Source organism: Delphinus delphis, chromosome 1 (genome assembly GCF_949987515.2).
Source record: "Delphinus delphis chromosome 1, mDelDel1.2, whole genome shotgun sequence".
Lineage (NCBI taxonomy): Eukaryota > Metazoa > Chordata > Mammalia > Artiodactyla > Delphinidae > Delphinus > Delphinus delphis.
The window spans coordinates 41,313,671-41,385,759 of NC_082683.1; positions in this window are offsets into that span (position 1 = coordinate 41,313,671).

Sequence of the window (72,089 nt, forward strand, 5' to 3'; positions counted from 1 at the left end):
TCTGGTAGAGAAGGACAGGACCCATTCCCTGTGAAAGACTGAAATGTCACACCAGCTTGACCAATCAGGAACTGCCTGCCATTCCCAGTATCAACTCTTTATGTGCTGGACTGTAGGAAGGCTACGGGTCCTAGGTGAAAGGCCAGAACAGCTGCTGCCAACTGATGTAAAAATATTTCAACATTTTGGCAGTCAGCAAGGCTCTGTTGGTATAGCCCAGCCATTAGCCCTGGCCACACCAATGAAGGGGGCCTAAGGCTTTGTCCTGAAGGAGTTTACTCCCCAGTGGGGAACTAAGGGGCCAAGCAGAGAGGTGAACACCAGTTACCACCCAGTGAAACAAGTGCTATAAAAGGACCACATGCAAAGCGTGATGGGAGTCCAGTGAAGGAGAACCTGGGCCGTTGTGGTGGAGGGGCGGTGTGGTTGTTTTAGGTAGGCTTTGGAGCTCTGGCTGGGCAGATGAGGGGGAACCGGCACCACAGGCAGTGTGAGCAGCAAGGGCAGAGGCCTGGAATTGGGAATGTACGGGGCATGTGGAGGGAACGGGGACAGCAGGGAATGTGGGAGATGATACTGGAGGGCAGGCAGGGCTCAGAATGAGAAGGATGAGACACTTATGCCCAGCCAACAAGTTTGGAGTTTTGTTTGGTTGGCAGAGAAAAACTAAAAGTGTTTTTTAGACAGGTGAGTGACGTGGCAAGAAAACCAATCTGGCTTCAGTGTGGACATTGAGTTGGAGGGGGCCAGATAAGAGGTAGGGAGGCCAAGCCGGGCCCTGGTCAGGGCAGATGAGGTTGAGAGCAGGGGGTGACCAGTGAGACAGAGAGAAGGGAAGCTGGGCAGGGTGAGTGGGCAGCACCATCTCAGAAGAACTTCATCCACGTTAGGCCAGACTCGGACAGCAGGGATTGTTCAGTTTCTGGACTGAGAGAACCTGGAAGGCATCTGAGAGCCAAGGGGAACTTGACAGGTGAGGATTTTAATCCTCATGCGTTTAGCCAACAAAGAGGGGAAGATTATTGGTGGTGCCCACAGTACAGCTCCTAGGCATGGCTATCTATCTGAACGACTGTTGTAACCTCCAGGCCTTGAAAAGGAAAGGGAGAAGTAGCTCCAACTCATTGCAGAAGATTAATCGCCATTTATCTTTCACTAAGGGACTCTGTGGGTCAGAGCAGTTCTAGAAGGCTCCTGGACTATCATGCAACCCATCAAAAAAGTGCTGCAAAGCATGGAATCAAAAGGCTGTTGTGGGCTTCCCTGATGGCGCAGTGGTTGAGAGTCCGCCTGCCGATGCCGGGGACGTGGGTTCGTGTCCCGGTTCGGGAAGATCCCACATGCCATGGAGCAGCTGGGCCCGTGAGCCATGGCCGCTGGGCCTGTGCGTCCAGCGCCTGTGCTCTGCGACGGGAGAGGCCACAGCAGTGAGAGGCCCGCGTACCGCAAAAAAAAAAAAAAGAAAAGAAATAAGAAAATAAGACTCAGTGAGGTTCAGTCTTGTTCAAGATCAAGGGCAAATCTGGGATTTAAACATAGTTATGTTGGATGCTAACATGCACAAGTTTTCTGCTAGCAATGCAGGCTCCTGGATACAAGAATGTAAATGGGACTCAGAAGAACTCAAGATTCCTTGTCACAGTCAGCAAACTGGAGGACACTTCCACTCCCTCACTGCTTGCTCTCCTCTCTGAAATATACACAAACCACCTGAAATGACACACTTAACCACCTGCCCTCTCATCCTTTAAAATAAGTCCTTCAACTTCCCAGTGGAACATGAAAATATGATTATGATCCCCATCTCCTTAGTATTCTTAGAGTCCAGCAGTTAAGAGTTTAGGCGTTGGTCTCATTCAGACCTGTCACTTACTACATGTGTGACCTTGGGCAGGTCAATTAACCCCTAGGAGCCTGGAGCTCCTCATATGTAAAATGACGAACGTGACAATTATCTCCTCATAGGCTTGTAGTTAATCCATGTGGAGTATTTAACTTTGAGCCTCACCCACAATAATGCTCAACAATAATACTGTCCACAGCGCAGATTCTGCAGCCAGACTGGCTGGATTCCAATTCTGCCTCCACCACTGGGTGACCTCAGACAAGTTATTTAATCTCTCTGAGTTTCAGTTTTCTCATTTATAAGATGGGATTCTTATAGAACTTATCTTGTAAATGGTTGTGAAGATTAAATGAGTTAATATATGTAAAATGCTTGGAAATTTTCAGGCGCATTATCAGCACTCGATAAGTGCTGTCTACTAGTACAGAATAACCTTCACCATCTACTATAAGATATATTACAAAAAACTCTTTACAGATGCAGCGAGTCTTATACAAATATCTGGTACCCTATCAGAAATAATGAGAACAAAGGAACTTAGAAGGGAGGAAGAAGGAAGAAAAGGGGGATCAGTTGAGATCATCAGGGTTAAAGGGACAGGTAGATATTGGAAGGTTGAAAAAGAATTCATAACAAGATGCTGGCTAAGACAGAAAGAGCAGCCTCTCTCTCTCTCTCGATTATTGTAAAAATAAAATAGAATGATGTGTAATAGAGACTGGCTAGCTCTTTACCAACCCCACATCCTCTTCTTCTGGGCACATGGCTACACCACACTTTCTAGTCTCCTGTCACTGGGAGAAGCCATATGACTCAATCCTGGCCAATGGAATGTGAGCAGAAGTGATGAGTGCCACTTCTTGACCTGGCACACAGAAACCCTCCATGCTCTTTCCCCTTCTGCTACTGGGTGTAGACAAGAGAGAGCTTCCACAGCCACATGTTGAACTTGACAGACCCACAGTGTGTAAGGAGACTGGGTCTTTGACTCACCACTTGGAGGAGAGCTTCCTCTCAATCAGGAACACCCATACTGTGGGTAAAGAAGATATGGTATATATACACAGTGGAATACTACTCAGCCATAAAAAAGGAACAAAAATAATACCATTTGCAGAAACATGGATGGACCTACAGATTATCATACCAGGAGAAGTAAGTTAGAAAGAGAAAGACAAATGCCATATGACATCACTTATATGTGGAATCTAAAATATGACACAAATCAATGTATTTACCATAAAATAGAAACAGACTCACAGACATAGAAAACAAACTTATGATTACCAAAGGGTAAAGGGGGTGGGGGAGGGATAAATTAGGAGTTTGGGATTAACAGGTACAAACTACTATATATAAAGTAGATAAACAACAAGATCCTACTGTATAGCACAGGGAACTATATTCAGTAACCATAATGGAAAAGAGAGAAAGGAACACCATTCTGGACTTTACCAGAGAATAAAATAACCTTCTATAATATTTGAACCATTATGCTTTCATGGGTTTGCTTGTTACAGCAGCTATTGCTAGACACTAGCACTAACACTAGCTGAAGCTATTCCATACACTAACTAAAGCTAACTAATAGCTAAAGCTATTCCATACACTAACTAACTATTTGCAAAGAGTTTAGTGTAGTACCTGGAACGTGGTGATCACTCAGTTTATGGTAGCCAAGAATTCAGGAGGCCAGAAAGCCCAACAACATTCCCAGGAGACCATAATAGATCAAAGCTTACCATGGTTCCAGGAAACAAGACTTTTGTTCTCTGTCTTTTCTAAACCCACAAAAGAACAGAGGGGTACATCTCTGGCTCTCTGTAAAATAGAATAAGTAATCCCTATCTGATAGGGCAGCCCTGAGGAATCAAGGGAATAATTATAATGACTGCCATTTTGTCAAGATACTTACTGTGCATCAGGCATTTAACTAATGGTTTTACCTACATTATCCTATTTCTTTCTCCTAAGTACACTAAGAATCCCCATTTTACAGATGAAGGAACTGAGGCTAGGAGGTTATGTAACTTGCTCAAGTCACACAGATAGTAAGTAGGCAATGAAGCCAGGACTTGAACTCAGGTCTGATTGACTACAGAGCCAGAATCTTTAACCACTGGCCTTCCCTGGGTGAGGGGATGCCTTCCAGGGCCCATCCCAGGCTGATTGGCTCCACAGCAGGACCCTCAGCTAACAAGGAAGGACAGTTAGGTCTGGGGTCACAAGGCCTGATAAGTTGAATCTCAGTGTAAGATTTGGGAGTCTACTGGCTCAATCCATCTCTCCAGGCTCAGCCCCATCCATATCTCCTGGGACCCAGCCCGCTACTGCCCGACCAGCATTGGCAAAGCATGTAAAACACTGAAAAGAAAATGGAGAAAAACAGCTCCACAGTAGGGAGCAGGGAACTTGTCACCCACCTCCCTTCCACCCCATTCCCAGACTCCCAGGAGGCAGCTGGAAGTTGGACCCTGGCTTTCTCCCAAGGTCACCTTCATGACAGTTCCACCAGGGCTCCGGCTGGCAGCACCTGCCAACGCCAGGCCATGATGGATTACTGCTCCTCTGACTACTGTTCACTGCACAATCCAATCTAGGAGACACACATATTTCTCAATTCAGGGACTTCTTTTATTTTATGAAAAATCAGCCAGCCGCTCAGGCATGAGCAGTTAGGCTTGGCAAGCACTTGGATTTTGTGAGCCTCCTCCAGCCTTGTTGCCTTCCCAAATTCCCTTCCCTCTGCCCTACTCTACCCATTACCCACTCTTGGCCCTGTAGAGTATAGAAGAAAGAGCACAGTCCGGGGAGTCAGATAGCCCTGGGTTTAAGAAGCCCACCAACTTCTGCCACTTATTGTCTGAGAAATTTTGCATGCGTCTCTTGCCCTTCCTGATCATGATGACATTACCACACTTGAGAGTTGGTTGGTTTGTTTGTTTTTTGCGGCACGCGGCCCTCTCATTGTTGTGGCCTCTCCCGTTGCAGAGCAAAGGCTCTGGACGCGCAGGCTCAGCGGCCATGGCTCATGGGCCCAGCCGCTCCGCAGCATGTGGGATCTTCCTGGACCGGGGCACGAACCCGTGTCCCCTGCATCGGCAGGCGGACTCTCAACCACTGCGCCACCAGGGAAGCCTTTTTACAAGGCATAAATGCGTTGTGAGTGTGGAGTTCCTGGCACAGTAAATAGCTCACCTGTACCTACTGTGTGCAGGAACTTAGTGTCCTCTTCTCCATCTCTATTCTTAACCACTTGGTCTTCATTCTCTCTGTCCTCTGCTCTCCCTCCTTGTCCCTTCTCTCTTCTCTGCTTCACTGTACTTCATGTCAATCCAGAGGATGTCCCAGACTGCTCTGTTCCAAAAGTCAGACAATTACTACCCCAAGCCTCTCTGAACTAAGTTTGTTCTTTATTTTCTATTTTTATCTGTTTGTGTTGTCATTAGGACATAATCCTTATGACTCAGACAGTAGTGATTCTGAGACTGCGTCATTAACTTCCAAAAAGGCAATTCCAATGCCCTTGAAGATCTCTTGTCATTATCCTTTCAAATTCTGGTGAATCATTGTTCCCAGCTCTTCACCTGCTCTTTATACTTAACACCTCAGATTTGAATGGGATACCCCTACCAGCTCAAAGAGGGAGGAAATTATTCTCTTGTGGGAAATGACCAGGAGATGATCTTTATGGAGGTGGGTGAAAGCAAAAGAGCAGCTTGATCTGGACTATGAGCCCAAGTTCCCCCACACTTCAGGGATCATCTGAGTCATCTTAATGACGAACTTTCAAACGGGCAAAACATCAAAAAGATAGGTTATGTACAAAATCAAAGCTGAATTAGTGCTATAAGAGAAGATAAAAATTGAGCACAGCCTTATAAGACATCCCTGGGTCTCCTTCTGCTGATGCCAGCTTAAGGGTTAGAAGAGGTTGGTCCTTCAACTCAAGAGAAACCAGAGACCCTAAGTCCGGTGCAGCCACGTCCTGAACACTTGGCAACAGCAGTCAGCACAGAGTCAGAGGCGCTGAGTTGCCTGACTCATCTGTCACACATGTCGACACCAGAACACAGCATCTCCCCAAACATCCTTGACTTCTCAAGTGGACCTTCCCCACTCAGACACCCAGCCATTCTTCAAGCATCACCAGTTCTACCCTCCTCTCTCCCTTCATAGTGCTTCTGCCCCATTCCAGGCCCCATCGTTTCTCACCTGGGTCACCGCACCAGCCTCCTTCCTGGTCTTTCAGCCACCCGCACCCCCATCCTCTCTGCAGAGCATCTTTCCAAAATGCAAATCTGATCAAGGCCCTCTACTCCTTGGAACTCTTCCATGCTTTCCACTACTCTCAGGTTGATCTGACTGGTTAGAACAGCAAACATTCTCTGTAAAGGGCCAGGTAGTAAATATTTTAGGCTTTGTGCGCTATATGTACTCTGTTGTAACTGCTCAACTGTGACATTGCAGCAAAAGTAGCCATTGACAATAATCGAACAAATGGGTGTGGCATGTTTCAATAACATTCTCTTTATAAAAACAGGCAAGGAGCCAGATTTGGCCAGAGACCCATAGTTTTCCAACCACTGTGATGTAAACCAACCTCCATGCCCTGAGTGACTTGGCCACTACCTCACAGAGGTTAGCCTTGTCACTCACCACACAATGAGGTTTACTGGCCGGCCGTACAATATGACTCAGTTCCTCCGCACAGGCTCTGTTTTATCAAGTACCCCATGCCTCTGCTCATGCTGCTTCTTATATGCCCATGACTTTACCTCACTAGGTCCTACTCATCTTAAAAGACTCAGCTCAGTCTTTGAAGAGAAATTTGGTACCAGCCAAGTTTGGTATCATCCAACACACATTTCTCTTTGACTCAACAATTCAACTTCCAGGAATCTGTCCCTCAGACAAGCTCATCTACAAAAGTTCAAAGGCATACCTATGAGGATGTCTGTTGCATTATTGTTGCACTATTGTTTAGTGTGTGAAAATATTAAATGTTCATCAATGGGGATGATTCAGTTATGGTATACACATATAATGAATAGTATTCTGGTATTAAAAATAATGGAGCAGGGGTCTTCCCTGGTGGCATAGTGGTTGAGAATCTGCCTGCCAATGCAGGGGACACGGGTTAGAGCCCTGGTCTGGGAAGATCCCTCATGCCGCGGAACAACTAGGCCCTTGAGCCACAACTACTGAGCCTGCGCGTCTGGAGCCTGTGCTCCGCAACAAAAGAAGCCACGACAGTGAGAGGCCCATGCACCACGATGAAGAGTGGCCCCCACTTGCCACAACTAGAGAAAGCCCTCGCACAGAAACAAAGACCCAACACAGCCATAAATAAATAATAATAATGGAGCAGATCCAGATGTTCTGACAGGAAATTAATTTCAAGATGTATTAAGAAGGCAAGATGCGGGCTTCCCTGGTGGCGCAGTGGTTGAGAGTCCACCTGCCGATGCAGGGGACACGGTTTGTGCCCCGGTCCGGGAAGATCTCACATGCCGCGGAGCGGCTGGGCCCATGAGCCATGGCCACTGAGCCTGCGCATCTGGAGCCTGTGCAACGGGAGAGACCACAACAGTGAGAAGCCTGTGTACCGCAAAAAAAAAAAAAAAAGATACACACACACACACACACGCAGGTACACACAAATGCTTGATATGTATAGAGCATCTGAAAGGATACATAAGAAATGTAACAGTGGTTACCTCTGGGGAATGGAACTGTAGTTGAAGGATTGGAGCGGGGCTATCAGGTATGGTTGTAAAGCCTGTGCACTGTGCAAGCCCAGATGGAGCCACACATCTAGACCACGATAGCAATGGTGTCCCCTGCAATTGTGTAATACAGCAGCAGCCCTGATTCTGGAGAAAATAAATATTTTATTACCTACACTTTTATACCATTTGAATTTTTACAACATCAAATCCTAGACCCTGAGAGTGGGCCCTGGATTTGAAGACTGCACTGTAGCTGTTTGCCGGCTTGCTAGGCTGTACGTCTTTTGAGGAGAAAAAGCCTGCCTTATTCACAGCACAGTGTGAATCACACCATCGAAGACAAGTAAAAGATACAGAGACCAAAGATTTACCTGACTTGGAGCTGAATCTTGCCAGAGAAAAAGTTCCGCACTCAGTAGGTGTTCAGAGTAATATAGAGAAATAGACTGCATGTGTGCAGATGGGTATCGGACTTAACAAACAGTTCCTCAGATCTACCATGGGCCAGAAAGCATGCTGGCCAAGTCATGGTCTTCTGAACAAGCCACATACAGTCAAGGCCAGCCATCCAGAGCTGGACACGTGATGGCCTTCTGTGCAGGAAACAAAGACGAGAACAAGCTCAGATCCCCTTAATATAAGGTAAAATGTTGCTGGCATCCCGGAGGTCAGAGGCAAGAGACAATTTCTGATAAGGGCTATCGAAGAAGGCTTCATGAAGAAGCCAGCATATGTTGTGATGCGTGGAGGATGAGGAGGGTTTTGCCAGGCAGAGACTGAACAAAGTGGGACAGAAGGGAGTGACATTTTAAGCAAAGGAAGGGAAATAAATAAGAGAGCCCAGGACATGTTCAGGTCGCTGGAGCAGAGAGCTGCATAAGAGGAAGGCTGTAGATGAAGCAAGTGAGGTTGGTTGGCTAGATGAGGAGGGCTTTGAACATGAGGCCAAGGATACTGGCCTGTTTCTATACCATTGGTAGCGTCTGGGTTTCCAGCTGACATTCTCGGAAGCCGAGGGTCATTATCCAGGACATTAAGCGGCTAATGGGCCCATCCCAGTGCCCTGTGCAGCCTGGAGCACGAATGTTTTCCAAATGCTGTTTTTATCTCTTGGCAACAGTGAGGCCAAGCCCTCTGAGCTAAAAGTCGTGCACTTGCTGTGGTTCGCTCTCGTCTCCACCGCCCAGGGCCTAAAGCCGTGAGAACTGTCTCCTCATCATTGCCATCCCACCCCACCCCAGCCCCAGCCCAGCCTAGCCCTTCCCCGGAAACAAAACCAAGCCCACACCTGCTCTCTCTGACCTCATTTCTTCCTCACTAATTGATCAGAGCACAATAACAGCAGGCAGCAGGAGGGCTAGTCCCTGGTGGATGCAGGGCGCAGGAGAGAACCTCAATTATTAATCCTGCACCAGCTGCTGGAGCCAACAGGCCACCTGGGTGCCCAGAAGAGTGGCCTGGTCCCAGGTGGGTGTGGGATCAGGGCTGGGGGTAAATGAGTAGTACCCAGCAGCTCCTAGGCACATCTGGAGTAACTGTGGCAGCATGATCTGGTGCCCAGCCTGACTGAGTGGGGAGACCTGCTGGCTATCTTGGCGTTGCTGAGAGGCAGGCCATTTGAAAGGCACTGAGGACACCTTCCCACTTCCCTTCCACCCATCTGTAGCTGATGCCCTTCTTGCTGCTTCCCCTTCCTACAAAGGCCCTCTGGACAGAACCAGAGGAAAAAGAACAGCAGAGGGCTTTTCCAGTCATCTTGGCCAGGTCCAGGCCTAGTGCCTCCCAAGTTTTCTCTCCATGGTTCAGGTCTTCTCCCCATGGTTCAGATCAAGGTCTTCCTTGGGAGCTGGGGTAGGGACACAAATATTACTACAACGCTTCTGCCTGCCCTAGCTGTACCCAACCTCCATGGCCAACCTACCCAGGCCTCACCTCCACCAGGAAGTCTTCCCTGACTGCTTCTGCCTTCCCTGGCTCTGTTCACCCCTGAATTCCTTTTACTCTCTGGCACTCCATGGAATCCACAGGATTATAGCCTGTTTTTCTTTTATGGCTCTGAGTTAGCCATGGTACCCCTATAAATTTTCAAGTGCAAAGCTCCTCTGCCTTCTTCTTGTTTGTGGGGAAAAGGGAAGGGCATGGAACTGGGAGCCACAAGAACAGAGTTCAAGCCTGGCCTCTGCCACTAATAAGCTGCATGACCTCAGAGAAGTTGCTCAGCCCCTGTTAGCCTCAGGGTGTCAGTCTGTAAATGAAGAAGACAGTAATCCTAGCCTCCCAGGTGAACAGTGACAGGCCAGTGGGGCTGTCCTTTCCATGTATCCTAATCAGAAACTCCACTTACACCACCTTCCCCACTGGGCCCACTCCCCCAAATACTGTGTGCTCCCAAAAGAACCTTTTTTCTACTCAAAAATCATATAAAGCAATACATGTATTAATGATTTACTGCACCCTCCAGGCTGCCAACGTCACTTTAGGGGCATGCTCTAACCAAGGTGGGTTTTGTGCTCAACAAAGGGATGGATAATTATAATACTTCTTAAAATTAAAGTCCCTGGTAGAGAGGCCAGGAACCAGGCATGACCCTGTGATACCTTTTAGAATTCATTAGGCTGCAAGAAAGGACTGAGGGATATGGGACTCAAGACAGCCATCCAGAAGTATCCCAGGTCCTAGAGTCATCAGACCTGAGTTCAAATCCTACCTCTTCTTTGTCAGTTCCCATCTAAGCTTTGGTTTCCTCATCTAGAGGATAATCCCACCGTGAAGTGGTATTAAAAAGAAGGGAAACAAATTCTATAAAATGCCTGGCACGTAGTGGATACTCAATAAACAGTAGCTAGGGGTGTTTGATTTTGTGAGGGGGAGTCATCAGCTTTCTTGAGGTATACCGACATACATACCATAAAATGCACCAATTTTAAGTGTATAATTCAATGAGTTTGGACAAATGTATCCAGTTATGTAATCACCACCACAAGTCATGACATAGAACATTTCCATCACCCCTTCATCACACTTTGCCCCTTCTCCCTTTCAGTCAATACCCTCCCCCTACTCATGGCCCCTAGAAACCACTGATCTGATGTCTGTCCTTATAGTTTTCCTTTTCTAGAATTTCATATAAATGGAATAACACGTTATGCCATCTTTCGTGTCTTCCTTTTTTCATTTAGCGTAATACTTTTGAGATTCATCCATGTTGTTGAATGTATCAATAGTTCATTCCTTTTTATTGATGAGTAGTTTTCCATTGTATGGGTATACCACAATTTGCTTATTCTTTCCCCAGTTTGATGAACATTTGAGTTGTTTCTATATTTTGGCTCTTATTAATAACTGCTATAAACATTGTCTACAAAAGCCATGGTTATTATTTATTACGGAATCGCAGAAAATCAGAGCTGGACACGTCCTCAGAGATCACCAAGTCTAGTGCCTCAAAGATAAAGAAAATGAGGTTCAAAGGGGAAAGCTCATGCTTTAGCTCCTTACTACTCAAAGTATGGTCCATGAATCAGAAGCATCAGTGTCACCTTAGAGCTCATTAGAAATGCAGAATCCCAGGCTCCATCCCAGACTTTCTGAATCAGAATCTGGATGTTAGCCAGATCTCCAGGTGCCTCCTAGGCACATTCAAGTTTGAGAGGTATGGACCGGCAAGCGATCCATACAGGACTAGTACTAAGTCATCTGACCCCCAGGCCAGAGCTGTTTTCCCCAAGTTACAATGATTGGCGGTGGAGGTAGTGGGACATGAGGGTCCAAGGCTTCAGGATCTGGAAACCCCTTTGAATCTGGGTCTGGCTGGTCTAGCTAAGGGCAGAACTGCAGCTGCCTCTGTAGCCTCATGGGGCCACAGGGCCTCTCGGTGTCTGGGTCAGCTTGGCTCCCAGAGGTCCTGGGCTCCTTAATTGAAAATCGTAATTATTTATTTAGGTAACACTGCTGTTAGCATGTAGAATTAATGACAGCCATGTGGCCTATGTTGAGGGAGGCAGAAGGCAAGGGCAAAGGAGTCCTGGGTGGGGCTTTCAGAGCCCAGAAGTGCTCAGTAAACTCATCTCCCACAGACACCCCTTAACTGTGTTGTGTCTATTAAACAGATACACATGAACATAAGCACACTTTCCCCAAACAGCTAAGGAAATAATAATATTCATTATTATTATTAAATTATATAATAACATTTTATTTATTTATTTATTTTCGTTATGCGGGCCTTTCACTGTTGTGGTCTCTCCCGTTGCGGAGCACAGGCTCCGGACGCGCAGGCTCAGCGGCCATGGCTCACGGGCCCAGCTGCTCCACGGCATGTGGGACCTTCCCGGACCGGGGCACGAACCCGTGTCCCCTGCAACGGCAGGCAGACTCTCAACCACTGTGCCACCAGGGAGGCCCCATTTTATAGTATTTTTAAATAATAACTATGAACTGTTTCCAGTTTTAACAAATTATAATAGCTCGTTCTCATTAATGGGTGATAATTTCAGGATGGTAAGTTTAGAAGTGAAAATAATATTGCTAATCATGAAATTTTCTTTTATGCTGTGATTGGCTATTACAGTATGTTTCCCAGCTAAGAAACAAGGAACAACCTGGTTCACCCCAAGATGGACAATCAGCTAGTAAACTCAGAGGCTTAGGGCCTCTCTAAGAGAGAGGGTACCACTGATCTTCAGACAACTGCTGAATGTCCATGATGTTCTGCTAACTGAAAGCAGCGGGTAGAGAGACGTGAAAGAATCCTTGCTCTTCAGGAGCTCACGGTCTAATGGGGGAGAGGGGAGGATAAATCTAAGACACAAGTAAATAACTATACAAGGCATTCTGCCCATGACCAGTGAGTAGTACAAAATGTCAGTGCCTCTGTGGCTCAGAGGAAAACAAAACCTCTGTGGTTGGAGCAGTTATACAATACTTCCAGGAAGAACTAAGACTGAGCAAGGTCTCAAAAGGAAAAAAAGGAGGGAATGCACCAGAAAGGGAGAACAGCTTGAGCAGAGGGGTGGAGGTGGGAAACACACATGTTGCAGTCTTTGCATGGCTAGCATATGGCGTGGTCGAGGACACGATGTGAGATGGTCTCATGGTGTGAGATGAGTCCAGACACGGAATTGGGGGCCAGCACCCAGCCAGGCTAAGAAAGTACATCTTTATCCCCAAAACAATAGGAGTCACTGAAGAGTTTCACACAGGGGCCAATATGGTCAGATTTGTAACTTAATCTTAAGAAAATTATAGATCCACAATATATTAAATCTAGGAAGAACCAATTTGTTCACATGGAGTGTAGTCCACATGTCACAGTCACCTGGTTTCTTATTAGCAGTACAGAATCCTGGGCCCCATTGCATGGCCAATTAATTAAAGTCTCTCGGGTGAGGCCTGAGAATCTGCTTGAGTTTAAGAACGCTCACTTTGTTTGAGAATATTGATTTTTAAGTCCCTCATTTTCCAGAAGAGGAAACTGAGGTTTAAATGGCAGATTAATTTTCTAAAGGTCATACAACCAGTAAGTGGCAGGGGCCAAGACTCCAGACTCCGAAGTCCTGGAATGGCCTGCCTCACCAAATTGATTTAGGTTTTATTTTATTTTAGTTTAGTTTTATTTTATTTTATTCTATTCTATTCTAGTTTAGTTTAATTTAGTTTACAAACACTATACAGTACCGGACACTGTGTTCTGTAGACATATCTGGTAGCACTATCCTATCCATAACCTCCCCAAGAGGAAGCATTCTGGTACTGTCTGCTCATCCTTCTCCACTGGCTGCCCTCCAACCTCTCCTCCCACCCAGGCCACTCAACACAGACCAGCCAAGGCCGGTTTGGATCAGCCTTCAGAAGGCCTTCCTATTGCTGTATAGAACACTAGTGCCTCTCAGCATCCTCTGGACGCAGGTGATGGGTGTCACAAGATCAGATTAAGGGTAGAGAATGGAGTCAATCTAATTGCACTTCATGTCACATAACACAGAGACTTCATTAAGGGTCAAATTTTGCAAAACCAGTTATAAATTCTCCTATGCAATCTTCCTTGCCTGCTCTGCCCTCCAGCCCCAGACACCTGGAAGTCATTCTCACAGCTAAACCTGGGGGAAGGGAGAAATAGAATCATAGTTTCTAATGCAGGTAGACATGTTTTACATAATGCAAAGGCCCAAAGTACCCAAAATAATAACATCCAACCTTTATACAGCACTTACTCCGTGCTAGGCATTGTTTGAAATGCTTTACATTTTTAACCCTTGTAACAACTTATGAGATAATTACCATTATTACTCCCACTTTACAGATGAGGAAATGAAGACCCAGAGACATTAAGTGACTGGCCCTGGGTCTTCAGGCTAGTGAGTGGTCAAGCTGGGAATCAAACACCAGGCAGGCTGGCTCCAGAGCCCACACTCCTGATCACAATGCCAAACCCACCGTGTTCCAAGCCCTGTGCTGGGAGATGAATACAAAGATGAACCAGCACCAGCAGCAGAGGAGCTCACAGTCTCATGGAAGGAGAGAGTCACTAACTGTATAACCACACAGTGTGATAAGGGCTGGGACAGAGAGAAGCCCAGGGATCTGGAAGCCCAGAGAAGAACTGCCCCGATGCAGCCTGGAGATCAGAGATGAATCCTGAAAGAAGGGGTGCCTGGGTTGTCCTTGAAAAATAATCATCTGTCAATAATTGTTCCCCAGGAGGCAGGCATTAGTGTTTCCTGTGCCTGGACCAGCTCTGGTCCTGATAATCCCTTCCCCTCCTAATTGGATCTGTATGCTTCACACCCAGATCCTGCCTTTGATGAGAGAAGACTCAGTAAAGCCCTACTTCCTGGATTCTCAATACTCAGGCCTCATAGAAGGCTCCAGCTTAAGTCTCCCAAAGTTCCATGGCCACAGTGTGAAAGAGATATTTTGCAGTAAACCTTCTACCAAAACATAATTCAATTATGTCCCCAAAATCCCACAATAGAACAATTCTCCTCTTCTCCCTTCTTTAGGATCTTTATGGAGAAAGGAACACACATGGGGCCTGGCTTAATCCAGCCACTGGAAGGTTTCAGCAAAGGAGGAGCGTGAACAGAGATGTAGACAATAACCCTTAGGTTCTTGCCTACATAATGGAGAGGACAGTCCTCAACTGAGATCAGGGACAAAGGAGAGCATGTCTTGGCTAAAACAGCCTAAGAAACTGAAAGCATACTAAGGAGTGTGCCAGCTGTGTCATTCTCCCATCTGGAATCTTTGAACAAAGAAAAAGGTACAGGTGACTTCATTTATTAGTTTGCAAGGCCACCCCATGCAGGTGAGACCTCTAACCAATTTCTGGGAAAGAGATTTTATCAAGCATCCCTAGGGCTAAAAGCTGGATGGGGGCAAAGACCAGTATTGCTCCCCAAGGCAAGGGAGAAGTCCAAAAGGACAAGACTTTGGCCTGTCTTACAAACTGACTTGCATGAAAGCAGAGTTCTGGGCACTAGGAAACTGGGGGTGGGCTGGAAAGGCAGGAGGGGAGGTGATGCTGAGGCTATACTGAGATTCAGCCTCCAGGCTCATTACTTCTGCTGAGTCTCAGTTTTCTCATCTGTGAGATGAGGCTAATAATCTGTGATAGGCTCATCCCTATAGGCTCAGCTCACAGAACTCTTAAGGGAATTGGATGGGATAATGTCTGTGTATGTTCTTTGAAAATGGATTCAAGGTACAAATGTAAGTTTACAGTAGCAATGCCCAGTTTGCTTTCTATTCAGTCACTGATCCCCATCCAGGAATATGGTCATACTTTTTGTTTGTTTACACCTATCATTTTATCATGGGTATTTTTCACTTTATACCATTTCTTTAAGGTAGTTGGGACAGGTATCATCTCATTCCATAGACAAGAAAGCAGGAGACCAGAGAGGTGACTCAACTATGAGAATTAGAAGAATTTTTTCTTCTGCATCAAGCTCTATACAGGAGGAATAATAACAATTAACATATATATTACTTTATCATATATCAAATGATATCAAATATTATATATTTATAATTAACTAAGCACTTACACTTAGGTATTTTCTATGATCATCCCACGACCTTGAAAGGCACAAAGTAGTCCCTCCCTCGATTTTATATTGAAACAACTCACGGTTCTAGAAGTGGAAGTAGCAAGTTCAACGCCACACAGCCAGAAAGAAACAGAACCAAAACTGGAACTCAGCCCTTCAGATTCCAGATTCAGTGTCTGCTTCTCTCCACTGTTCCAGCTTAAGCTACTCCTGGGAAGAAATTCCTTCTAGTCAGTGGTTGCAGAAGTTGGAAGATGGATTTTGGCATTTGCTACCTAACCTTGATTGACCTTGACCAGTTCATGTGAATTCCTTTGAACTTTGAGTGTGCTACTCTATGAGCGTGCTACTCTATGAGTACCCCTTCTTTGCAACTGCACAGACCCCACATAGACTCTATCCTTACCTCAGTGACACCTGAATGTGCCTACTTGTTTCCATGTCCCTCCTTCTATTAGCCTGGGAACCTTCTGAGAGCATGGACTCTGTCTTATCTTCCCCGTGACCCCAGTGTCTACACATAAAAAGCCTGCCTTAAATGACTTCATAATACTGAACAACTCCTTCAACTCTCTCGATTTCAGTTTCCCTGTCTATAAATGAGGCAGCAGGAAATGATCACCTCTAAGTTTCTTCCAGCATTAAAATTGCCTGATTTCACGCGAATGATGTTCTCTCTACCTATCACAATCACATTCACCCTCCAGTGCCAGTTTGGCTCCCACCCGCTCTCTGAGGACTTCTCCAATCTCCCACAGGGCTTTGGAGACACTTCCTCTCCTGAAATGCTTGAGCAGTCATTCTCTACGCTACTCACCAGCCCTTGGCTGTACCGCCTCATCCATTACCTGTTTCTTGAGTACCTGTACCTTGTTTCCACACATCAGATGGTGTAGATTATCTCCACGATTGGATTGTTTAATAGTTTTCAAGGAGCATCCATGTACCACCCTTCAGTTTTTGCTCCCCGATGTGCTAAGTGCAGCCCTGGGTTCATGACTAGGAGTCAGGAGAGTTGGATCCAACTCCCAGCTTCTTCACTGACTCTCTGTGTGACCTTAAATAAGCCACTAGACCTATGAGCCTCAGTTTCCTTAGTTATAAAATAGAACTAATATTATTGCCTCCAGAATTATTGTGATAATCAAAGTAGATAACAGATAAAAAAGCACTTTGTTAGCCATAATAACCTTACAAATGTAAAGAATTATGTTAGTGTAATTGGTATTATGGTATGGTTGCTATTGAATGTATTTGACTAGGGAGGAATAGAAATAACATGCATGTATTCATTTGTTCAAAAAGTTTTCCAGACACTAAGATCAGTGAATAAGACATGGCCCCTGCCCTCAAAGGCCTCTCTGACTACAGGAACATCGTAGTGGAGGAAGCACTGAATTTAGTGTCAGAGACTTGGGCTTGAATCTCAGTTCTGTCACTTAGAAGTTGTGTAACCTTGGGTCAAGTCATTTTAACTCTTTGAAGACCAATTTCCTTTATATATAATGAGGAATTTGGGCCAGTCCATGCCTCCCAGATTTGAGAGTCTAAGATTCCATAAACATAAGAAAATTCACAACATCTTTTCAAACTCTGGAGGATCTGTGGGAGTGGGAAGAACACTGAGTGGCTGCTGTCAAGCATAAGAATAGGAAAATGCACCATGCCTTGAGTGGAAGATGCTGTCCTCAAAAAGTGCATCTCCTAAGCACTACTGGGCCCTGGCCTGCCTGTGCTCTTTATCGAGGCCGCGAGGCAGCGGCTGTTTCAGCACCGTGGATAGCTCCATGGCACTGCCCTCATGGCCTGGAGCCTAAACAGGCCTTTCCACCACCAACCAGATGTTCCTGCTTTCTCAACCAGCTTAAGGCTAAAACAAACCTTTTCAACCAGGGTTTATCAGAGTTTCTAAATTACATACTGGGAAGAAATTTAATTGCTTTAATTAAGAAAGTTTATTTCATGGTAATTCAGTTTTGTTATGCTGCAAGACTTAATGTGTCCTCTGGTGGGAGAGTCTATTATAAATATTCATTGCCTCACTCAGATACCCTCTCCTGGCCCTAATCGCCCTCCCTCACCCCACAGAGTTTGAAAATGTGTCTGAAAATATTGAGAAAAGTGAGGCCTTCCTGAGCAAGGACACCAGGCCAGGACAAGGTCAACTGAATTCAGTCAGGAAGACATAGAAGGTAAGACTTTTAGAATTTTTTTTTTTTGGCGGTACATGGGCCTCTCACTGTTGTGGCCTCTCCCGTTGCTGAGCACAGGCTCCAGATGCGCAGGCTCAGCGGCCATGGCTCACGGGCCCAGCCGCTCCCCAGCATGTGGGATCTTCCCGGACCGGGGCACGAACCCATGTCCCCTGCATCGGCAGGCAGATTCTCAACCTGCGCCACCAGGGAAGCCCAGGTAAGACTTTTATAGTGTGTTACTCCTGCATTTTACAAATAAGGAAACTGAGGCCTGGAGGGGGAAGGGCAGGTCATATACTTAGCAAATGGCAGAGCTGAAACTATGGACGAAGTCTCCTGATTTCCAATCCATGGCTCTCATCTCCCAATTTCTAAATTCAGGCTATTTTCATACTAACTCTAGAGATCGTCTGGTCAACTTTCTTACATACGAAGGGGGAATTCAAGTCCTAGACAGGGCTGATTTGCCCTAAGCCACAAACAGACCCATTTACCTCCCTCCCACTGCAGGATTCCGTAAGTCCTGAGAATCACGCAACTTCTGCTGGATTACCTCCAGTGAAAAACAGCCCAGTGTTACATTTGCACACCTATGCTATTTGTAGTAAGGAGATAAAATTGAGATTTGACATTGCCTTTCCTTGAAGGAGCTGACAGTCCAGTTGGGCAAAGGAAACAAAAAGAAAATAAGAAGCAAAATGGTGATAATGAACACTTGTTATGCATTGCAACACACTCCTCACAATTCCCCCTAATGTGCCCCATTATTTCATGCTTTCGTGTCTTTCTCCACAGAGATGCTTCCCCAATGCAGCTGCCTAGTCAACTCCCGTACATTCTTCAAGACACCAGAAAATCTTCCCAACCCCTCCCCTCCCCTCTCTCCTCCATGCCCCACTGCACTCTACCATCCTATCTCATAGCATTTATCACACTGAACAGTTCCTTTTTTACTTGTCTGTCTCCTCACCTTGGAATCACAGTGCCAAGAGCACTGTCTGGCAAAGACTAGAAGCTCAGCAAATCGTAGCTAAATGGATGAGTATGAAACAGATTTACTGTGGAGTTTCAGTTCATTGGGGTATAAACCTGGAATAGTTCTATTTTTTCCAATAACTGCTACCAACTGTGCTTGGATGAACCCTCCTTTTTCCCGCTGGGTAGCAGGCCGCCTTAACAAGCTCTCAATCTGAGGCCACAACTTTTCAGTCACTTTCAGTTATGAGAACAGTCTCATCTGGGTTCTTTAGCACTCAATCCTATTTATTTATTTATTTTTATTCTTATGTTGGGTTCAAATCCCTTCCTACCCAACCCCTGTCGTTCCCCGCCTGCCGCCCCTACCATCCCTAACCCAGATCAAGCATCTGACTCTAACTGGGGGTGGGAGGGGCAGGGTCTGCTCTCACTCACCTCCTCCTCCCTCTTCTACTGCTCTGATATTGGGGTGCAAGGAGGGCAGGAAGAGGTAGTGGACTCCTAGTGTGACAGCTCACAGTGAGGAAGTCCTCTCCTAACTATGCCTTAGCCACTGACCTGGTATGTTGCCTCTGGGATCCCTGTGGGTGGTGGGGAAGCTCTCATACACTCAGTGGTGCGGGTCCTCCCCGAGCAGCTTCCTTATACACTGGTGATCCCCACTGAGATTCACCCCATCACTGGTTAACACCCTCACATCCTGTCCCACAACTCAGTTCCCTGATACCCCTCACTGTATGAGACCCTTAATCTCATCTAGTCTATGTGGCTCCCACTCAGAGGCCTGTGAGCATCTTTGAGAACTGAATGGGGCAGGGGGGCTGTCCTTGCCCCTTTTGTTAGACCAAACCACCACCTGTCTCTCCTTTGCTCTTCCACTGCTGTACCAGAGCCAGGCCAGCTAGTTACATGGAAAAGCAAAAAGTCAGTCTACCCTTTCCTTAGGGCCATGTCTCAGGGAGGGAAAATCCTTTGTCTCCTCCAGGGCATCGGGATGGGAAAGTAACAGCTTTTCCCCCTCTCAATCCTCCCCTTCTAGAGAGAAGAGGTCAGAGTAGGACTGATTTTCTAAACCAGGAGACTCTCAGCCAGCAGTGGTCATCCTGACTCCTGGTCAGTCTCTTTAAAATGTAGAGACTTGGTGTCTTTTTTCTAAGCTGTAAACTCTAGTTGTCAATTCCTGAGGGAGAAGGGATCCACTTTGTACCTCACTCTCTCCTACACACTATTCCTGGAATTGAGGCTAGCACAAGAGAGGTTCAGAAAAGAGCGGTTCCTGGGGGTAATCTGGGGAAACTTCCTGAAGGGAACAGTCTGCAGCTGAACCTTAAAAACTAGACAGCATTAGAATTTCTGGAGAAATAGTAGTCTAGCCATGTGGAAGAGGAAAAAGAGTGATTATGACATTTTACAGGAGATAGCACAGAGCTCAGCACAGTGTGGGCACTCAATAAATAACACAATTAAACTGATCCACCTGCAGCTGGAAATTCTCTCTAGAAAAAAGTAAAATTGCAGGGACTGTGCAGCCAGATTGACTGAATTCAGATCACCACCCTCCCATTACTTTGGCATCTTCAATAAGTCATTTGACTTCTCTGAGTCTCTATTTCCTCCTCTGGGAAAAAAAAAAGGATAATAAAACCATTTAGAGGATTGTTATAAGCATTAATAAGGTACATGGCCCACTGTTGCTAAGAAAGTGCCATGGCTCCACCAAACAGGTTTATTTTCTTCTTGGACCCACAGCTTCATTTCATCTCCCAGTTCCCACAAGGAACCATGGGACTGAATTCTGGCCAATGGAATGTGGACGAAAGTGAGGTGTACCACCTCCAGGCTTGGCCCTAAACCCACCATGCACTTTCCGTGCTTCTCTCACCCTTGTCAGTGAGGCTAAAAGGGAAAGACTCCAGGAAAATAAAGTTAGAAAAGAGCTGCTCCCAAGAGCCATCTGGCCAACCTCTGACTCTGAAGGGCAAGAAATAAACCTTTATTGTTTAATCCACTGAGATTTGAAGGTTGTACGTTCCAGCAGCAAGCGTTAATACCTCAACTAACACACACATAGAAAGTGCTTGGTAAATGTTGGCCATTGTTATTAATAATATTTTTATATCACTCTTTAGTTTATAAGTAGCTGATCCTCACAGCACCCTTGTGAATGGGGTATGGAGAAAGATTACTGCTCAATTTTATACACGAGGAATCTGAGATCAAAGCGTGCTGGTGAATGGAGGTACCCACTAGCCACACACAAGCAAGGAAGTCACACAACCAAGACCAGAAGCATTATATGTGACTCAAGCCCCTCTTACCCTGCATGCCCCTGAATGCTTGTTCTGCTAGGCCACATAAAGCACTAGCCCCCCCTAGTATCCATCCAGGCCAGAGGGGGAGAGTAATCTTTGGGTCAGTGGCAGGACACAAAGGGTTAGTAATTCCTGACAAGCCTTGTACAAGGGCAGGTAGACAGATACTAGAGCCAGGTGAGTTGACATCATCATTGGTTCAGAAGCCCACATGCCACCACAGAAGGAACAAGGAGATGCGGATTCTAGTTCTGGCTCTGCCACCATCTTTCTGAGTGACTCTGGGCAAGTCACTGTGATCTCAGGACCACAGTTCTGAGTCAAAGTGTATAGGGTAACATCAGGACAGAGGGTGTAGCCTTCCCCCAGAAGTCTGGGGCCCCCATGGTTATAGGGTGGGCGGAGAGTTCCCCACCTCCAGGAGAGCTTGAGAATCCCCTTAGAGGCCCTCTGAGAGTGGGCCAGCTCCAGGCCCACCCCTACCCCGCACAGCTTCTCACGCTCCAAAACCCCAGTCAAAAGGCGTCTGTCACCAAAACAAGTGGCCCACCATTCCAGCAAGCAGCAAGAGCTGGAAACAAACGGTGTTTTGTCTAAATAATTGTTTCTAATAGCAATTCCCTTTCCAGGATGACTTTTATTATTTATTATTGTTATCATTATCATCATTATTATTATTATGCTTGTTCACTAAGTGGGTTGAGACACATAAATATTTCCAATGTACAGATAACAAATGCCTCCATCTGAGGGAATCAGCTGCCCTCAGACTGCCAACACTGGTGAATTACCACCTGCCAGGGGAGGGACCTGAGAACCAGAGACTGCAACGTGAGATCCCAAGAGGGGAGGGCCTTGCAAAAGGTCACACATAGATCAGAGGCAGGGCCAAGATGAGAATGTAGGTTACCTTGACCCTGACAGCAGTGTCTAGCTGGTAACTGTTACTAATATTGATATTATCATATTGTCATTACCACTGTTATTATTTTAGAACAGATAGACCTAGGTTTAAATCCTGACTCTCCACTCACTAGCCACATGCCCCTCTTTAAGTCTTAGTTTTCTCATCTGCAGAACGGGTAAGTAATTTCCATCATCTCAGGAAGATCAAATAAAAAAAACATACTTAAAGTCCCTAGCCTGATCATTCTTAACTAACATTTAAGCATAAGTGGGAAAGGTCCCAGAAGAAAAAAATAGCATTGTGGTTAAGAGCACAGATGGAGAGCTGGATTGCCAGGGTTTGAGCCTAGCTCTACCATTTATTAGTGGTGTGCCCTTAGGCAAGCTACTTAACTCCTGGAGCCTTGGTTTCCTTCATCTTCCAAATGGGGAAGATGATGGTGGTAGTGGTAGTATATACAGTATAGAGTTACAGCTGCACACAGTAAGTACTATAAAAGTGCTACCAATCGCTATTTCCAATTTACCTCACTCCTGTTCAACTTTTAAAGAATTTTCACATTAACCTCTCTTTGTGGCCTGGAAGGTGGGAGGGCAAAAATTATTTTACCCATTTCACAGAAGAGACAAGGAGACTCAGAGAAGCCTAGAGACTTGCCCAGGTCACACAGGAGGTGGCAGAGCTAGGACTTGAATTCAGTGCTCCAGCTATGAGTCCTGAGATCGTCCTGGCCTCTGACAACAGCTGGCCTAGGCCATAGGGCAGAGCGAGGAGAGAGAGGCTCCTGCCCCTTTCTACCAGCTCCAGCCCAGTTCTGTGCCAGGCACCCAGTGGTTGAAAGTGGACCTAGGGGACACATGAAGTGAGGAGATGAGTGAGAACAGATAATGCTGCATGGCTAACTCCTAAAGTGGGCAGGGGGAAGGAGAAGGCAATAATTCTAACTGGATTGATTTCACCTGTAGAGCCATGAACTTAATGCTTCCCACTTGGTTAGGAGCAAAGCCAAGTGCACCTTCAGGTCCTTGCAGCCTGCTGCCTCTGCCCAGGTTAGATAGAAGAAAGGGGTCGCCACCAAGGAGGAGGCCAGACTGGGCTAGAACAAGGGTGAGACAAGAAAAGAGGCGCTCACCCTCAGGATTTTTCAAGTGCCTCCCTAAATTTGGCACCCTAAGCACCTCACTTGCCTTACCCCACTCCTGACCCTGAGCAGAGAAAAGGCCCCACCCAGACTGGGGATGCGGACCCCTGATTCCAAGTCCTGACTCTGCTGCTCGCCAGACTATTAAACTAGGCAAATGGTTTTACCACTTCCCAGAAATGGGGGTGTGCATTCCTATAATGAAGGACTGAAGAGCGGCATGAAGCCTAGACGGGAGAGTTCAGCTCTCACAGCGGATGGCAGCCTTTAGTTACTACCTGCTCTACAAACAAAGAGACCTGCTCTTTGCTCCCTCCCAAGGTCAAGGCAGGTTGAGGTCACCATCCCCCTCCTTACCCACTCCCCTCCATTGCCCAGCCTGCATATTCACACTTAGTCCAGCCCCCACAACCTTGCCCAGGTTGCTCTCCCTCCTTGCCTTCACTCTAGGCCACTAAAACCCTACTCTTCTGGTCCCTGACCATCCCGGTCTTCTGTCTCTCCTCTAAACACCCCATCTTGCACCCTTTGGCTCCACAGGACACACAGGAGTGAGCATGCGTAGAGAGAAGGCCATGTGAGGGCACAGCAAGAACGTGGCCACCTACAAGCCAGGAAAAGAGGCCTCATCAGAAACCAACCTTGCCAGCACATTGACCTTGGACTTGCAGCCTCCAGAACTGTGCGAAAATAAATATCTGTTGTTTAAGCCACCCAGTCTGTGTGTTCTGTGGCAGCCCTAGCAGACTGATATAGAGGGCCTGTGTCACAGTTCATTTGTGACCTTTGACGATCACTTCCCTTCTCCAGTGCTATCTCTACAGCTGATAAGAGAAGAAAGCTCTGCTGAGGGAAACTCAGGAATGTCTTCACAGAGAAGATGATAGTCAAAATGGAGTATGTACTGGCAGGAAGGGTGAAAGCCAGCAAAGGGAGGGTGCCCAGCAAAGCCATGGAGTCTTGAAACAGCCCATCCTGAACCACCAGGTGAGGTTTGGTCTGAAAGCCTCATGCTCAATGAAGCTGGAGCAGGCAGGGCCAGGCATGGGGAGCCCTGCTGAGCCATTACAAAGGGCCATGTTCTTTCTGCAGAGGGCAAAAGAAACCCATTGAATCTTGAGCAGGGCAGTGGCATGGTTTATGTTTTATTTTATTTTTTTTGTTTGTCTGTTTGTTTGTTTTGCGATACGCGGGCCTCTCACTGCTGTGGCCTCTCCCGTTGCGGAGCACAGGCTCCGGACGCGCAGGCTCAGCAGCCATGGCTCACGGGCCCAGCCGCTCCGCGGCATGTGGGATCCTCCCGGACCGGGGCACGAACCTGTGTCCCCTGCATTGGCAGGTGGACTCTCAACCACTGCGCCACCAGGGAAGCCCTGGTTTATGTTTTTTTTTATATATATATATAACATCTTTATTGGGGTATAATTGCTTTACAATGGTGTGTTAGTTTCTGCTTTATAACAAAGTGAATCATTATACATATACATATGTTCCCATATCTCTTCCCTCTTGTGTCTCCCTCCCTTCCACCCTCCCTATCCCACCCGTCCAGGTGGTTACAAAGTACCAAGCCGATATCCCTGTGCCATGCGGCTGCTTCTCACTAGCTATCTACCTTACATTTGTTAGTGTATATATGTCCATGCCTCTCTCTTGCCCTGTCACAGCTCACCCTTCCCCCTCCCCATATCCTCAAGTCCGTTCTCCAGTAGGTCTGTGTCTTTATTCCTGTCTTACCCCTAGGTTCTTCATGACAATTTTTTTCTTAAATTCCATATATATGTGTTAGCATACGGTATTTGTCTTTCTCTTTCTGACTTACTTCACTCTGTATGACAGACTCTAGGTCTATCCACCTCATTACAAATAGCTCAATTTCGTTTCTTTTTATGGCTGAGTAATATTCCATTGTATATATGTGCCACATCTTCTTTATCCATTCATCCAATGATGGGCACTTAGGCTGTTTCCATCTCTGGGCTATTGTAAATAGAGCTGCAATGAACATTTTGGTACATGACTCTTTTTGAATTTTGGTTTACTCAGGGTATATGCCCAGTAGTGGGATTGCTGGGTCATATGGTAGTTCTATTTTTAGTTTTTTAAGGAACATCCATACTGTTCTCCATAGTGGCTGAACCAATTCACATTCCCACCAGCAGTGCAAGAGGGTTCCCTTTTCTCCACACCCTCTCCAGCATTTATTGTTTCTAGATTTTTTGATGATGGCTATTCTGACTGGTGTGAGATGATATCTCATTGTAGTTTTGATTTGCATTTCTCTAATGATTAATGATGTTGAGCATTCTTTCATGTGTTTGTTGGCATTCTGTATATCTTCTTTGGAGAAATGTCTATTTAGGTCTTCTGCCCATTTTTGGATTGGGTTGTTTGTTTTTTTGTTATTGAGCTGCATGAGCTGCTTGTAAATTTTGGAGATTAATCCTTTGTCAGTTGCTTCATTTGCAAATATTTTCTCCCATTCTGAGGGTTGTCTTTTGGTCTTGTTTATGGTTTCCTTTGCTGTGCAAAAGCTTTGAAGTTTCATTAGGTCCCATTTGTTTATTTTTGTTTTTATTTCCATTTCTCTAGAAGGTGGGTCAAAAAGGATCTTGCTGTGATTTATGTCATAGAGTGTTCTGCCTATGTTTTCCTCTAAGAGTTTGATAGTTTCTGGCCTTACATTTAGGTCTTTAATCCATTTTGAGCTTATTTTTGTGTATGGTGTTAGGGAGTGATCTAATCTCATACTTTTACATGTACCTGTCCAGTTTTCCCAGCACCACTTATTGAAGAGGCTGTCCTTTCTCCACTGTACATTCCTGCCTCCTTTAGCAAAGATAAGGTGACCATACATGAGTGGGTTTATCTCTGGGTTTTCTATCCTGTTCCATTGATCTATCTTTCTGTTTTTGTGCCAGTACCATATTGTCTTGATTACTGTAGCTTTGTAGTATAGTCTGAAGTCAGGGAGCCTGATTCCTCCAGCTCCATTTTTCGTTCTCAAGATTGCTTTGGCTATTCGGGGTCTTTTGTGTTTCCATACAAATTGTGAAATTTTTTGTTCTAGTTCTGTGAAAAATGCCAGTGGTAGTTTGATAGGGATTGCATTGAATCTATAGATTGCTTTGGGTAGTAGAGTCATTTTCACAATGTTGATTCTTCCAATCCAAGAACATGGTATATCTCTCCATCTATTTGTATCATCTTTAATTTCTTTCATCAGTGTCTTATAATTTTCTGCATACAGGTCTTTTGTCTCCTTAGGTAGATTTATTCCTAGATATTTTATTCTTTTTGTTGCAGTGGTAAATGGGAGTGTTTTCTTGATTTCACTTTCATATTTTTCATCATTAGTGTATAGGAATGCCAGAGATTTCTGTGCATTAATTTTGTATCCTGCTACTTTACCAAATTCTGGTTTATGTTTCAAAAGGGTTGCTCTGGCTGATATGTGGAACCTGGATTGCATCTGCAGGTAGGAGGCTAATATGGGCTCCCTGACATGGGGTGGTGGTCTGGACTAGTGCAGCAGGAGGAGGAACAGGGTGAACGACAGCAGGAGAATGCCTGGACCACATATGGTGTTTATCTGGATGCAGAGGGATGCACTTCTCCACTTGGGCAGCTGCTGCATGGGACTGGCACAGGGTGGAGGGGAGCCTGTGGATGTGGAGGTGCTTTTACACATTGAGGGTGGGGCTGTTGTCCACCCCAGCACCAGCAAAAATAGGTACATGATGTGTGTTCAATAAATACTGGCTCAGGGCTTCCCTGGTGGCGCAGTGGTTGAGAGTCCGCCTGCCAATGCAGGGGACACAGGTTCGTGTCCCAGTCCGGGACTTATTTGCACTTCTCATTAATAATATTCATTCATTCATGGGGGAGAGGCCACAATGGTGAGAGGCCCGCGTACCGCAAACAAAACTAAATAAAATAATAATATTCATTCATCATATCACATCCAGGGCCCACTTATCCTCCCCGAAACGTATAATTAGAATAAAATTGGAATTTCAGAGTATCAGAACTTCCTCTGGCCTGACCCTTATGGTCCGATGGGGAAACTGAGGGAAGGGACTGGCCCAGAGTCACACAGCCACTCAGAGGCAGAGCTGGGATTTGAACCCCAGTCTTCTGGCTCCACATTCAGTTTTCTTCCCACAGCCCTTGCATACTCTCAGTGAAGCCAGAAACCAGCAGGTCACTCTCGTGGGTCAGCTCACTGCCTCCTTTGAGACAGATTTTCTCTGGCTTGATTCCTGAGGTTCTAAGCTGCCCACTGAACTCTCCCCTTACGCGCTTCTGAAAAGAAGAACTATGCAGCAGAGCCACATGCTGACACCATGGTATGAAGAGCCCAAGGAACAAGAAAAGGTGAGTGGAAAGGGAGTTGGGGCAGCTGGAAAAAAAGGCAAGACCCAAAGATCAAAGAAACAAATGAAGCCACATTTTTGAACATCTGCTCTTGCCAGGCACTGTGCTAGACAAGGTGCATTCATTTCCTCATTTAATCCTCATGTCAACCCTATGGGGTGAAGATTATTAATATCCCCATCTTAAAAACGAGGCACAGAGAGATTAAAGTAACTTGTCCAAGGTCACTGTGCTGCCAGTGGTGGAAAGGATCCCAACCTGTCTGACCCCAAGCCCAGTGCTCAGTCTACATACCTGGCTCTCCCGCAGGCACAGGATGAGTGGGTCCTCACCCTCTGTGGGCCTCGTGGCCCCATATGAAAATGAGACAGGTGTAGCGAGAGATCTAAGGGGAACAGAACAACAAGAGGAACAACCGCAAGGAAGCAAGGGAGCGCTGAGCCCCTCTGCCCACTGCTGCCATCAACAGAAAACTCTGCTACTCAGAGCAGAGCAGGATTTTGCACATTTCCACCTCCACCCCCTCCCCAACCTCCACTTGAACCTGTCTCAAGCCCTCCCAGATTGCTCTTTGGCTCTTTGGAATGTCCCTCCAAGAATGGGACCTCTGATGGGCTTCCCCTCCCCTGAACTTGGCCCCCAGAATTTTTAGGCCCTTGCTGCCAGGCCAGCAACAGACTCACAGCCTCTCTTCCTGCCAGGGAGGCCAGGAAAGGGAAGGAAAGGGGCTGGGAAGCCTGGGCCTCTCCCACACACCCTGTGAGCAGGGCCAAGTCACCACTATTCCAAGTACTACAATTTCACAGTCATTCACGTGTCTGTCCTGTGTGAGGCCCTGTGTAGGGACAGAAATGCACAAAGCTGCAAACAAAGAAAGTTAATCTAGTTGAGCCTGTTTCCTCAACTGTATAAAATGGGGACAAACCTCCTCATTTAATCTACACACAACCCCATGAAGTAAATATAATTGTTTACCCCATGGAAATTCTGCCCAGTTCATAGGAAATGCTCAGTAGACTAGAACTATTATAGTACACAAAAGCACAGTCCTTGCCTTCAAAGAGCTCCCAGCTTAGTGAAAGAGGCCCATATACCCAAGCAATAATATTTGCTACCATTCACTGAGCAACTTCTCTTTTCCAGGCACCATGTCTACAGTATCTCTAACTTTCACAGAATCCTACACGACAAGCCCTGGCATCCCCCCATTTGACACCCAAGGAAACTAAGCACCCCCAAAAAGAGAGACAACTTGCTAGGAATTTGACCCCAAGATTCCAAGTGTCTCCTCTCAGCTCACTCTGTTACAAAGCAGGCTTCAAGAAGCTCTGGAGTTGAGATCCAAGCCAGAGGCTATGTCATCCATCACTAGCCCTTTTGGAGGACTGAGATTAAAGACAGGAAGAATCCAAGAGGAAACCCCAACTAGCCCCACTGAGGACTGACGCAGAACTCCTGAGCAATAGAGGCCCAGATGCAAGTGGTTGGCCCAAACAGAGTGTCTGGGAAATCACGTGGAGTTTTTAGAAGGAGCCATTGGGAAGAACCAGGCTTCCTCCCTGCATGAGCTCTGGCAAGGACAGGCAAGACCCAGAAGGAGGCTGGGCCACAGCCCAGGGGGCAGAGAATGAGGCCCCACCTGATGGCTGTGGAGATGGAGAGGAGGGGAGGGCCTGTCAGCAAGCATCCACAGGACACCATTTGCATCTTCATCCTTTGGGGGAACAAGGGAAATGTTTGAAGCCCTGCCCTCCTAGAGGCTTCACTCTCCTATGTGGGCAGAGGCCTAAACACTGGAGAAGGGAATAAATTCTTCATAACAACCCTGTAGGCCGAAGTTATCATCAGTCCTGATTGACAGATGAGGAAACAAAGCTCAAAGAGAGGAAACAATTTGCCCCCAAGTCAATTTACCCCCAAGCTGAGCCCTTCTCTTGCCCCTGTGAGTCTTATGCCTTGGTCCCTCATCCAGTTTCTCTTGTCTTTAGAACAGGAGAGGAAGGAACACATGGGTCTCCACCACAGAGGCCTAGGGATTGACTGCATGAGATACACTTCTGAAGTTCTTGAAAATACTGATCCCCAGGTCCTGCCCCTAAAGATTCTGATTTGAATGGTTTGAGCAGGGACCCAGGACTCTATTTTTAAATAAATGCTGAAACTGATTCCAATTTGCAGTGGTGGCTAAAAGCGAGAGGACCCCTTTGAAATATCCATTGACTCCCACCTCCATCCCAAATCCCAGTGAGGAGTGTGGAAGTGTCACCCCCATGGTATGAGTTGGGAGGGCTTTAGGGAAAACAAGTGTTTTCCCTAAAGTCTGTGAGAATTCAGGTTTAATTATTCTTTAGCTCTAAGAGACTAAGATTCTATGATTCTGTGATTTTGCCCAGAGGTCTGGCTAAGCAGGGGATGGAGGTGGACTCTGCAGTTTCCTGCTAAGGAGTAAAGAGAAGGCAGGCAGAATGGGCTTGGGGGTAGCGAAACAGCCTTACCAATCTTTTATACCATTTGACTAGCAACTAGCTCAGTGGCTAACATAGCATAGGTGTTTAATAAATACTTGTTCAGTGAATAAAATATTTGTCAGGGTTACAAGTGTTGGAAACCCAGTTGAAATTTGCCAAGATAAAAAAGGGAAGGATACAGGGTATCCCTTATGACTGAGGTGTAGTTGGGCCTCAGGAACCACAGGAGTCAGGGCCTCAAATGCTGCCAGGTCTCTCTGTCACCCATCTCATCCTCTCTCTGCATATCAGCTTCATTCCATCCAAGAAAGGCATGCTTTCCCCCATCTGGCATGAAATGTGACAACCTACACCTCCCAAGCCTCACATCCAACAACTCCCACTCTCACAAAGAACCTAAGATTCCCCTCCTTTCATTCCAGTTTGAAAAATCCCAGAGAAGCCCTCCAACTGGCCCAGCTGAGTTAGGGATGCATCTCTGACAAGGTGGGTGGGATTACATAGTACAGACACTATTCCTAGAAAAAGGAATTGCTATGAATCAGGCAGTTACTCCTACTGGTGACTATTACCAAAAAAAAAAAAAAAAAATTATATGAGTGCTTTCCATTGTATAGCACAGTATAGTCAATTTTCCATTTTCACATTATCCTATTTGGTCTTCAAAACAGCCATGGGGACTTCCCTGGTGGAGCAGTGGTTAGGAATCTGCCTGCCAATGCAGGGGACACAGGTTCACATGCTGTGGAGCAACTAAGCCTGTGCACCACAACTACTAAGCCTGCACTCTAGAGCCTACATGCCACAACTACTGAGCCTGCATGCTGCAACTACTGAGCCTACTGAAGCCCGTGTGCCTAGAGCCCATGCTCTGCAAGAAGAGAAGCCACTGCAATGAGAAGCCCGCGCACCGTAACGAAGAGTAGCCCCCGCTCACCGCAACTAGAGAAAGTCCGCATGCAGCAACGAAGACCCAACACAGCCATAAATAAATAAATAAATTTATTCAAAAAAAAACAACCATGATTGGATGATTGGGAGTGGTAAGAGGAAGCATCCTTTACTGTTTGACAGATAAAAACCCTGAGGCTCAAAGAGGTTAAGTGGGGCCCAAGGTCACACAGGTAGGTTCCAGGGCTGGGACTAGACATCATGTCTTCTGACTCCTAGTCACATATTGGATGATCAAATGGATAAATAAAAAACAACAGTAATAGCTGTCATGTACTAAGTGCCAGGCCCTTTACCTAAACTATTACATTTAACTCCAACTACCCTATAGGTATTATTTTCACTCCCATTTTATAGATGAGAAATTTGAAACTCAGAGTGATTATGTGACATGCTAAAAAATAGCTCAGAAAGGACAGAGCCAGGATTGGATCCATGCTGTCTCCAATGTGAAAACCTGAGCTCTTTCTCCTGCCACATGCTGCTAAAAGGTCATAATATCAGAACCATGTAATTTTGGAAATGCCAGAAATTTCCTCCTCTCCAACCCCTCTCCCCCATTTGCTAATTACAAATGTTCAGCGTTCCTACTACTGTAGAGCACAGGGAACTATATTCAGTAGCCTATGATAAACCATAATGGAAAAGAATATTTTAAATAGAATGTATAAAAAATAAATAAATAAATAAAAAATGCCCTATTTAAAAAAAGAATGTATATACATGTATAACTGAAGCACTTTGTTGTATAGCAGAAATTAACACAATATTGTAAATCAACTATACTTCAATAAAATAAAATAATAAATTCAAATTGAAGGAAAAAAAAAACAAATGTTCGGCATTCCTTCCAATTAATATTATAATCCTTTGAGTCCAAGTCTGCTCCTGTTCAGGTGCATATATACCAGAAAGAGGGGTAACCACTCCAAACCAGTGGTTCTCCAAGTATGGTCCCCGGACTGACATCACCTGGGAACTTGTTAGAAATGCACATTCTAGGGCCTCACCCCAGGCCTACTGTTATGGGTTGAATTGTGTCCCCCTCAATTTCACATGTTGAAGTCCTAACTCTTCAGTATTTAGAAAGTGACTATATTTGGAGATAGGTCTTTAAAGAGGTAATTGACGTTAAGTGAAGTCATTAGAGTGGACCTAGATCTGACATGCCTGGTGTCCTTAGAAGAGGAAATCAGGACACAGACACACACAGGGGGAGGACCACGTGAGGACACCAGAAGAAGATGGCCATCTATGAACAAAGGAGATAGGCTTTCAGAAGAAACCAACCCTGTCAACACCTTGATCTCACACTTCTAGCCTCCAGAAGTGTTAAATTTCTATTGTTTAAGCTACCCCAGTCTGTGGTAATTTCTTATCGCAGCCCTAGCTAACTAATACACCTACTAAATCAGAAATTCTGGGACCTAGCAGTTTGTGTTTTAACAAGCCTTCTAGGTGATTCTGATGCACAGTAAGTGTGAGAACCACTGCTCTAAGCCGTAATCAGACATGTACCTCATTGTTGCTAGGATGTGTGAATATAAGCCTGCACCTGGCTTCAGTTGTGGTTCTAGCCTGGTGGGGGCAACCTGTTTGAGAGAATGAAGTCAGAAGCAGAGGGAAGCAAAGATGAAAGATGGAAAGGGAGAGAGAGAGAGCAACAGTGAGCAGAGAAGGAAGAAGCAGATGACTGTTCAAGTCCATAGGAGGCCACTCTGGGATAAGTCTGGCCTGCTTACACCAAAGTTTTGACACTTAAAAGACATCTTTGTCAGTTTTGTGTCTGTAAATAGAGTATAGGTTCCCAACAGATAAGGCCTGGTTCATTTCCCTTATATTCTCCATAGCTCTGAGCACTAGGATCATAGAATAACAGGTGTCTTCTAAGTAACAATTGCCTGGTGAACTCTTGCAAAGCCACCCCTCCTTCCCATCCCCTTGGCCATGGCTGAGTGCTGGCCTCATCGACTCCTGCCTAGATCCCTGCAACAGCCCCTAACTGGTCTTCTACATTGAACCTGTCCTCCTCAGCCTCCCACATCCTTCCACGTTGCAGTGGAGTGAGCCAAGTAATCCTCTGGCACTTTCTGACCACATTGCCACCCTGATGACCTCCCTCCAATGGCTCCCCACTGTCTTCAACTCAAGATCCATCTCACTGGCTCCTCACCTAAGTCCTCACCATTGACCCCTGCTCATCTGGGTGGGGTTACCTCTTAACACCCAGAACCTGGAGCAGAGACCAGATAGCAAGTCACCAAATCCATTTTGCCTTCCTTCTGGGAACACATCTAGACTATATTACCCAAACTCCCTTGCAGCTAGATGTGTCCGTGTGTTAAGTTCTAGCCAATGAAATGTAAGAGGAAGTGATGTGTACCACTTCCAAGCTTGGCCCATAAAAACTTCCTGTATGATCCTCTACACACTTTTCCCCCATCTGCCAGCTGCGGGTAAATGCCCAGGGTGACCTTGGAAGCCACAGGGAAGATTGTAGAGCCTCAGGGAAAGTTGTTAGCCTGGATTAATAATGGTGAGGCTCAGAGTACCCCTACTCCCCCACTGTCACTGACTGAACTTTATGTGAGAAAGAAATTAATACCTATTATGTTAAGCCATTTACTTTTTTTTTAACATCTTTATTGGAGTATAATTGCTTTACAATGGTGTGTTAGTTTCTGCTGCATAACAAAGTGAATCAGCTATACACATACATACATCCCCATATCTCCTCCCTCTTGCCATTGACTTTTTAGAGTTTTGTCTGTTACCGCAGCTGGTGTTAGGCAGAAACCATGGCCTCGATCATTCCAGATTTGTTTGGGGGCCTCAGAAGAGCCTTGCTGTGTCTTTCTGTTCCCTCCGCCTTATCCTCCTGTCCAATCCCATTCACCCTTCAAGTCTAGCTCCAGTCTCCCCTCCTTCACAGCGACTTCCCTCACCCCCGATGCCCACACCCGGGTTCAGTGGACCCCCCACTCTCTGCACTATGAACTAGCTAACATTTATTGAGCACTCACTATGTGCGAGGCTCTGTGCTAAGGCTTCACAATCATTATCTTTTTGAATCCTCGTGACCACATGAAGTAGAAGCAACGATTCTCCCCATTTCAGAGATGAAGCACAGAGAACTAAGTGACTTGCCCAAGGTCACACAGCTCATAAGTGGCAAAGTTAGGATTTCAACTCACAAAGAGTGGCTCCAGAGGCCCTACTCTTAATGGTGACATGACACTGTCTCTACATAGCCCCATCACTATTCTTACACAGGGTAAGAATGTCTCCTATGGTGAGATTTTTAAAATGCAAATTAAATATAATGTGATCCTTTAATTAGAGAGCACAATTTACACTGAGCAGATCACGGTTGGTTATAACACAGTGGAGAGGAAGAATCTGCTACAGGAGAAATAGTGGAGGAGGCGGGTGGGGGGATGGCAGTGCCCTGATGTCTCTAGGATGCTTCCTTAGAGGGGCTTGGCCCTTTGTTGCTCCAGCAGTGGATGGTCAAGGTAAAGGAAAGAGAGAGAAATTTGCCCTAGGACAGTGCTGGGGTGTCAGAAAAAGAAAGGCTGTTCCTCTTAAGCAAAAGCATGGGGAATTTCTAAGGCTGGATTTGCTTGGTGATGTTCAGGTTTAACAGCCATACACTTATAGCTGTAAAAGCACCTTTATTATTGACATTTCTGAAGGAAAAATAACTTTGTTATGACGAGTCTGAAACTACCTAGGCCTTAACCTCTTTCTCCCCATTGAAGCAATTGTCTCTGTAATTCCATTTTTTATAACACAAGATTTCTTTGGAATGCAACCTCTGCATTGGAATGCAACCTCTAGAACACAGCACACTACTGGTGTCTGTTGGGATGTATGTTCCCCCAGTTGAGCGCCCTGAGGGTGAGACCAAGTCAGCTCCATTGTTGGGACCTCAAAGGTTGTCCCAGAGCCTGGGATGGAGCAAGTGCCCAATGGCTATTGGCTGTGCATTGCCTCTGCCACCACCCAACATCCCTCTTGAGAACCCACTCTTCTTTACTCTTCTCTGTCATATCTTTTGGCAAGTGAAACATCACCAGCTGGTCTGACCCACCCTGGTCTGTCTCCTGTACACAGCCTGGCTCATTGCAAACCAGTATTGCCCAGAGCCCATATTCATGTGAAATCACACCCCACGTTATCACACGCTGCACCATTACTATTACGAAACTCACAGCAGCCCAAACAGACCTGGGTTCAAACCCCAGCTCCACTACTTCCTAGATCAAAGATTTTGGGCAAGTCATGCAGACTCTCTAAGCCTCCGTTTCTTCATCTGTGAAATGGAGATAATAAAATACCTAGTGCTCAGGGTTGCTGTGAAGATTAAATGAGATAATGTATAGAGCCTGGCATAACACTTGACATATAGGCATCAAATGAACTGTTGTTTAGCACTGTTTCTTCCTCACAAAAGTCCTGAGAAAGCAGCAGAGTTGGTCCTGGTATTAGTTTTGGAAGAGGAAACTGAGGCACAGGTGCCTAGGTGCTGAGCCCTGGATCACACAGGTCCTGCAGACTCTACTTCCTCCCTTCCTGCTTCAGTATCCAGTGTGCCCCAGAAGCCCACTCAAGGAAGCAGACAGGGGAGGGCAAGTAGTTTTGTGGTGGCTGAGGGTCTGGATGGGCCAGCTAAATCTATAAACTTTGGCCCTGTGAGCTGGACCTGTCCTTTGCCTCAACATCTCTCAAAAAGCCCAGGACCACGGGCTTCCCTGGTGGTGCAGTGGTTGAGAGTCCACCTGCCGTTGCTGGGGACACGGGTTTGTGCCCCGGTCCGGGAAGATCCCACATGCCGCGGAGCGGCTAGGCCCATGAGCCATGGCCGCTGAGCCTGCGCGTCCGGAGCCTGTGCTCCGCAACGGGAGAGGCCACAGCAGTGAGAGGCCCGCGTACCACAAAAAAAAAAAAAAAGCCCAGGACCACATGAGCCATGGGATAGTGACCCCCTGCTCTGGCCACTAACAGGCCTGCACCAAGAGGAGGGAGCACTAGCTTCTACCTTCTACCCCACAAGGCAGCAGGTGTGTGACTTTAGGAGAGTCACTCCCCCACTCTAAGCCTCCATTTCCTGACCCATCTCTCTCCAGGAGTAATAATATCTGCTCTGTAAAGTTATACAAAAATCCAGTAAACTATGGCACATAAGGTACCTAACAGGACACAAAGCCTGGTCCACACAGGTGTGCTCTGTAAGCAGAAGCTGTTTGACGATGATGGTGGTGGTAATGGTGGTGTTGATGATGATGATACAAAATCTCTTCTCAGCAGAGTGGGACCAAGGCCTCAGAGAGATTTGGGGACCCCCGGATAAGCACCTAACATGTTTATCCTGCTGGGTCAGGGGACACTATTAGAAACCAGGGTGAATCCAAGTGCCACTGGATATTACTGTGCCCAAACCCTGCCCTGCCTCCACCTATCTCCCACAAGTCCCTGAATGAAGAAAGAGCCCAGACAATAACTAGGAAAGGAATGGCTTTGTTACACTGATTTTTAAATGCAGACTTGGCCCCAAACCCAGTGCTGAGAACGGGTCTGGGCTATGGGAAGTCTCCTTCATGTGACTGAGCTGGAACAGGACCTAGGCAGGCCCCTGACTAGTTATTCCAGCCCATGACCAAACCCAAGTCCCAGCAAACAGCCCCTCTGTACCTGGGTAAACATGGGAGGAGACCAAGGGCGGAGGAGAGAGGCTGCCTGATGCCCCAGTAGTGTGGATGCCCTGGGGGAGAAAGCAAGCTGCCAAGGAGCCAGGGAGCGAAGGAACTCCAAGATCAAGAGATGGAGGAGGACTACATCAGGGAAGAAAGTGCAGCCACACCCATGGGTTGACCTCGATCACCTCTGAAAACTCCAAAACTCCCCAGACCCAGAAGGGACCCCGCAGATCAGCTATCCTCTAAAGGCCGAGTTACCCCCATACTCCACCAGAGCCTCTGGGGATCCAGTCCTTTGCAGCTGGTGTGAGAGCTGCAATGCACCCCAGATGTTGAGCCCACATTTCATCTCCTGCTGTCCCCAGGTCTCTGCTCCATCCAGGCCGTCCCCTTGCCGGACAGACAGCAGTGAGAACTGGTTCCAAGATGCACAGCTTCTGTGCATTGGAATCTGTCCCAAATCCTTTAGCCTTGTGCTTTAGGCCCACATCTCTCCTCCCCCCGGCCCCAGGCCCAGTGTGTCTCCACTTCACTCATCCACAGCCCCGTCTTCCCAAGCCCACTCCAAGTCCTGCTGGCTCCAGGAAGCCCTCCCCGTCCACCCTAGGCCCCTCCCTCTTCTGAGCTCCCACAGCCCTTTCTCTCTGCTTCCTCATTTAATAGATTGGCCATAAAAAAAACAAAACAAAAAAAAAACACCTTAACAGAAAGCACCTTGTATTGTCAGCAAACAGACTTTTAGCACCTATTTTATGTTAGAGGTACGGGGAATACAAAGACAAAAGTACATGGTCTCTGACTTCAAGTCAGAGTGCGGGCAGCAAACACATTCACTCCTAACTAGAATCCGTGATGGCATGGTAAAAGGGTAAGAGACAGACAAGCCTGTGTGGCAGGGGTTCAGAAGAGAGAAGGATGTGGGCAGGCTTCTTGGGAGAAGCAGCATTTCAGCTATGTCATCAGAGATGATTGGATTCCAGCAGGCAGATGGAATAGAGAGAGCATTCGAGGCAGAAGGATATTGTGGGCAAAAACTTGGAGGGGGAAATTTCCTATTTGAGAACAGCAAGTATTTCCATTTGCCTGGAATGTATGGTACTAGTAACGATCTAGAAGATTCAGCTGATTGAGTCAGCCTTTGGTGAAAGAGCCTTGAATAGAGGAATGATACACTTGTTCCTAGTTCTTCCGAGGAAAAAAACAAGAAAGAAAAGGAAAAGCCTTTGAAACATTTTGAGGAGGAACAAACATGACATGATCAAAATATCATCACAGAAATATTAATCCAGCAGTGTGAGGAGGATGGATTAAAATGAGAAGAAACCAGGCACAGATAAACCACAGTGAAATACCATTTGACATTCATTAGATGGGTAAAAATAGAATGCCTGATAACATCAAGTGTTGGGGAAGATATGAATCTATGCAAATTCTCAGATGCTAGTGGTGGAAGTGTTCATGGTCACAACCATTTTGGAAAACAATCTGGCATTAATTTATACAGCTGAACATTTGCATATGTTCATATGCAACCCTATGACTCAGCAATTTCACTCTTAGACCAATATTCCCTAGAGCAGCAATTCTCAAAGTGTAGTCCAGGGACCCTGAGACTTTTTCAGGGGAATCCATGAGGTCAAAACCATTTTCATAATATATTTGAAAGACATTATTTGACTTTTTCTCTATTGTCTCACAAATATACAGAGGAGTTTTTGAGAGGCTGCATGATGTATGATATCACAACAGACAGGACACGGAAGACCCCACACATGATGTATGATATCACAACAGACTGAACACGGAGAATTCATCTGTCTTCTATTAAGCCAGACACTAAAGAGACTGGCAAAAATTTAAACAATGCTACTCCTCTTACTTAATTTGTCTTAGAAAATGTAGTGATTTTTCATTTAAAATATATGACCGGGCTTCCCTGGTGGTGCAGTGGTTGAGAGTCCCCCTGCCAATGCAGGGGACACGGGTTCGTGCCCCGGTCCGGGAAGATCCCACATGCCGTGGAGCGGCTGGGCCCCTGAGCCATGGCCGCTGAGCCTGCGCGTCCGGAGCCTGTGCTCCGCAACGGGAGAGGCCACAACAATGAGAGGCCCATGTACCGCAAAAAAAATTAAATAAAATAAATAAAATAAAATAAAATATATGACCTATGCTAACATGTAATGAGTTTGTTATTGCCATTTTTAAATGAATTAATAAATAATAGTTATATTTTTCTGTTTTAATTTCTAATATAGTAAAATCTATAGCTATAACTCACATAAACAAAAGTTCTTTGGGATACTGAAACTAAAATGTTTGATAACCACTGCCTTAGGCAAACTCTTGCCCACGTGTACCAGAGACATGAACAAGAATACCTGTAACAGCATTATCTTCACAAAATATTTGTAGTAGCAAAAACTGGAGACAACTGAAATGTCCACAAACAGGAGAATTGATAAAATTATTATGGTATAGTCACACAGTGGAATATTATACAACAATGAAAATAAATGAACTACAGCTAAAAAACCAACAGGATATTTCTCAGGTTTATTCTGATTTACATTGAGTAAAATCAAAGCAGATCACAGAAGAACATACTTTGCAATATCATTCTTATAAAGTTCAAAAAATATCTATAAAATAAACATGCATATTTAAGGACACATACTATGTGATAAAACTTTTTTTAAGCAAGAGAATGACAAATACACAATCCACCCTCTTAGAGGGAAACTGAAGTCTAAGATAAAGGAGGGGGACCTACACAATGGACTGTTGTTGATAAGGTTCCATTTCCTAAAATGGGCAGTAGCTGATGAGTAGCCATTTTATTATGATGCTTCATAATTTTATATATGGTATATATCCTTTTTGTAGGTATCAAATATAATATTAAAAAATAATGTAACCCCTAGTACCCAGACTCTGGTCTCTAAATACCATTTCCCACTAAAAAGAAAGGGAGACAATAGATAAGTAGCATTGTAAACTAGGAGCCTACTGAAGCCCCTTTTCACCCCAAGCCCTTGGAGAAATGGCTGATTGCAGGTGTGAGGCAGGAAATGCACAAAATGGAACATCTTGTCATTCTAGAAAGCAGGGAAGCTAGCAGAGACTACTGAGGTCAAAATCAAAAGGACCTGGGAGCCCAACTGAAGAGGTCCCATTAACCAAAGATGGGACCATTTGAGCATCAATAAAGATAAAAACTGAAATGGATTGAAACACATCACATTTATTTAAATCCATGAGTTCATAATGATACAATATCATCTCATTAGTCACCTTTGGATAATGCTAGGGAACTAACTCATTATTTTTAAAATTGAAAATAAATGGAAAGAATCGAGCATTTATCCTGCCTTTCCTATACGAACTGTACCTCAGGGTATCCAAATAGTTTGAGAGGATGTTACTCTTTAAACGAGTCCAGCTAAAGAGCAAAGGAAAAAAATGGCACTGTGGTGGTTATCATTCCCCTTGAGCCTATAAATGCCTAGATGTCTAACATATCACTTGGCAATGCCTCTTAGGTTATCCACCTGTGCCCCCAAACTGCCCATAACCAAACTGAAACACCTCGTTGGTCAACTCCCCTGAATTTATATCATCGCGTTAGAAGGGTCCTACCAGAAGGCATTCATGATTCAGGATTCGCTTCCTTGGGCAGGTCCCTACTTCCCCGCTTAGGAGAGAGTGGGAATGAGGCTATAATCAGGAAACTCTCCTCAACTCGTGAAGATATTGCAAAATCCACTGCTAAAGCGATAGCAGCCAAACAAAACTCCTAAGCCTCTTTGGCCGCAGTTGTTCTTGATAATAGGCTAGTCCTTGATTACCTTTCAGCTGAGCGGGGAGGTATCTGCTGTGGCCAATACCACTTGCTACAACTAGGCTAATATTTCTGGGGAAGATGAAGCCCAGCTACTTAAGATTACTGAACAAGTCACTTGGCTTAAGAAAGCGATTCTTTCAACGGAGTCTCTCTTTGACTTATTTGATGTTGACTGGTTTGGGTCTTGGGGACTGTGGCTCTGAAGTGCACTCTAGATATTAGGAATTATCCTGTTTATAACAATCATAACAGTCTCCCTGGAGCACTGTATTCTCTCAAGACCTTTAAACGCATGTTTGCAGCCACTAGCCACCAAGCAAATGATTTTCCTAAGACTGGAACATCAGAAAAAGAATGAAGAAAATGACCAAAAATGAACTATGAATACCACAGAGATTCTGCAAAAAGACCTCATGACCTGTGAACCCCACACAAGATTAGCAAGAACTTCAGAGCAGTAGCAGGGAGTGGTGCTGAGGCCCTAAATTTTGATCAGATCTCTGTCAGGCTCTCTCAGTTAAGACAACCTCCCAAAATGGAGTCACTTACACTAAGCCCCACGTCACCAAACTAAGACTTAATACTTAATTACAGTTTCAGCCTCTCCCAAGAATGGAATCTTCAACCAGTCAGTCAGGAACTACCTGGTCAGAACTAGTGAGGCAATCTGCCTGATAGACCCCTGCCATCCCCTAAAGGAAGGTGACCTTGCCAGAGCCAGTTCACTCCCTTCTGCCTGTAAATGCTTTCTGTTCTGTTCAGCTCTGCAGAGCTCCTTTCTATCTGCTAGATAAGATCCTGCCCAATTCTTGAATTGTTGAATAATGCCAATAAGGTCCTCAAAAACTATTTTATGATAGAATATCATTATTGTGCAAACGCTGACGAAATAATGGATCGATGGCAGCAAATAACAAAAAGAAACATGACAATTAGACAATTCTGTGCCTCATGATAAAAGTTCACCCCACCTCCTCTGAAGTATTCTTAAAATACTCAAAAATCAAATCTGATGAAGCCTCTAGATTGAACTAATAATATACAGGAAGCACAGGGGACAAATAAACATATCAAATGATACCATGGGATGCAATCAGCAAAGTCCAGATGTGGGAAACAGCATGAACAACCCAGTTTCTTCAACAAATATAGACCTGGGGATAAATAAGAGGGGGGTGTAACCTACAGATTAAAAAAGACTTAAAAGACACTATAACCCAATTGTAACATATAGAACTTATTTGGACTCTGAATCAAATAAAATTTAAAAGAAATAAAATTATGAATTAACTCAGGAAATTTGAACACTAACTGCATATTTGATGATATTAAGGATTTTTTTATTTTTAGGTATGGTAATGACTTTATATATTTTTTCCGATTTTTTATTGCAGTAAAATATACAAAATATAAAATTCACCATCTTAACTATTTTTAAAGTTCAGTGGTATTAAATATATTCATAACGTTGTGCTACCATCACCACCATCCATCTCCGTAACTCTCTTCATCTTGTAAAACTGAAACTCTGTACCCCCTAAACACTAATTCCCCATTCTCCCCTCCTGCCAGCCCCTGGCAACCACCATTCTACTTTCTGTCTCTATGATTCTGAGTACTCTAAGTACCTCCTACAAGTGGAATCATACAGTGTTTGACTTTTTGTGACGGGTTAATGTCTACAGTTATGTATTTTAATGCATCCTTATATTTATAGGCATGATGATATGCTATCTAGTCTAGACTTTGCTTTAAAATAATCTGGGCGCATGGTAGGGTGGGGAGAGTGGGCAGGAGTAGATGAAACAAGGCAGGCCATGGATTGATAATTGTGAAGTTGGGTGACAGGGGTTCATTATTCTCTCTACTTTTGTATGAGTTTGGATTTTCCATAATAAATCTTTTTGTAAAGAGCAAAGGCAAAATAAAGATATTTCCAAGTGACAGCTGCAACAGAAGAAAGAATACGGAAGCAGGAGGGGATTACAATCATGCAGATGTAAGACAGTGAAGCCATCGAGAGAGGGAGAGAGAGAGAGAGAGAGAGAGAGGTTTGGGAGGAGCAGTGACTAGTTGGGTTTTGCACATGTTGACTCTTGCATTTAAGCATCCGAGCAGAAATCAATGCATCTTGGAAAGATCGTTTCCAGGTCATTTAAGGAAAATTTCAAAGCCATACAAGTTCCAACACCACCATGGAAGAAAGCTCAATCCTCTATGCTTCCTATCTGGGAAAGCAGTTGTTTATCTCTGCCCTGTGTTTCCTATCCATAAGCCAGTTCCGTATCCGTGACAAACAACTTCCGCAGTCCCATGGTGACTCAGATGTGATGCAGTAACGTTCGTTCGGTACCTTGGAAACCATGAAAGAAGGGAGGAAACATTGACAGGGGTCCAGGAGCGCTTCTCAGAGAAAAGACTTCACCTCACCTGACAGGGAAACTGAGGCTCAGAGAGCTGAAGCAGCCCACCAAGCACAGAGCTCATCCCCGGCAGAGCCACCAGCAGAGCTCAGGGCTCAGGGTTCTCAGCTGAGAGGGACTGGGACAAGGAGGCAAAAGAAAAGTGGCGGGCTTCCCTGGTGGCACAGTGATTGAGAGACCGCCTGCCGATGCAGGAGCCACGGGTTCGTGCCCCAGTCCAGGAAGATGCCACATGCTGCGGAGCGGCTGGGCCCGTGAGCCATGACCGCTGAGCCTGCGCGTCCGGAGCCTGTGCTCCGCAACGGGAGAGGCCACAACAGTGAGAGGCCCGCGTACCGCAAAAAAAAAAAAAGAAGAAGAAGAAAAGTGGCATTTTAAACTACAAATGGAGGACCCTTTTCATGCCAAGCCCTCTGGTCACCCTACAGACAACCCATCACTCCCAGCAACACTGAAAAGTTCAAGTTTACAGGGACTGAGACCCGCTGGACATCAGCCGTGGGGACTCCCCCCACCTCCCACGCCCTGCCCCTCAGCTCCTGCAAAATGGAGCCCCTGCTCCCAACCTTGTATCAGGGAGGCCCCACCATCCACCCAGGCACCCAGGCAGAAGCCAAAGGACCAAGCCTTATGTCATGTCCCAGTCCCTCATACCTCACAAGGATCCATCCATCCATCCTCCCTCCATTATTATTTTCTGAGCACCTGCCATGTGCCAGATACGCTTTTATGGTTGACAATGTGTCAATGAACAAAACAGAGAAAAATCCCTGCCTCTGTGGAACTTACACTGCAGTGGAGGGAGACAGACAATAACCATAACAAGGAAGTTAATTATGCGGCACGTTTAAAAGTACGGAAAAGGAGCAGGGTAGTAGAGATTGGGGTTCGGGTGGACAGCGGTCAGTTACTGAGGACCCCCTCTGCACCCTCACTGCCCTGAACCAGGCCTCATCCTATCCATCTTGCAGGCAAGTTCATCTTGCTCAATCTCAGATCGGATCATGTCACTCCTTATGTAAAACCCTCTTATGACTCCCCACTGACTGTAAATCCCTCCAGGACCTGGACCCGCGTAGCACCTGCCTGCTCAGCTCATCGCCCACCACACACTCCACACACAGCCCTGCCCTCCAACCACACCAAGGAATGTGGCATCCCTGCCCCTCCTGTATGGACGTCAGCCCCTGCTGCATGGACGTCAGCCCCTCTTGCATGGACGTCAGCCCCTGCTGGATCCTGAGTTCTGCAACAACCACCCTCAGCCCAGCTTTCCTCACCCTGCTGATGAATCCTGCCCCAGTATAGCCTGGGAGCTCAGGATCTCCACTACCTGACAAGGCAGCAAAAAATCAAGGACCATGGCTTCTGCCTTACCTTGGGCTTCCTAGAAACAGACTCTCAAGTGAGGAGTCGTGTACAGAAAGGAGTCCTCTCAGGAGTCACACCTGTAACTGCGCAGAGGGACAGCTGACCCATGATGAATTGCAACTGATATCTCAGCAGATCCCACAACAAGCCCTGGAGCTGCGATGGCCCCTCAGAATTATCCCAAATGAGGGAAGAGGGCTGGGCTCTTATACCCCAACATGGGCCAGTTCTGGCCACGGTGATCCCCTGAGGTGAGGCGCATGCAAGAGTGAGGCAGTTCCTACAGCCAAGGGCAATTTCTAGCAAGCCACTAGCAACCAATATCCCCAGCAGCTGGAGGATGGTGTGCTGACCCTGGAGAGGGTCTCTGGCCAAAGCACCACAGTATCCACTACCGCCTCTGACAGATCTGAGTTTGAAACTTGCTTCCGTCACTTACAGCTGTGTGACCTTTTGTGGAGGTAATAATAGTCTCTGCCGCTCACTGGATGTTGGGAGTCTTAAATAAGACAGAATTGTCTGGATAAAAATGGCAGCTTGAACTTCAATGCTTATCTTTTTTCCCTCTCTACACCCCCTCCCTTAAAATGACAATAAGGAAAAGAGAAGATATAAACCCAGAGGACAGGAAGAAAAGGAGAGGAGTCATAATGGATGAGAAAGTTCAACAAATTTCTATAAGATTGAAAGGGGCTGAAGGAGTGAGTGGTACTTATTTTGCAGAGTGATGGAACCTAAGCTCTCACGCTCCACCACCGCTGAATGAGTGCTCTCAGAATAGCCACACTTGCCTTCTCTCTACAAACTCTAGGGGCTGAAAACCCCTGTCTGGTAGGATGTTCCTTAGAACACCTATATATATCTCTTCCAGTTAACTCATCTGCTTTCCCAGAAACAATTGCTTATTCCCAAACCTGTTTATGCCAGTTATACTTGCTTTTGTAATTATGTGATTCAATTTAATATTAATAAACCAATATGATTGTGAAAGGGAGTTGTTTTATGAAACTAAGTTGAATGCCTTGAAAAACTCAGTGAAGACAGATTGCTATTAAAAAAAAATGTTCAGATGAGTTACAGACAAGCCATTGTAACAGATTGGGAGGAAATTATATAAATCTAGAAGGAATCTGCGTTTAGATTGTTCCTTAAGTTCCTTTATGTTTAGCTGCACTATAAAGAAACAGACCAGGATCTGGTAGACAATGCTTTTAGCTCTGGAGTTTGTTCAAGAAAGACCTTACAGAGTTCCTGCAAACAGACCCATACTCAAATAAAAGGGAATAGGCATTTATATGTTTCAGGTTAAAATAAAATGTTTACAATGTGTGTTTCATTTTTTAATGATTTCTTGCTTGGAACAATTTTTTGATGAACTAAACGTGCACTAGTTTCTACTGAGTCAGATAAGACCTGCAGAAGGTATACCACCGAGAAGAAAGCAAGCCAACAGCTTTGCTGAGCCGGGAAGGGGGCAGGGAGTAGGAGATAAGATTTTGAGACCAGAAAGGTCAGAAAACAGGAGGATTAACTGAGAATCTGCCCAGGGGAACAGTCAGACCCCACAGCACTCTCCCCTACTCTGTAGAGAATGAGGCTGAGTGCAGTGACCCCAAAGACCCATCACTATGTACCAGGCTAATAGCTTTAGGAACCCAACAAGCCATGGGGTAATATTCTTATTAGGTCTAATTTACAAATAGGAAACTGAGGCACAGGGAGATTAAGTGACGTGTCCGAAGTCACACAGCTAGTAAGTGGCAGAGCTGGGACTCAAACCCAGGTATTCTGGCTCCAGAATCCATACTTTTAACCACATCCATCCTGCCTTACAGAGCTGTCCCAGAGAAAAGAACTCCCCTTGTTGATATTTATCTCTCTCCTAACCAAAAGGCCAGGCCCTGCCTCGTCCACCTAAAGGGAAAGTGGTACAACTGCCTTCACAGGACATCCAATGCCAGTCAACTTCTTGGACCCTCATCCCAACTATGTACAAAAACCTAGGACCACTAAACATCTGAGCAACCTCCAACATGAGGAGGGACATGGAGCCAGAGAGAGACCACAATAAACCAAACAAACAAAACAGGTAAACTAGAGGCAGAGAAAAGTCAGAGAATAGGAGGGGGAAATCGTCAAGTAATACTCTCAGAGAGATAAAGAGGTTATATCTATTGTTTTATTTGGGGGGGGTCATGGCAGGGGGAGAACAGGGAACAAATAAGAACTCTTGGAAATTAAAAATATAATAGCTGAAATTTAAAATTCAATAGAAGGATTAGGACAAAAATTTAAGGAAATAATCTAGAGAGTAGAGCAGAAAGACAAGGACAAGGGAAATAGGAGAAAAGAGACCTAGAAGATCAGGTCCAGGATCCAACTCATAGGAGTTCCAGAGAGGAAACAGGGAGAAGAAAATTATTAAAGAAAAAAATGTTTTAATTCCATGGAACTGAAGGACATGAGTCTCTAGATTGAAAAGGGCCACCCAAGGACCAGCACAATGAATGACAAAGTCACCAACATGTCACATGCATTGTGAAATTCCAGAATTCCAAGGATAAAGAGAAAATCCTGAAAAAACAGAGAGGGGAAGGAAGAGAGAAAGAGAAAAGTTACATATAAAAAGGAATTGGAAAGCATGAAGCTTCTGAACAGTAATGCTAGGTGCAGAAGACAATGGAGCAGAGTGTGGAAATTCTGAAGGAGAATAATTTCCAACCCAGAGTTCTATGTTTAGCTAAATTATCGATCAAGTACAAGGGTAGAATATAGATTAAGACCACATATATGAAAATTTCCCACCCCTACCCAATTTCTTAGGAAGCAAATGGAGTTTCCAAAAGAAGGCAGTAAACCAACACAGACAGAGGACCAAGAAACAGGGACATGGGGAGAAAGCCTTGGGGAAGACAGCCCCTGCAGATGGCTGGACAGCGCAGTCTGGGAGGGAACACCCCTGGGAAAAGGAAGCCCAAGTCCGAATATGGAACGTGACAGAGCTTTTGTGACGGAAGATATGCGTTGATAGGTGGAAGGAAGTTCTGATAGAGCTTTTGGGGAAATGAAAAGCCACATTTTCTTAACAGGAATGTTGATCACCTAGTTACCTGAAAACAGTGTTCCAGATATACTGGGTAGATAGATGGGGTTGGAACACAGCTAATTCCTTATTTATTCCAACAGGAAGACAATAGATAATGTCTGAAGTTGGTAAATGGAGAAACAGCAGTATAAGCATATTACTTCAAAATATATAGGTAAACAGTAGAAAACACAAGTTAAAAGGCCTCAAACAGCTGCTACCCCGGTGCGGAACTGGGTGAGCAGGGTATAGCTATTTTTCAATAAAAGCATCTGGCCCGGCCCTCAGATTTCCTAAAGCACTTTCACACGCAATATCTCATCGGCTTCTTAGAAACTCCCTGGCAGAGACAGGAAACCCAGGCTCAGACAGGGGCGGTGACCTCTCAAGGTCAAAGAGCGAGTGAAACCTGACCTCCCAGAGCTGGTTCGTTGCCCCCTGCCCCCACCCACACACCGAGCTCCAGAAACCGGCTGAGGGCCAGGGGGTGCGCCGGGTGGCTCGCCCCCAATCCCGACGCCCCGGACGGTGTCTCGGAACTACCGCAGCAGCAGTGTGGGCGCGGCAGGATTCAGCCAGCCACTGCCCCTGCGCCGCCCGCCGCGTCCACACTGTTCTTGGGAAGACGCACGGGGAGCCGCGCACAGTGCGGCAGCGACCCCTGCCGGACGCCGGGCGCTCCGCTCCCAACCAGCCCCGCGCTGTACTCCGGGAAAAGGGATGGGACCCCTACTCGCGTGGCACTCACGGGTAGGCTCAGGCCCCGGCTGGGCCGAGTCTGGACCGTCCATGGCCGAGGGATGCGGTAATGACAGAGGGACCCTCGCTAGAATTACAGGACCCCTTCCTTGGACGGACACTGGACTGGAGAGGGTGACGACCTGCCCAAGGTCACACAGCATGCCCATGGTACAACTGGGACTAGGACCAAGACCTCCGGTGGAACCTTCCAGGGACCCAAACCTCCTGGTTTCCAGAGCCCCCTCGAACTGGCCTCTTGGGCTTTGGGGAAGAGCCAGGGATGAAGGGAGTTGAGGTCCCGCCCTCTTAGCACGGACTCCTGGGTGACCTTGGGCGGGACCTCCCCGCACCCGGGGGCCTCGGTGGGCGCATGACCTCTAAGGGTCTTTCCCGCGCCGAGCCGGGCTGTGTTCCGCGCTTGGCAGCCGCTCACCGCTCACCAGAGACGCCAACAGCGGCCGGGGCTGACCCCTGCTGGCTGAGGGAAGAGTCGCTGCACCGGGGACTGGCGGCGAGGCGACCCCCCCCCCCCCCCCCCCCCCGCCACTGACCGCGCCCGCTCAGAGTGGGTGGGACCCCTCCCGCCCAGCGTGAGCATCCGCAGGCAGGAGTACATCGGGCTGCGCTCACGGCGAGCAAACAGGCTCAGACACGGGCCTGGGCCGGCATAAGACGCCTTAACACCCTTCCCAACTGCAGGTTTTAGATGAGGAGAGACCTCCACAGTGTTCCCACGAGGGAGCCAGGTCTTCAAATTCGTCTTCAGTAAGAGCAACACAATAGGTGGTTAAGAGCCTTGACTCTAGAGCCCAAACAACTGGGTTTGAGTCATACCTTTTTCCCTTCTCAGCTGTGTGACCTTGGGCAAGTTACCAAAACTCCGTGTCTCAATTTTTGCCACCACAAAGTGAGGATAATATCTAATATGTAACACTTTACGTATGTGAACTCATTTAACCACATTGCAACCCTGTTGTGAAGTAGGTACAGTTATTATCCCCATTTAACAGTGAGGCACAGAAAGGTTAAGCAACTTAACTAAGGTCACACAGGAAATAAGTGGTAGAGTTAGAACAGAAACCCAGGTAATCCAGCTCCAGGATCACTGCTGGCAATCGTCATACGGGGATGATAACAGTACCCACATTATAGGATTGTTGTGAAGATTTTATGAACTGATAATATGTAAAGTGCTCAAAACAGTACGTGGCAGTAAGCATTGGGTCAGTGTTACTATGATTGTTCACTGAGCACCTACTGTGTGCCAGAAACTGTACTAAACCTCGGAGTCACTGCCCTTGTGAAGCTGACAGCCTGGAGAACAGACATCGAACAGGCCTGAGAAACATACAGGGTCCTCTGAGAGTCTGGATCCCAGACCAGAGAGAGGGTGGCCCAGACCCATACATGGCCAATGATCCAAGGGTGACTGAGAAAAGTGTAAAACAGATGCAGGAATCCAGTACAGAGAGGTCCCAGAGTAGGAAACAAATACAAGCTAGGGCCGAGGAAGGCACTCAAACAGGGTAGCTTCTGGGCTGAGCCAGGGAGGTGAGGTATTTGCCAGGCAGAGGTGAGACCAGGTAAGGGAGCCCTGTGGCAGCCGTCCTCTCCATCCCCACCTGGAAGTGCTCAAGTCCCCCGTCTAAAGCTGGGAATCACCTGCAGGTTGGCGTGGATGCACAAGTTATCTTGGTTTAAAAAACCACCCCCATAACCCAGAGGAAATACCGGGCTGGCCAAAAAGTTCGTTTTGGGTTTTTCCGTAAGCTGTTATGGGAAAATCACAACGAACATTTTGGCCAACTCGATATTTGTTGTGTGAGAGCTGGGGGCCCAGCTTGAGGCCTGAGGGAGGGAAGCTCTAAACGCCTCCCTTTGGAAGCAAACAACTCAACCCCATCAGAGGTGAGCAAGAGGCTGGAAAGCCACCAGCGGGAGCTTGTGTGTGGAGAGGGTGATGGGACAGTCTGACTTTCCTGGTTCCTTCCACTGATAAAAAGGTTGCTCTTTTAAAATGTCCTTGTTGATGCCTCTCAAAGGGCTAAAGGGACACCCATCCCTCTCCCCTAGTGCCAACCAGTTTAATCAGATTGCTTTCCTAGTGGCTCCTGATCGCAGCCAGAGCTTGTAGGAGGAGAGGCATGTTAACCAGGTAAGGAGTGGTTTTAGGACTTCAGGGCCCTCTTAGGGAGAACAGACAGGAGAACTTTCAGAGGGAAGGAAAAGGAGCAAACATTTGTTGAGCCCTCTTTTGTGCCAGCCCCTTAGTAGTTGCTTTACCTCTACGGTTGTTTTATTTTTAATCCTCATAGCAGTCATATGGAGGTTAGAGGTAGCATTTGTTATTCCCCATTTTATCTGTAGTGGAACCAAGACTCCATTAGTGGCTTAACTTTCCCAAGGTCACAGAGCTGGAAAGCTGGAGGGGAAAGATTTGAACCCAAATCCAGGTGACGTTGGAATGGGAACCTTTCCCACCACATTCCATTGCTTTCTTAGAGAAGCCCAGTGGCAGGTAGGGACGATGGGGGACAGGAAGGAAGAAAGGATAGAAGAGGGGTTTTTGCCAGGTCAGCAAAGGCAGAGAAAGGCAGGTTAGAAGGAGTCAACATCTTCACCAAGGTCTTCATTTCCTTGCCGGGCCACATGAAATCAGCAAGGCTGGGGCCTCCTGCCTCTGCATGGTATTTTTTAAACGATCCACCTCTAAAACTCCTCTGTTCCCATGCTTTAAAGTTCCTCTGAAAAGTTGGAATAAATTTGCCTGTCTTTTCTCCCAAACAAATGCAGAGGAGGAAAACAAAAAGAGCACATATTTTACGATGGCAAATTTGGGACAGTGACACCTCCAATCATCATTTTACGGCACAATGATATACAGTAATTAGGTGTCAGGAGTAATCTATGGCCGTAAGAAGAGAGTCATCTCTGTGAGAGAAAAACCTTTTTTCTTCCCAGAAGGAAATCTGAGCATCAGGGAGAGGGAGAGGGTGGGAACCACAGCCTGCAGAAGGCAGGGCACAGCTGTCCATGGGGCACAGGGTAGCTCGGGTGGCGCCCATGAAGTAGAGAGGAGAGGGGTCGCAAGGAAGACTGGATTTGAGTCCGGCCTCCTGGCTGCGATCTTTTGCAGGTGGTGATCCTGGGCAAAACTGTTTCCATCTCTGGAAGGCGTTTCCTGGGTATGCCGGGGCCCAGAGCCCTCCTGGAGGGTTTCCTGAGGGGTGAAGGAGTGGAGCTAGAGACTGGCCCTGAGAGATGGGAGAATATGATTGTCCCAGTGAAGCAGGAAAGACTTCCAGACTGAGAAGCTGGCCCAGGCAAAGATGTGGAAGGGGGAAATCTGCCTTGGGGACCCTCTTAAGGGGAGAATTGTTTTTAAGGCTGCATCGTTCACAAGCATTGCCAGTGTAATCCTTCATGAGATAAAATTCTGGGCTTTTGCCTTTATTTTCTTCACAAAAACACCCCCCAAGGGCATTTTGTCCCTGATAACTTGGGCTCAATTTGTCTCTACCACTTCCTCAAGTAAGTCGCCACTCAGCCTCAATTTTCTGATCTATAACAGAGGGATATTGAATCTGAGGCTATTGTGAGGATTACATGAGATAATATAAACCCACGCATATAGTCATAATTTTCGAGAAAGGAGCTAAGAATAAACAATGGGCAAAGGACAGGCTCTTTAATAAAGGTGTTGGGAAAACTGGACAGCCACGTACACAAGAATGAAACCAGACCACTATCTTATACCATACACAAAATCAACTCAAAATGGATTAAAAACTTGAATGTAAGACCTGAAGCCATAAAATTCCTAGAAGGAAATAGGGGGAAAGCTCCTTGACATTGGCAATGAGTTTTTGGATTTGACACCAAAAGCAAAGGTAACAAAAGCAAAAATAAACAAGTGGGACTACATCAAACTAAAAAGCTTATGCAGAGCAAAGGAAATGACCAACAAAATGAAAAGGAAACCTATAGAATAGGAGAAAATATCTGTAAACCACATATCTGATAAGGGGTTAATATCCAAAATATACAAGGAACTCATACAACTCAGTAGCAAAAAAAAAAACAAACAAAAAAAACCCAAATAACCAATTTTAAAATGGGCAAAGGATCTGAATAGACATTTTTCCAAAGAAGACATACAGATGGCCAACAGGTACATGAAAAAGTGCTCAACATCACCAATCATCAGGGAAATGCAAGTCAAAACCACAATGAGATATCACCTCACAACTATTAGAAAAGACTATTATCAAAAAAGATAAGAAATAACAAGTGTTGGCAAGGATGTGGAGAAAAGGAAACCCTTGTGCATTGTTGGTAGGAATGTAAATTGGTACAGCCACTATGGAAAACAACCAAGATTCCTCAAGAAATTAATAACAGAACTACCATATGATCCAGCAATCCCATTTCTCAGTATATATCCAAAGGATACAAATTATTATCTCAAAGAGATATCTGCACTCCCATGTTCACTGTAGCTTGGGCCTGTTATATATGATCTTTATTATGTTGAGGCCATTCCATCTATACCTAATTTGTTGATAGTTTTTATGAGATGATCATATGATTTTTGTTAATATGGTATATGACATTTATTGATTTGAGTATGTTGAACCATCCTTGCATTCCTGAAATAAATCCCATTTGATCATGGTGTATGATCCTTTTGATGTATTAATGAATTCAATCTGGCAATATTTTGTTGAGAATTTTTGCATCTACGCTCGTTAAGGATATTGGCCTGTAATTGTCTTCTTGTCTGGTTTTGGTATCAGGGTAATGCTAGCCTTGTAAAATGAGTTTGGAAGTGTTCCCTCCTGTTCTATCTTCTGGAAGATTTTGAGAAGAATTGATACTAATTCTTCTTTAAATGTTTAGTAGTGAAGCTATCTAGTCCTAGCCCTTTCTTTGTTGGGAAATATTTGATTATTGATTTAACCTCCTTACTGGTAATCTGTTGAGATTTTGTTTCTTCATGATTCAGTCATGAGAGGTTGTACAATTCTAGCAATTTATCCATTTCTCCTAGATGATCTAATTTGTTGACATGTAGTTGTTCATAGTAGTTTCTTAAAATCCTTAGTATTTCTGTGTTATCAGTTCTGATGTATCCTATTTCATTTCTGATTTTATTTATTTGACTCTTCTCTCCTTTTTTCTTAGTCTAGCTAAAGGTTTGCCAATTTTGTTTTTCTTTTTAAAAAACCAGTGTTGGTTTCATTGATCTTTTCTGTTATCTTTCTAGTCTCTATTTATTTCAACTCTAATCTTTGTTATTTCCTTCCTTCTATTAACTCTGGGCTTAATTTGTTCTTTTTCTAGTCCCTTGAGGTGTAAAGTTAAGTTGTTCATTTGAGATTTTCATTTTTATAATATAGGAATTTGCTGCTATAAACGTCACTGTCAGAACTGCCTTTGCTGCATTCCAAAAGTTTTGGCATGTTGTGTTTCCATTTTCATTTGTCTTAAGATAATTCTTATTTCCCTTCTGATTTCTGCTTTGACTCATTGGTTCAGAAGCATGTTGTTTAATCTACAAATATTTGTGAATTCTCCACTTTTTCTCTTGTAATTGATTTTTACTTTTATACTAATATGGTTGGAAAAGATGCTTAATATGATTTCAATCTTTTTAAATTTATTAAGACTCATTTTTGTGGCCTAACATATGGTCTATCTTGGAGAATGTTCCATGTGCACTTGAGAAGAATGTGTATTCTGTTGCTTTTGGATGGAATGTTCTATATATGTTTGTAGGTCCATCTGGTCTAATATGTAGCTTAAATCCAATGTAACCTTATTGATTTTCTGTCTAGATGATCTATCCAATGTTGAAAGTGGGGCATATATGTATTGTTCCTTTTAGTGATCACAACAATTCGAAGAGGTAGGCATTATCTTCTTTTTTACAGTTGGGGGAAACTGAGGCTACAAGTCAGTAGAAAAACCTACACACAGAGCCTCACTTACTATCAGCATCCTGAGCCAGAGTGGTACATTTTTTACAATCAATGAACTTACATTGACACATCATTATTGTTCAAAGTCCATAGTTTACATTAGGGTTCACTCTTGGCATTGTACTTTCTATGGATTTTGCTACTAATCCCTAGCAATCACTGACCTTTTTACTCTCTATATATTTTTGCCTTTTCCAGAATGTCATATATTGAAATTATGTGGTATGTAGCCTTTTCAGATAGGTTTCTTTCACTAGCAATATGCACTTAAGGTTTCTCCCTGTCTTTTTATGGCTTGATAGCTCATCTCATTTTCTTTTTAGTGCAGAGTAATACTCCATTGTCTGAATGTCCCACAGTTTATTTATCCATTCACCTACTGAAGGATATCTTGGTTGCTTCCAGGTTTTGACAATTGTGAATAAAGCTCCTACAAACATCCATGTACAGGTTTTGTGTGGATATAACTTTTCAGCTCATTTGGGTAAATAGCAAAGAGTGAAATTGCTGGATCATATGGTGAGAGTATGGTTAGTTTATTAAGAAACTGCCAAACTGTCTTCCACAGCGTCTGTATCATTCTGCATTCCCACCAGCAATGAATGAGAGTTCCTGTTTATCCAAATCCTCGCCAGCATTTGATGTTGTCAGTGTTCTGGATTTAGGCCATTCTAATAGGTGTGCAGTGGTATCTAACCGTTGTTTTAATTTTCAATTCCCTAATAACAATATGATGTTTATTATCTTTGCAAGATATTTGTATATCTTCTTTGATGTGGTGTCTGTTTAGGCCTTTTGCCCATTTTCGATTAGGTTGTTTGTTCATTTTCTTATTTTTGAGTTTAAAGAGTTATTTGTATATTTTGGATAACAGTCCTTTGTCAGATGTGAATTCTGCAAATATTTTCTCCCAGACTTGTCTTCTCATTCTCTTCACAGCATTTTTCACTGGCAGAAATTTTTAATTTTAATAAGGTCCAGCTTATCAATTATTTCTTGTGTGGATCATGCCTTTGATGTTGTATCTAAAAAATCATCACCAAACCCAAGGTCATCTAGATTTTCTCCTTTGTTTCCTTCTAGGAGTTTTATAGTTTTGCGCTTTGCATTTAGGTGTATTAGCCATTTTGAGTTAATTTTTGTGAGGGGTATAAAGTCTGCATCTAGATTCTTTTTTTTTTTTTTTTGGTATGTGGAAGTCCAGTTGTTCCAGCACCATTTGTTGAAGAGACTATCTTTTCTCCATTGTAATGCCTTGGCTCCTTTGTCAAAGATCAGTTGACTATATTTAAGTGAGTCTATTTTTGGACTCTCTATTCTATTTCATTTATCTATTTGTCTATTCTTTTGCCAATGCCATACTATTTGGATACTGTAACTTTATAATAAGTCATGAATTTGGGTAGTGTCAGTCCTCCAACTTTGTTCTTCTCCTTCAATATTTTGTTGGCTATTCAGGTTCTTTTTGCCTTCCCATATAAACTTTAGAATCAGTTTACTGGTATCTATAAAATAACTTGGCATATTCATTGGGATTGCATTGAATCTATAGATCAAGTTAGGAAGAACTGACAACATTGAGTCTTCCTATTCATGACTATGGAATATCTCTCCATTTATTAGTTTCCTCTTTGATTTCTTTTCAGAGGTTTATAGTTTTTCTCACATAGATCTTGTACATATTTTGTTATATTTATATCTGAGTATTTCATTTTGGGGATTGCTAATGTAAATGATAATGTGTTTTTAATTTCAAATTCCACTTGTTAATTACTGGTATATAGGAAAGTGATTGACTTTTGTATACTAACCTTGTATCCTGCAACCTTGCTAAAACTGCTTAGTTCCAAAAGCTTTTTTGTAGATTCTTTCAGATTTTCTACATAGATGATCATGTCATCTGTGAACAAAGACAGTTTTGTGTCTTCCTTCGAAAAATGTGTAACTTTTATTTCCTTTATTGTCTTATTGAATTAGTTAGGACTTCCACTGTGATGTTGAAGAGGAGTGGTGAGAGGGACATCATTGTCTTGTTCCTGATCTTAGCAAGAAACCTAATAGTTTCTAACCATTATGTATGTTAGCTGTAGGTTTCTTGTAGATGTTCTTTATTGAGTTGAGGAAGTTCCCTCTATTCCTAGTTTGCTGAGATTTTTTAAAAATTTTATTGAAGTACAGTTGATTTACAATATATTAGTTTCAGGTGTACAACATAGTGATTCAATATTTTTATAGATTATATGCTTAGAGTTTTTATCATGAATGGGTGTTGGATTTTGTCAAATGATCTTTCTTTCTTTCTTTCTTCTTTCTTTCTTTCTTTCTTTCTTTCTTTCTTTCTTTCTTTATTTATTTATTTTGGCCACACCAGGTATTAGTTGTGACACCAGGATCTTTGTTGCAGCATGCGGATTCCTTAGTTGCAGCATGCGGACCTCTCAGCCGTGGCATGTGGACTCTTAGCTGCAGACTCCTAGTTTTGGCATGCATGCAGGATCTAGTTCCCTGACCAGGGATCGAACCCGGGCCCCTTGCATTGGGAGCGTGGAGTCCCACCCACTGGACCACCAGGGAAGTCCCTGTCAAATGTTTTTTCTTCATCTGTTGATATGATCATGTGATTTTTCTTCTTTGGTCTGTTGATGTGATGGATTACATTAATTAATTTTCAAGTGTTGAATCAGCCTTGCATGCCTGGGACAAATACCACTTGGTCACAGCATATACAAACCTCTCAATATTATAAAAATATTTTTACTGTGGACATTTTTTTAAATATACAAAAGTAGGGAGTATAGTAAACCTGCATGAACCCATGTCCCAGCTTCATCAGCTGTCAACCCCTGGCCTGTCTTGATTCATCTATATTTCTACCCACTCCCCCTCCCCACCAGCCCCTGGTTGTTGGGTTTTTTTTTTTTTTTTTTTTTTGCATTACGCGGGCCTCTCACCGTTGTGGCCTCTCCCGTCGCGGAGCACAGGCTCCGGACGCGCAGGCTCAGCGGCCATGGCCCACGGGACCAGCCGCTCCGCGGCATGTGGGATCCTCCCGGACCGGGTCACGAACCCGTGTTCCCTGCATCGGCAGGCAGGCTCGCAACCACTGCGCCACCAGGGAAGCCCTGTTGGGTTTTTTTTTTAAATCAAATTCCATTCACTTCATCCCTAAACATTTCAACAGGTACCTAAAAAAATAAGAATTCTTTCTGTTTTAAAAAAATACCCTTAGCCTACCTTAAAATTTTAACAATTATTAGTATCATTAAAAATGCAATCAGCACACACAAATATTTTTAAGTAAACTGTTTTGTTGATGTATAAAATAGATACAGAAAGTGCACTAATCATAAGTACGCAGCTTGATGAATTTTCACAAAGCCCACTGCCTGTCTAACTAGCTCTCAGATCAAAGTACAGAGCATGACAACACCCCAGAAGCCTCCCTTGCCACAGAGTAATTCCACTGTTCTTTAAACCCTAAGGTTTTCAGGGACACAGTCAAGCAAGAATAGGCCCAGCCCTATGGCTCTACGACCCCAGCACTGAGAACAACGATTTCAGATAGAAGCAACACAACCAATATCTCAATTACTTCTCCTATCAGTCAGCTCTTTGAAGTTTTTAAAGATAGATTTTGTTTTTTTTTTTTTTTTTGCGGTACGCGGGCCTCTCACTGTTGTGGCCTCTCCCGTTGCGGAGCACAGGCTCCGGACGCGCAGGCTCAGCGGCCATGGTTCACGGGCATAGCAGCTCCGCGGCATGTGGTATCCTCCCGGACCGGGGCACGAACCCGTGTCCCCTGCATCGGCAGGCGGACTCCCAACCACTGCGCTACCAGGGAAGCCCAAAGATAGATTTTTAAGTACTCCTTACGTCATTTCATCCTTGCACTGACCTAGTGAGGAAGGCACAAGAGGTTGTCCATTATTTCTCCCATTTTATCAAGAAATTGAGATTTGGAGAAGTGGCATGATATGCCCAGAGTCACACAAGTAGAGAGAAAGGAAGGAACTCATATGTGCCAGGTTATTTGTAAAATTTATGTCATGTAAACCTCACAACAGCCCTAAAGGAAGCTGAGGTCCAGAGAGGTTTGGAATCTTGCCCAGGCCACACAGCTGGTAAGTGGTAGAAGCTGGGATTTGAATACAGGTTTACTAGAGTCTAAAACCCAGCGTCAACCACCCCACCCCCAGGGCCATCCCTCCTCTGGATTCGGAGACTGAGCCTCACCCACAGTTGCTGACCACCACCCCAGCCCCTTCCAGTGAATGCATCCATTCTGTTCACTTCAACACAGTCACTGAGCAGCTACAACTCTGCTCAGACCCACACATGTTGCCTCCTTGTGTCCAACACCAGGCCTTTCCCGGGGCACTGAGATTCGTGGACGCAAAGGACAATTCCCACCTTCTGAACCCCAGAGGCAGGCAGAAAGGCAGGGAGAAGAGGATCCCCAGAGCACCACCCATCTTACACCCTCCCTCAGCCCCTTCCTGCCTCCTCCCCAGCCCCTCCTGTCCCTTCCCTCCTCTTTCCCTTCTCCCCCCCACCATTCCCTCCTCCCTTCCCGCTCAGTTCCCTCCTCTTGGGCTCCCCCACCTATTTCTTTCCCCTCCCTCCCCCTCCATTCCACAACCACCACCCCCATCCACCACCACCCTTCCTGACAAACTTCCTGACCCCCAGTGCCTTCAACAAGCAAGGGGAAATGTTTTCATTTAGAGCTGAGCCTGAGAAGGGAAAGACCAAGAAGGAGGGGAATTAAAGCGGCTCTTGCACCGGGGTTGGGGCTGCCTCACGGAGCAGTGCCGGCAGGAGGCCGCCCTGGACACTGCAATTCCCTCGGTTTCTCATCACCATCGACCTGTGACCAGCCCTTCTCAAAACCCAAGGGGGAAAAAAGGAAGAAAACCAGGTGTGGGAGTAGGTCTGTGGCATGTGAGTAATATCACTTAATTTTAGCCACCTCTAATTTTCCATCTTGTCATCACATGCGATTTCTTCTTCCGTCCCCATTCCCAGCTGAACAATGACTTCCAAATTAGTGGCTCATTCTGGCCTTATCATAGAACAAATCTGTGGGCAGACTCCAAATAAGGCAGTGCACTGAAATGAAGGATGGGGAGAGAGGGGTGCTTATCACCCATAGCTACCTGACCTTCAGTAAGTTATTTAGCCCCCGTGGCCATCAATTTCCTCATCTCTAAAGTGGGGGTAGATAGAGAGCAGCTACCTCATAAACTTGATGGAGATTAAAGGAGTTAATATGCGTAAAGTACCTCCACTGCCAGGGACATACTAAGTGCTCAAATGCTAACAAATATCATGATAAGTAGCATCCCAAGCTGCAGCTCCATGGGGGAACTCTGTCCACCTCTGAAGCACCGGCCGCCCCGGGGGGTGCAGAGCTGCTATCTCAACACTCCTAGGTTCCACTTAGGTAAGGACTGCAGCTCACCTTTCATGCCTCTGGGTTTTTCATGTGCTGTTTGCCTGGGCAATCTTTACCTCTTTCTCTTTTTTATTTTTATTTTTTTACATCTTTATTGGAGTATAATTGCTTTACCTTTTGTGTTAGTTGCTGCTGCATAACAAAGTGAATCAGCTACACGTATACATATATCCCCATATCCTCTCCCTCTTATGTCTCCCTCCCACCCTCCCTATCCCACCCTTCTAGGTGGTCACAAAGCACTGAGCTGATCTCCCTGTGCTATGCAGCTGCTTCCCACTAGCTATCTATTGGACATTTGGTAGTGTATATATGTCAATGCCACTCTCTCACTTCGTCTCAGCTTACCCTTCCACCTCCCTGTGTCCTCAAGTCCATTCTCTACGTCTATGTCTTTATTCTTCTCCTGCCCCTAGGTTCTTCAGAACCTTTTTTATTTTTTTAAGATTCCGTATATATGTGTTAGCATACGATATCTGTTTTTCTCTTTCTGATTTACTTCACTCTGTATGACAGACTCTAGGTCCATCCACCTCACTACAAATAACTCAATTTCATTTCTTTTTATAGCTAATATTCCACTCTATGTATGTGCCACATCTTCTTTGTTCATTCATCTGTCGATGGACACTTTGGTTGCTTCCATGTCCTGGCTATTGTAAATAGTGCTGCAATGAACATTGTGGTACATGACTCTTTTTGAATTATGGTTTTCTCAGTAGTGGGATTGCTGGGTCATATGGTAGTTCTATTTTTAGCTTTTTAAGGAACCTCCATACTGTTCTCCATAGTGGCTGTATCAATTTACATTCCCACCAACAGTATAAGAGGGTTCCCTTTTCTCCACACCCTCTCCAGCATTCACTGCTTGCAGATTTTTTGATGATGGCCATTCTGACCAGTGTGAGGTGATACCTCCTTGTAGTTCTGACTTGCATTTCTCTAACGATTAGTGATGTTGAGCATGCTTTCATGTGTCTGTTGGCAATCTGTACATCCTCTTTGGAGAGATGTTTATTTAGGTCTTCTGCCCATTTTTGGATTGGGTTGTTTGTTTTTTTTGATATTGAGCTGCATGAGCTGCTTGTATATTTTGGAGACTAATCCTTTGTCATTTGCTTCATTTGCAAATATTTTCTCCCATTCTGAGGGTTGTCTTTTCATCTTGTTTATGGTTTCCTTTGCTGTGCAAAAGCTTTGAAGTTTCATTAGGTCCCATTTTTGTTTTTATTTCCATTTCTCTAGGAGGTGGGTCAAAAAGGATCTTGCTGTGATTTATGTCATAGAGTGTTCTGCCTATGTTTTCCTCTAAGAGTTTTATAGTGTCTGGCCTTACATTTAGGTCTTTAATCCATTTTGAGTTTATTTTTGTATACGGTGTTAGGGAGTGCTCTAGTTTCATTCTTTTACATGTAGCTGTCCAGTTTTCCCAGTACCACTTATTGAAGAGGCTGTCTTTTCTCCATTGTATATTCTTGCCTCCTTTATCAAAGATAAGGCGACCATATGTGTGTGGGCTTATCTCTGGGCTTTCTATCCTGTTCCATTGAGCTATATTTCTGTTTTTGTGCCAGTACCATACTGTCTTGATTACTGTAGCTTTGTAATATAGTCTGAATCAGGGAGCCTGATTCCTCCGTTTTTCTTTCTCAAGATTTCTTTGGCTATTCGGGGTCTTCTGTGTTTCCATACAAATTGTGAAATTTTTTGTTCTAGTTCTGTGAAAAATGCCATTGGTAGTTTGATAGGGATTGTATTGAATATGTAGATTGCTTTGGGTAATTTAGTCATTTTCACAATGTTGATTCTTCCAATCCAAGAACATGGTATATCTCTCCATCTGTTTGTATCATCTTTAATTTCTTTCATCAGTGTCTTATAGTTTTCTGCATACTACCTCTTTCTCTTTTTGGAGAACTCCTGTGCATCTTCAAGACCCAGCTCATGTCACTTCCTCTATGAAGCCTTCCTGACTCCCAAGACCATTAGTGCCTCTCTGCTCAGTGTATCCCTGACATGCTGTGCAGAACCTCAGTTAAGGAAACTAAAGACCAATCCAAGTCCAAAGTGTTTTATAATAGTATCTGCTTGGCCTCTTCCAGGGCCTTGTGGTCAATACATGTTTCCTGTGTGATATGACGTCCTGGAGGATGGGGCCTTGACTGTCAACATTCCACCCCAGATAGTTACTGAGGACCCGCTGTGAGCCAAGGACCACAAACTGAGTCTTTTAAGTTTTAATCTACAGCTGAGGAATTACTTATGACAAGAAATAATCTGTACCACAACATCCCAAACTTCGAAAATGTAAAATGTTTGGTAGAAAACAGGAGTCACAATATCTTCACCCCCAGCGTCTTTGTTCTGCTCAGCTCAGCTTCTATGTCAGTAGTACACAGAGAGAGAAAGAAAATAGAGAAATACAGCAAACCCAAACTAGAGCAAACCCAACTGTCACCGGAGGGAATGGAAACCAGCACTGTCACACATCCGTTGGTTGCTGGGACTTTACATTCCTTATTTCATGTCATCACTGTAAGGCAGGAACTATTACCTGCTCCCTGATAAGAAAACTGAAGCTCAGAGGGGTGAAGTGACTTTCCCAGCCTCACGGGCAAAAGTGGCAGATCTGAGACTGCAGCCCAGTGTGTCTCAGGGGAAAACATGATTGGGGCCATCCCATAATCTCCCCTCCCTGGGTTGACTTGCCTTCCCCCTGACTTCCTTCCCTGTTCTCAGGACACATCCCTGTTCCGAGGTTATTTATGAGCTCCCCATTAATCAGAGATCGATTTCCACATATCTTTTGACTTTGCAGCAACTACAAGGGAAACAAACAAACCGGGCCTTCCATATACTCAAAGCTCTGTGTCACTTAGGGCACCTCTCACACACAGGTGATCGAGCGAATTGCCAGACATACTAGTCAGGGATTCGGTGAGATTCCAGAGAGGACTCCTGTGAACAGGAGAATTAAGCGTCTGCTGCACATCACAGCAGCTGTGACTGGGCACTGCCATAAGGTTAACAACATCTAATGGAAGATAGATACTACATTTCATCCCTATAAAACTCAGGTTAAAAAGGTGACATAAATATTTTAGCCTTTTATCTCTGGCTCAACCATTAGAGAATCACCACCTCTTTCAGCCTCTTTCCATTTTTTGAAATTATATCTAAACTGAAAACCTTCTCTCAAATCTCTAAGGCCTTCCCCTGTGTTCTAAAAATAACAGCTTGTAAAGTCCACCTCCGCCCAGCTCGCCGTCTGTCCCCTGCCACCCATCTGAAATGGGGAAGCTTTTATGCAGCTGCAAAGATGTTTGCTGTTTAGAAGGCAACTCAAGTAGAATCCATTAGTATCTAAACATCTTTCAGTTGGAAGCCTTCTGCTCCAAGGGACAGCGAAATTGCCCAGGGACTGCAGAGCTGCACGATGACAGAGCCTGCCTTTTTATTTCATTATGTACACAGGACAAATGCTCAGTGTACGTGGCCCTTGCAAACAAGCGCTAATCTGTAGGGAGCAGACATCACATGTAATGTTGCTGACTTCTCGGCCATGCCAGCTGGAGGGGAAGGCCATCCTGGGGACAGGGAATGATGAGTCCAGGAGGCCTCAGCCTCCCTCTGTTGGTCCCTGGGGAGGCTCATGATTTCTGTTTGGTGGCATCCAGAGCTTTCCAGCTGCCTGTACCAGCACTGCCATCTGGGAGTTCTCCACCCCTGCATCTGCTGCCCTCCTCCACTTAGGCCCTGCACCAAACCAAGGGAAAGACCTGAAGACTGCTGTTCCAATCCCAGCTCTGCCAGTTAATGGCTGTGTGACTTTGGGGAGGTAGCTTACCCTCTCTGAACTTCAGCTTCTTTAGGTATAAACTATCTGGGCCCAGTTTATAAAACCAGATTGCCCCAGTTCTCATTTCTGGGTTTCCACTAAGCACCCTTGCCATTCCCTTTAGGAACCCAGGACTACTGTTTGCTGGACAGCTGGCTTGGAAGCCACTTCAGGGTCCCTGCTCAGAAATGCTTCCCTCCACTGAAGACAGACGGCTGACTGAGCCCACCTGCTGCCTCTCCTGGACACCCTTCCCAGAGTCCCCTTTTCTTTGACTCAAGTCCTTAATATTAGTGTCTGGAAGCTAAAGTTTTCATTCCTGGTCTTTTTCCCAGAAAGTTAGTGCGTCTCCACGAAGACTGGAATCCTAGCGAGCCACCCTGATACCAATACCAACACCCAACCCAAGAGCCACACCTGATAGAATGGGATGCTCACTGAGATCAGGCCCAGGTCCGAGCATGTTATGTGTAGCATCTCATTAATCCTTAGTGTGCCCCTTTTACAGATGAGGCAACTGAGGCATAGAGGAAGGAGTGGCTAACTCTGGAGGAATGAAGGAAGGCATGCTGGAGGAGGTGGCTTGGGAGTTCTAGTTGCCAGATAGAGAAGCAAAGGAGGGTCTTCCATGTAGAAAAGACAGGGTTCCACTTGCCCCTCTCCCCGGACCTCCACTACCTTTGTAGCCTAGTGGTGAAGTTCATACAGTTATTTTTAAAGTTCGGATCCCAGGGTGTGAGCCACACCCTGGCAGAAGCAAAAGTTCTTATCCATGTGCCCATTTACTTGTCCAGCTAGTGCAAGCTGAAAACACAATCTCTCCCAGAGCAGTTGAAGCATAAATTACAAAAAGTTTCCTTCCACAAGGAACAGACTGTATTCCTCATTCTGTTGAAGTCATTTCTGCCCTCTCCTGAGGGCTGCCCCGGGTCCTCAGGCCCCAGTTCCAGCTGAGCTGGAGGCGACTTTATCCAAGAGGAAGAAGCAGCCTGTTCCACCCGGCAGGCACACTCAGAGTAGAGGGGGAGGGTCGTGCAGGTGCGGGCAACAGAGGAGATATAGAGGAGCACACAGGCAGGCACCCCACTCCCTGCCAACCCCCCCGCCAAGGGAAAGAGCTGGGCCCAGCTCATTCCAACAGAGAAAGAGAAGTGGGGAGAGGCCTGGGCCCACCCTCAGGATGGGGTCCTCAGCCCCACAGTCAGAGCAGTGACAACATCAACTCCAGCCAAGGTTTTCCTATTTGTTACAGGGTTTGAAAAGGCAGGGACTCAGCCACAGAGGTGTGACCATAGCAGACAGTCTTAAGCCCCTCCTGCCAAAAGCTGAGTTTGGGGCTCAGGATGGGGAGGGCCTGGACCTGCATGTTGGGGGCATCATGAGCCAGCTGCAGGGCTGTTGAAGGTGATGAGAGAGAAATGCCGAAGATGGGAGATCATAGGGAAAGGATGGGAAGGAGGCTCTATCAGGAAAGTTTCCCATCTGCCTTCTCATCTGCCCCAAATTACCAGCTGCCAAATTAGATAAATCCTGAAATATCAGTGGCTTAACACAATAAAAGTTCCGTTCCTACTCACGTTCCTGGCTGGACAACCTTCCACATGCTCATCTAGGGACCCAGGCTCCTGCTATATTGTTGCTCTGCCCACTGATAGGTCCTTGGTATGCTCTCCATTCAGTCAAGAGATGGAAAAAAGCAAGGGCATGCAGGAGTCATGGGAGGTTCCTGGGGCAGGCCTGGCAGTGGCCACATCACTTCCACGCTCCTTCCTTGGCCAGAACTCAGCCCATGGTCACACCTAACTATGAGGGAGGCTGGAGAAACAGTCTGTGTGCTCAGGAGGAGAGGGAAACAGGTTTGGTGAACAACAAGCCAGTGTTTGTCACTACAGGTCACCTCTCAGCACTTTAGAATCACAGAACCTTAGAATCATAAACCCATAGAATGTTAGGGCCATGAATTTAGAGAATCTTAAAAATATGAAATCCTAGAACTTCCAAGTCCCTTAATCAAAGAATTTTGAAATAATAAAATCCTGAACTCTGAAGAGTTGGTTATAGATACATCCACCTCCTCCATCAGATTATAAGTTATGTGAGGGATGGGGTGTATCTCCCACAAGGGCATATCTCCTCAGCAGCCACCACACTAATCACACAATAGGAAAGCTCATAGAGGCGGCAGGAAGGGACACAGTGCCTCCTATGTGCCTGGCACTATTCTAAGCACTTTGAATGTTTAAATTCATTTACTTCTCACAACAACCCGGGGGGGTGGGGGGGTTATTATTACCCCAACTAACAGATGAGAAAACTGAGGCAGAGAGGTTAAGGAATTACCCTGGAGTCAGACAGCTAGTAAGCATTCAATAAATATTATTGATGTGTAAATGTTGAACTAATACGAATGGCTATCCAAATGTGGAACGTTTTCCTTTCACTTTATCTCTCTATTGTAAAGGAGAAAGACAGTGACTTGTCAGGGAATAATTGAAATATAAAAGAGGCCCACCGATGGAGAACAGCTCATGTCGTTTGCTCCCCAAACTTCTGAAATGAATTCCCCATCACAATGGGAAAACTGGCTGGGCCTCATTAACTTCTGGGAGGGGGTTTGAAGCGGGAGCTATGGAAGGGCTTATCCACCCGCTTCCTGAGGTTCCATCTAATTAACAATAAACCAGACGCCAACGCAATCCACTTCTACATCTGTAACACGCTGACAGTCTAAAAATGCCAGCCTCCTCCTTGTGTGTCAGCTAAATGTCACTGGCGACATTTGATGCAATTCAGAGATGAAAGTAAATCCAATATTATTGCTGACTAAATAACCACAGGCCCAGTCGGGGGCCCCAGGCCCCAGAGCAGGAGGCAGTGCAGCAGGAACGAGGGGGAGATAGCTCCTTCCGAGATGAGCCAGCCCCCAGTTGGCCACCCGCAGGAAACTCCAACTTGCTGGCCCACTCTGCTTAGGAAGATCAGGACTTCAAACGCCCAGAGCCACCTGGTTAGCCACAGGAGGTTGTTTCCCCTCTCCCAGCCTTAGTTTCTTCACCTGTTAAGGGAGCAGAGCAAAACACTGCCTCTAGGGAAGGGTTGACGCAGCTCTGATGTTCAGCAATTCATTCAGTCAACCCCTGCTTACTATGCGACAGGCACTGGTCTAGATGCTGGGGACGCAGCAATCTTTTCATCAGTCATCCTCTCCGCTAGACTGTAAGCATCATGAAGGTAAGCACCAGCTCTCTCTTGCTCACCTTTGTAGCCCAGCCCCAGCCCACGTAGGTGCTCAGTAAATGTGTGTGGAATGAATGCATGAATAAATGAATGAATGCGTCTACTTGTTTCTCCACCCACTCGCCTGGGAGCTTCTTGGGAGGCTGTGTAGTCCTCAAGGGCAGGCATTAAGTTATCACTTGTCTCCTCATGCCCAGTTCCCAGCAGAGCGATGACCACCTTGATGCAAATTCCCAGTTCCCCCCACATGGGCCCCTTCTCGGTGGCATCCAGCATCAAAAGTTAACATCACCAATGATGGACATCGAGTGCCTCCTGATGTTACCCTGAGAAGGACACAGCATCACATATGCAGTGTTCCAGCCACAGGGGTAGCACCTGAATCTAATCACAAGGAAACATCAGACAAACACAAAAGGAGAAACATTCCGTTGAAAAAGGAGCAGGGAGCGGGCAGACTGTATCTTCAAAAATGTCATTGTCATAAAACACAAAGAAGTGCTGAGGAACTGTTCCAAGTTATAGAAGACTAAAGAGATATGACAACTAAGCACAATGTGTGACCATAGACTACAGGGGGAAAATGCTATAAGGCAGCAGTCTCCAATCTTTTTGGCCCCAGGGACCAATTTCGTGGAAGACAATTTCTCCATGGAGGGGGGTCGGGGGTCGGGGAATGGTTTTGGGATGATTCGAGAGCATTACTTTTTTTTTTTTTTTTTTTGCAGTACGCAGGCCTCTTACTGTTGTGGCCTCTCCCGCTGCGGAGCACAGGCTCTGGACATGCAGGCTCAGCGGCCATGGCTCATGGGCCCAGCCGTTCCGCGGCATGTGGGATCCTCCCAGGCCGGAGCACGAACCCGCGTCCCCTGCATCAGCAGGTGGACCCTCAACCACTGCGCCACCAGGGAAGCCCAAGCACATTACATTTATTGTGCACTTTATTTCTATTATTATTACATTGTAATATATAATGAAATAATTATACAGCTCACCATAATGCAGACAGGAGGTGGAGCTCAGGTGGTAATACGAGCGATGGGAAGCAGCAGTAAATACAGATGAAGCTTCGCTGGCTTGCCTGCCACTCAATTCCTGTTGTACGGCCCATTCCTAACAGGCCACGGACCAGTACTAGTCTGCGGCCCGGGGGTTGGGGACCCCTGCTATCAGGGACATTACAGGGTCAATTGACAAAATTGGAATACAGTCAGAATTGATGAAAGCATTAATATTAGTTTCTTTGCTGCCATAACAAATTATCACAAATTTAGTGGCTTAAAACAACACAAATTTATTTAAGACATGGACATCTTTGGGGGCCATTATTCTGCCAACTCAGTCGGTAATTGATAAAAGGATGACATTGATGATAAATTTACTGAAGTTGATAACTTTTTATCACTTCTGCTTATGTAATAAGATATCCTTCTCCTTCAAAAATATACACTAAAATATTTAGAGGCAAAGGATCACGATGTATGCTCCTGTCAAATGGTTCAGGAACAATAAATAACATACAGAGAGACAGGGGGAATAGGAAATGATAAAGCAAATGTGACAATTTACAACAGGTGATTCAAGATGAAAAGGATATGGTATTCTTTTGACTATATTGAAACTCTTCCGTAAATTTGAAATAATTTCCAGATTAAGTGTGTGTGCGTGTGTGTGTGTGTGTGTGTGTGTGTACTGGATTCTCAGTGTGAGCCTCCAAAGAGCTGAGATAAGAAGTTTCCTGGGTCTTAGTTCCGTCTCACCAAGTAGATGGAGAGCTCCTCAGGGGCTCCTCATTGTAGAGAGAAGAAAACCCTGTGTCCTCAACATGACATTCAGGCTCATTCCCTGACCATCACATCTTCCATCTCCCATCTATTCCTTTATCCACGCCCAATTACTCATCATCCCTCAAAACTGCATCATAATAATTTCTCCCTTTATTAAGAAACTAGTATGTCCTTCGTCCAACCCCATGTCATTTCATTTAATCCTCAAACAGCCCTTCAAGTTAGGTACCAGTATTTTTCTCCTACAGATGGCAAATCAAAGGCTCAGAGAGTCTAAGTAAGTTGTTTCAGGTCATATAGCTAGAGCCAGAGTTTAAATCATGTCTATCTGATTCTAAAGCCAGGCTCTTTCCCACATACTGCACTGTCCCACCCTTCAAGTACTGATTCAATAAACATTTCCTAAGCACCCACTCAGTGCTGGGCTCTGTGACAGGCACTGGGAGTACAGATGCAATCCACTCCACCCCCAAGCTCCAGGAACGTATGATTTAACCAGGCAGATGGGGCCAGGGCTGAGACTGGGGTTAGGTAGGGTCAGGATCAGTCAGGTTTCCAGAGTTTGGCTCCCTGACCCTAGGAGCAGAGCCTCAGCCAGAAGGCTGTGCCTGGAACCGTGGTAGTCGTGCAAGTAGAGGGGGAATCCTTCTGCCCACCCTCAGGTCGCATGGTCAAGCCTGGCAGCAGGCTTCAGCCACTGGTCCCCGGGCGAAGGTTTTACTGACCTTTTCCTTTTTAGTCAAGTCTCTGCTGCCCTCTAGTGGGAAATGTGGAGATGACAGGAGGAGAGGCTTCACCCAGAAGACAGGGAAAATCCGCAGTAACCGGGTCTCTGCTCAGCCTGGGGTCTGCTAGGTGGTTCGCAGGCTTGTAAATGGAGAGGCCTGGGGTTGAGACTCCAGTCGTGCAGGGGTCGGTCTGCTGCACCAGCAGAAATGCTCAACTTTTCTCAGGTCATATGTCAAGCCCCAAAATTAACCCCAGATGGAGCCCTGCAAAAGACTGGGCCACAATGAAGGAAGCCTGGCCTTATCCACAGACTGAGTTCTGACCTTAATTAGAGACTACAGCCACCCTCGGAGCCCACCAGACCCTGGCCTCCTCCCCAGTTGTTAAATACAGACATCATTAAAAACTAAATTCTACATATTTACAATTAAATAAGCTGTATAGAAAAACAAAGGTGATACATATTCAAAATGTATTACTGCTGAATTATTTTATTATATGTTACTCTTCATGCTCTTGAGGATATTTAAATCTACTGTATCTGTATGGCCCAAATACTGCAAAATGGTGAGCTGCCATGCTTCTCTCCCCGTCTCTGTCTCCAGGGACGTCACACTGGTAGCTTGAAATCACCATGATGAGAGTATTTACACCACAGAAATCAGTAAACACTACAAAGTCAGGCTTGAGTTATCATTTTGTTGATTGTCTAGACCAAACCACAGCCAACATGCTATTTTTGTATGGTGACCTGAGAATGATTTTTACATGTTTAAAAATGCTAAAAGAACCATATCAAAAGGAGAATATGCAACAGAGACCATAGGAGGCTCACAAAGCCCTAAAATATTTACTCTTGGGCCCTTTACAGAAAGAATTTGCTGACCTCTGGTCCAGACAAAGGAAGTGGTGGAGAAAATGCTAATACTGTGGATTATTCACATGTTGGGTCTATAGCTGTTACATCGTAAATCACACAAAATACTGAAGCAATATTTTTCCAGCATTTGAAAGCTATTATCTAATGCAGAAAAAAAAAGTCATTCACTCTTTCACAAACAGGTGAAATTCCAAAATGTATAGTACTGAAACCAAAAGAGGTTTAAATTTAATGACTACAATTTGTATGAGGTTTAGGAAATGATTTCACAGAACATGTATCTGATTTAATGACAATAAATTTATATGGAAAAAGAGCAGATTGGAATGCAACTCTGTCAAATTATGGTTGAATCACAACCATCAATTAGCTACAGGTGAAAGAATTTGGCAAAAATCAGTGAAAGTATTCTGTAAGAATCAGTCAGCTAGATAGAATTTACAACAAAGAATATTGTATATTTTATTATTGTAAATTTTGTGTTACTCATATCAGTGAAATTTATAATAAACTTATGGATGCATACACATGCCCGCATTTTTGGAGAGCTGGCTGTTAAAAAAACTTTTCAGCACACCCCTACCCAACAACTCTCAAATACTGTACCTGAAAACTGCAGTTCTATCCCTCGTTTGGTAAAAGACCAGGTTTGCCCATGTCTACCAACACACTGCCTCTCTTACCATGGACCTCAACACCATTTTCTCTCTTCTCTTTTTCTAGAACTCCTACCTTTCAGAATTTGGACCTCTGTTTTATTTTTGCTCATATATTTTCCATCTCTGTCTTTTTGCTTCCATTTTCGGATATCTCCTCATCTTTATCTCATAGCCCCTCAATTGAGGTTTTCACTTATGCTTTCAAATACTTAACATCCAATAGTTGTTTCTCCACTAATCACTCTTTTTATAGCATCCTGTTTTTCTTTACTGGATGCAATGGCTTCTCTTGATTCCTTGAAAATATTCATGATAGTGTGTTGAATATTTTTTAAGTTTTTATCTCCCTACATAACCTCTGTTTCTGCCAAGTAGCTTTTATCTGTTTGTGTTTGACTGATTGATTTTGTCTTGTCTCTATCTTTTCTACTAGACACTTTCCTTGGCTCTCTGGCAGTCCTTTGTTGTCTTCATCTGAAACATTACTAAAAGAATGAAGTCTCCTTGAAGAAACGTCTGATTCCTGAACTAGGGGAGAGAAAGTAGTAGATGAGGCCAGAATATGTTTGTGACAGATGTGCTCAAAGAATGACATCATGATGACATAAGAACCAGCTTGAAGGACCTCTCACAGGATAAATCTGGAATAGAGTAGATATAGATGTAGACTGATAGACATCTCAATAGTAACAGACTATATAACTCATTGACTGAAATGAAATCCATGAGTCCACACTGATATAACTTTATAAATAAGTATACGGGAAGAAGAGGAAGCTCTTCCTCATCCTAGAAAACCAACTAATAAATATAAAAGGAATGGTGAAATTAGCAAATTATCACCAGATAACATCTGATAACAAGTGATTCAAACAAGAATCAGTGATGCTGAAACTAGTGAGTGATCAATACTTATTAATTATAAAGGGGAAAACAATAACAACACTGGAGAAATCTGACATACACCTCCTTAAACAGGTGATTGAAGTTAACATCACTGACAGTGGGATAAAGAGATGCCATGTGCCTCCTGAATGATATAACGAGAACACATTTCCGAGATGTTCATGCCAGCAGTGCATAAATCAGGAGGAAACAGCAGAGAAATCCAATCTGAGGGACATTCTGATAAATACCTGTCCTGAACTCTTGAAAAAAATGTCAGTGTCATGAAGGCAAAGAAGTACTGAGGAACTGCTTCAGATGAAAAGACACTAAAGAGGCATGATAACTAAATGCAGCACACGATCTGGAATTTTCTGCTCTGAAGGATATTATTGGCACACTTGGTGAAATCTGAATAAGGTCTGTAGATAAGATGATAGTCCTGAATCAATGTTATTACCAATGGTAAAAAGAACAAAAGAACGTCCTTGATTTTGAGAAACACTCACTGAATTATTCA